The 60948-nt window shown below is 38.0% G+C and overlaps 3 protein-coding genes across 7 annotated transcripts in view; 2 read left to right on the top strand and 1 right to left on the bottom strand.

Annotated features, from left to right (window-relative positions):
- Nucleotides 1-2145: 2145 nt before the first annotated feature.
- Nucleotides 2146-6040, bottom strand: TAF1D (TATA-box binding protein associated factor, RNA polymerase I subunit D). The gene is made up of 5 exons (XM_079707639.1): nt 5893-6040; nt 4756-5134; nt 3731-3906; nt 3324-3381; nt 2146-2936 (listed from the first exon to the last, which is right to left on the bottom strand). Exons 1-5 carry the CDS (start codon nt 5949-5951, stop codon nt 2790-2792), a joined length of 819 nt encoding a protein of 272 aa, XP_079563765.1. The 5' UTR covers nt 5952-6040; the 3' UTR covers nt 2146-2789.
- A 7824-nt stretch (nt 6041-13864) lies between these two features.
- LOC307056124 (ester hydrolase C11orf54 homolog) lies at nt 13865-34857 on the top strand (the record flags this gene model as incomplete). 4 transcript variants are annotated; one of them, XM_079708608.1, is made up of 8 exons in its annotated part: nt 13865-14049; nt 23093-23191; nt 27438-27511; nt 27695-27796; nt 28891-29067; nt 30500-30649; nt 33632-33748; nt 34684-34857. In XM_079708608.1, the coding sequence occupies 8 exons, from the start codon at nt 13995-13997 to the stop codon at nt 34855-34857; spliced, it is 948 nt and encodes a 315-aa protein (XP_079564734.1). The 4 variants fall into 4 exon arrangements, with proteins under 4 accessions (XP_079564734.1, XP_079564735.1, XP_079564737.1 ...); XM_079708609.1 differs by lacking the exon at nt 23093-23191 and having other exon boundaries at nt 13995-14049; XM_079708611.1 differs by lacking the exon at nt 28891-29067 and having other exon boundaries at nt 13995-14049.
- A 7938-nt stretch (nt 34858-42795) lies between these two features.
- MED17 (mediator complex subunit 17) overlaps nt 42796-60948 on the top strand; it is a gene marked incomplete at its 5' end in the record, with an annotated part of 18978 nt that continues 825 nt past the window's right edge. The window contains 11 exons of one of the 2 annotated variants that reach the window (XM_079707550.1): nt 42796-43045; nt 45452-45618; nt 46153-46372; nt 48205-48341; nt 48432-48516; nt 48863-49015; nt 50785-50915; nt 51778-51962; nt 54858-54995; nt 58202-58319; nt 59788-59947. In XM_079707550.1, the coding sequence (XP_079563676.1) occupies nt 42796-43045; nt 45452-45618; nt 46153-46372; nt 48205-48341; nt 48432-48516; nt 48863-49015; nt 50785-50915; nt 51778-51962; nt 54858-54995; nt 58202-58319; nt 59788-59947 (1744 nt within the window). The remainder of the gene's footprint in view (nt 43046-45451; nt 45619-46152; nt 46373-48204; nt 48342-48431; nt 48517-48862; nt 49016-50784; nt 50916-51777; nt 51963-54857; nt 54996-58201; nt 58320-59787; nt 59948-60948) is intronic. The other variant, XM_079707551.1, reaches the window with a different exon arrangement.

Here is a 60948-nt window from a genome sequence, read left to right as displayed (position 1 = left end):
CTGATGTTCTGACCATTGGGGAATCGTTGAAGACAAATTGGGTGTATTTAATTAAACTTTTTATCATTCAGATTCATGAAATTTTGTGTCCTGTGTAGTCATTTCTAGCATTGTACTTTTAAACCTTCTACCTCATTTTAGATTATGCATTCATTAAAAATGCTGTAGGGACTTCCCTGGGGTACAGTGGTTAGGACTCCTCGCTTCCACTGCAGGTGGTATGGGTTCGATCCCTGGTCTGGGAACTCAGATCTGCAAGCTACTCGGTGCAGCCAAAAATAAAAGAATGCACTGGCCAAACAAGTGTATGAGAAATATATCCCTTTTGCAAATCTAAATAACAAAGGTCAGATTAAATCAAAATTATAATCTCTTAAATTATTTAGCATGTTAACATGCATAACATTAAATCAAATAATCTTTAGGAGCAACATTTCATCTCATTTAGGCCATGAGGTTTTCAAGAAAAAAGTTATTTGGGAATTCTTCACATCGTGTGAGGGTGAATTAATAGCAGAACATCAATTTTGGTAAACCAAAATTTGGAGGGAAGGAAGAACTTGGAAACATATGACGTGTTTAGTAAACACGTTCAGTCCAGATGTAATGAAGTATAGAGAGTAGCGCCATGGCCAGAAAATTTAAATAAATAAAAATAAAACTACTGGATAGTACAATTCAATAACAAAAAAACCACCCAATCAAAAAATTGGCCTAAGACCTAAATAGACATTTCTCCAAAGGCATACACATAGGCACATGAAAAGATACTCATCATTGCTGATTATCAGAAATGCAAATATAATGAAGTACTACCTCACACCAGTAAGAATGGCCATCATCAAAAAGTCTACAAATAATACATGCTGGAGAGGGTGTTGGAGAAAAAGGAACACCCCGCTACACCGTTGGTGGGAATGTAAACTGGTACAGCCAGTATGGAAAACAGTATGGTGGTTCCTCAGACTGAAAACAGAGCTACCATATGATCTAGCAATCCCACTCCTGGGCATATATCCAAAGAAAAACATGGTTTGAGAGGATACATGCATTGCAACGCTGTTTACAGTAGCCAGGACATGGAAGCAACCTATATGTCCATCAAGAGATGGATAAAGATGTGGTACGTGCACACATACACACAAACACTGGATTACTCAGCCATGAAAAACCATGAAATAATGCCATCTGCAGCAACATGGATGGACCTAGAGATTACCATACTAAGCAAAGTAAGTCAGAAATAGAAATACAAATACCATAGGATGTCACTTCTATGTGGAATCTAAAACCACACAAATGAACACATCTATGAAACAAGCAGCCTCAGACATAGAGAACAGACTTGTGGTTGCCAAGGAGAGAGATGTGGAGGAAGGATGGACTGGGAGTCTGGGACTAGCAGATGCAAACTACTTATATATATAGTAGAGATAAACAAGGTCTTACTACATAGCACAGGGAACTATATTCAATATCCTGTGATAGATCATAATAGAAATATATGTATAACTGAGTCTCTGTTGCACAGCAGGAACTAATATTGTAGATCAACTATACTTCAATAAACTTTAAAAAAATATTGTATAGGAGTGCGGGGAGGTTAAAATGTGTATGCTTGAAGCAGGAATATCCAAGATTCTGACTATAATTGCCTAGTTCATAGTTCTGGGACCCTTTCCTTCAAGCGAAGTGAAACTGGCACAATGTTGATCCTGAGATTCATTTTCTGAAATTACATTATGAACAGAAATTTAAAATTGGCAAAAATGCCTTTCAATAATGAAACCTATGGAGGTTTTAAAGTCTGACAATTTATCACATTTACACAAATTGGACCCAAACTCACCTAAAGTATAAGACATACCTTTTTAAGTTATCCAGACACTCTGCTCAAGATAAAAGCCTAAAAAGAGAAGCCATCTTTGTTTCATGTCAATGTTAAAATTAGAGTACTAAATCAATACAGCTGATAATTTAAAAGATTAAGATATGAGGGAAATTATCAGCTCTATAGTCCTGGAAGCAATCTTTATGTTTATCAATACACCCCCATCACTTGACTCTCTTAGTATCATGTTCCTTCTTATCTGTATCAAAACTCATACTGAACAATGAGTTCTGGGTTGCAAAAGAGGATTTATTTTTGCACCCGTCTAGAAGTCTTTGTCCACAAATTAAACAAAAACAAACACAAGTGCTATGGTAAAATGCAGTATATAGAGTGGCATAATCTGCAACATACAGTGGTGATGAAAATGATAGTTGAAATATTATAGGTAGTTAGGAAACGAAAATATTAAGTTCTTATTACAGTAATAGGCATTTCACACTAAATTTCTCTGAAAAAAATAAAAATGGAGTTGCAGGTACTCTAAGGAGGGTGGCTGGCTGTCAGTCATTAGTGATTATTGCAACTAAGATTTTCTTTTCAGGATTACAATCTTATTTCTTTGATTCAAAGCTCAAATGGCACCTTTAAGTTCTCTTACCCAGAAATACACCACCATATGCAAAAACAGTAGGACGTTGTTTATTTTTTTGGAAAGTGATTATCTCTGCTGTAACAGCCTCAATGTTTTTTCTACATAATCTCACTGTTTTAATTATTTTTCTTATAATTACTACTTCAGGAGTTTTATAAATTTGTTTATTCTTTTTATTTTCTTACAGGTTCTTTTTTATCATAAGGCTGGCATATGTATTCACATTTATCATCTTTTCTTTCTATAAAGTTCGTTTTTCTCTACTCTGTTTACCTTGTCTGGTAGTCATAATCCTATCTATTTTCAGGCCATTCTGTCCTCTGTCCAGTGTTTTTTGGATTTTGATGCTCTCTTTTTAGGCAGTGCAGCTTCTTCAGTATATTCCTCTTGTTCCAAATGTACATTCTTCTTCTTTGGTAATTCAGAACTTATTATGAAATAATTATCCTCCTGCATAAGAAGTAACAATACTAAGCAATAACTGAAACTTTACCACATTAGTAATTACATATAACTAAACTCTAGGTTACTAAAAATAACCTGGATATTACATCTGGATGTTAAAAATCCAAATTAACTTCTGCTGATTTTCTCATCTGATATCCTAGTAGCAACACCACACATGAAAACTTACAATAGTATTGTTTTTACTGATATAGTATTGATAATTCATGTTCTCAAATATCCATAAAATTCTTATTTTTATTCTTGCATTTCCTGCACCAAGGGCATTGAACCTTTCAAAACTTAAATACAGACAGTAACACAACAGGATAAAATTATCCCTTTGTCAACAGCTATCCTCCCAAAATGAAGTGGGATAAAATTGTCACTTACCACCAATTTAATATCACATTCATCATGTTCAAGATTTGTTGCCATCTCCTCCTCTGCTCTGCAATATTAAAAGCATATCACTCAATGTATATGTGTAATTGATTCAACTTGGTTATAAAGCATAAACTAACACACCATTGTAAAGCAATTATACTCCAATAGAGTTTAAAAAAAAGTGTATCACTCAGATGACAAATCTTTTATAACCCAATGAGTAGTATACTGTCATGACATACAACTGAAAACAGGAATACCAGTCAAGTCTATTAATATTTTATCCATGCTCACATCATTACTAAATCAAAGTATAAACAAACTGATAGCATACGGAGCAACATTAAAATTTAAAAGCACTTGATCTTATAAAACCTATGTCCAAAATTATTCCAATCCATGATACAACTTACGCTGACTCTTCAATAGGAGAGATAGATCCATCATCATCCAAGTATCTGTATCTACGACTATCAAGGTCTTCTTTTTCTAAATCTTCACCAACATTCATCTGTTTCAAGGATTCCTTGAGATGGTATTCATACTTCAGTTTTTCAAGGTAGTTAAAAAATCCTCTTGCCACTGCTTGCTATGTACCAGAAACACCATATTTTAAGTCAAGGACTTAAAAAAATTTTCTTCCACTCAGCAAATGCCTATGTTCCAAAATGACAAGGATCCCCATAACAAGAAGTTCCTTAGTGATCTTGATTTAACTACTCTGCCATATGGAGATCACATGTATCAATTCACTGTTCTACCTAGCTATCAAAGTTAGTACCAAGAAAAACAAGCACAAATCTTGTATCATTTGGGCATTACTTAAGACATTTTTTAATGCAGAGAACTGTCTATTTTAATCACCTTAAAACATAAAGAGGTTAATGAGTATTAATCCTTTCCAATAAATCAGATTCTAGAACAAGTGACTACAAATTATGCTATCACTTATCTCAAATATTTCAGAGTCTACTGCTAAGTACTGGCGTTATTTGTCTGGTAATCCTGTCTGGCGTTATTTGTCTGGTAATTCTGTCAGAAATTGAAATATCTGAACAAAATGAAATCTACTAAAGCCACTGAACATGAAAGGCAGGTGTGGGTTTCACTTTGGTTACTATAAAACAACTGGCCATTTGAGTTTTAGGAATGATGTTTACAGCCCTGACAGGGTAAGATCAAGGTATAAATTCAGCCTTAGAGCACTTCATATACAGGTACATTCACCCAGTGTTACCACTGCAAGATTCCACCCAGAAGTCTAAGTGAACTTTGAGCTGAAGGAGGGGGGTGGCATTTAAGCAGCAGTATAGTCAGTATAGAGAAGTATTATAAAAGTTGAAGACTGTATGTTCCAGGTACATCTAAATTCTAAAAGCGACCAACAACTCATTTCATACATTTTAAGCTATGTGCATCAGCATATATAAAGACTCACCTCAAAGGTTAAAATTTTTCTCCAAGGTAATGGTTTTCTTCCATTTTCTGATTCTAAAAATGGGAAGCCAGGTCCTTTGTCTTTAAATTGTTTCTTATTTATTTGTGAGCTTCTAGTGTTTCTCCTTCCTTTTGGTCTTCCCCTTGATCTTCCCGTTGGCTTGTATTTCCTCTTTTTACGTTTCTTTTTTTTGAATCTTTCAAAAATAGCTTTTAAAGTCAATGGTCTTGGCTCTATAGATGAGTCACTAGATGAATCTCTTGCTTGAGTACTTTCAGGTGTGTGAACACATTTTCTAATAGGGTTTCTTTGCCTCGTTTTAGGTGGGATAGGAACACACTGAGTTTTAAATAAGCTGCTACCAGAGGAAGAGTTATCACTAGAAAACAGGGAAAGATTAATTATACCCTCTTATATTACTGAGTGTTTATTACCAGGTAATATACTTTTCTTTTACAAATCAAAGCAGAAAAACATGCTCAAAGTAATTTTTTAAAAGATGGGCTCAGTAGTAGCCAATCACTTAGCTCTGACCACTCTACCACAAGTGGCCCATAATGCCATGTGCCATAGCACTTAGCCAAAAAATCATCTTCCTTTATGTAAGTTCCACAAAGGCAGCCTTGTTCACTGCTAGAGGCTAAACTAAGACAAAGCCTCCTCTAAATAAAACAAGAGTATCCTAGTGGAGAGATGTAGTGAGTATACTAGAAATGCTTTCCCAGTGAGATCAACAAAGATTAGGACTAGATACCTCTCATCATATACATAAGCCAGCATCCCTGATAATGTGGAATATAAGAACAAGTTGATTTTAAAACAAGATTCCCTACTGATATCCATTTTCTTCTTATAAAATGAGGATGATTTAATCAGGAGATACCAGTTTGGCCCGGAGAATATACTCCTGTTTCCCTGAGTTAACAATGTGTCCCACGATTATAAGTAGTTAAAACTTCAAAGGCCTGTGCAAACCAGATTTTCCTTTTCTGTTCTAATGCATGAAAATTACCATTACCACCACTCATTATCTACAATGATTTATGCTTTGCCGGTAATTCAAACACAGTATAATTACCATCTAGTCTCTTTTCCAGAAAAACCTGGTGATTGTTATTTTTTTAAAAAAGCACTTACCTTTCATTCTCAATTTCCACAGCTGAGTCTGATGCCGTTGCACAGTTGAGAGAATCCATTCCTGGTATGTGTTCTCCAAGCCCCTCTCCAATTTGTTGTCGACAGTCCTTTGATTTAAACAGATTTCTGACCGTATAAAATTCAGTAAATGTGATGCTGTTTCCCTGAATAAATGCAAACAGCTAGTATCAGAGTAATGAAAATGTTGATGTAGTTGTGACAATTATGTAAATTACACATAAATTAAGGCAAAATCACATACAAGGCCTTTAATATTTTCATGTAGGAACTGTCATTTCAGGTCAATCCTAAAATCTATAGATTTTATTCACAGGTTCTATCTTTCAGTTTTGCCTCCTTAATCTATCCAATGGAAGGTTCCAGAAGAGTACTGTAATTTCCAATGGAAGTATCAAACAGCTTTCCACAACAGTAAAAAATGTAATTTTACCCTTAGCCATATAGCAATTACAATGAAGAGTATCAATGTTGAACTAACGGCCAAAAAGCCATTTTTCAACAGCAGTTGGGAACTAGTACGAAAATCTTTTGCATACAAAGCCAGAAGGCGGAGTATGGCCTCAGTATACCTGGGAAAATAATCAGCAGGACTTAACTACCTCTATCCAAACTCCTGGTGTGGAATTTGCTGTTATGGGTATTAATTTAAAAGTTCTGAATTCTCAAACTTTTCGATGAAAGGCTTACAGATTAAAAAAAAAAAAAGACAAAGAGCACTGTTGTAATCTCCTAGATACATTACAATAGTTTGGACAAAATTAAAAAAAAAGATAATGTCTAATTTTACTTTTCCATCTCCCTTATCGGGGATGCCATCATTCTTCCTATTTGTACATTGTTCTTAGTCTTTAGCATTCCTGGTAATGACAAATGAGCAACGATGATAGAAATCCTACAAGAACAATATACTTCAAACACAGGAAACCAGTAAGGTCACAGAGATCTGATTCGCAAAATATCCAATGGACTCCTGGTAATTTCATGGTATGTTTTATCGTAGTTTTCTAAAATGCAAAATCTAAGAAATAAGTCACGAAATAACTGCCCAAAAAGAAATTCAACAGGTGGCTCCAATGGCACTGATGGTATACCTGAGATTTAAAAAAAAAAAAATCAGAGCGCATTAACAAAATTAAAGTTGACTCAAAACCGTTTTTCGGAAACTAGAAAGCATTCCTATTCCGCGATTCTGCGAGGAGGAGCACATGGCGATGATGCCCTTCACTGGCTCTAACAATTCCCCTTCAGCACTCTGCGCGATTTGGGGGCGAGCGTCTCCAGGAAGCGCCTAACCTCGTGCAAGGAGAACGGCGTCAGCAATGGTTACCTCGCCCTTAACCCCTATTAATTCAGAAAATGTGTATTGTCTGTACCACCTTTTAACATCTACAAGCGAGATAACGGACCACGCCCACGCCATAATCGTGTACTGCGGGCCGCAGTAAAGCCACTAGGCCCGAAGTCCACAAAAACCACGAGCCCTCCGCCCTCGGGGGCTGACTTCCGCGGCTGGACCCCGGTACGCCACGCAGGGGCCTGGGAAAAGCTACAAGAGGAAACCCTCCCCCCGCCCACAAGGCACGGAAGCCCCCGTCCTCTTTCCTACCCGTCGAGAGGGCAGCTTGCACCAACCAGCGCCGGCTCGGCATGGGCCTCAGCTGCGTACCAGATACCCGCCACCCCTCCCTAGGAAGTCCGCATTCAGCAACCTCCGGACCGCCCCAGCAATCCAACAAGCTAAGAACCACCTACCTCCACCACCGCGCTGGAGAAAAGGGAAGACTGGCTGCGCGCCCCAACTAATAGTGAGGCCGAAGTCTCGCGATAACAATTTGACTCCAGGAAGAAAGTGAGGTGGAAAGTGGCGACCCGCGGGGCGCCATTTTGATCTCGGTGAGGGGAGGAGCGATTTCGAGCGGGCGGGGTCTGATCTCCGGGATCCAGAGGAGACGGAGTTGACTGAGGCAAGATCGGGTTTCAGGTGTAGGCTTCCCTCACCGATTAGGTAAGTGGAGTAGACAAGAATGTTTCGGCAAACTACAAGAAATAAATTGTGGGGTCAGGTGAACGGAATGACTGTGAACTGCAAGGAAACAGGCACTCCACCTGCTTTGCTTCCAGTGGTCTCGCCTTGGCTGAGCTGTCCTCTGACTTCCCAAAATCTGATCTCGAGTGTGTGTGGGAGTGTACGTGTGTTTACGATGCCAGGTGTGTTTTGTCATATTGTGTCTACTTTTGCCTTCAGAAATCTCCTCTGCGTTAAACTGTAAGCCGATCATGCTTTGACCGAGACTCAAAATGTGTAACCTTTGTACTGGAAGCCAGTGTTACCCCGTAGTACATCCAGGTCCCCTCTCCCCTTCGGACTTTTGTTAACTACTCTTTCACTCAGAGCTAAGTGGCAGGCTCCCAGGGGTTGGTTAACATATCACAAGAGATACCAGCGGCGAATTTTTTTGTTTGTTTTCTCCCTTAGTTCCCTGAACGATTAATGAATGTTAAGATAAAAGTTTAAACTAGTTTAATTTTGGTATTTTGGGTTTTTTTTTCCCCAAAGTAGTTACAAAAAGGAATGAGCTGGCTTGATTTCTCCACTTTCAGACCTCTTGTATCATACGATAAAACCAGGAAAGCCGTCTAGTCTTAATCTGTGGTTAGTGTCATCTTCGGATTGGTCAGACCTGGAGGGTAATATAGCCTCTTTACTCAATTTTGCTCTAAATGTTGAACAATTCTAGGCACAGACAGTCTAGTCTTCTAGGCATTATGAAGTACCGTAAGCTCCAGAACAGGGATTGCATGTCTTATTCACTGCCATGTTCCATAACATGCCTGCCTGTGTAATTTGTAGTCTCAGTACGAAATGAAAATGCAGGGCCACTTGTTCAAAACGCAGGGAGAAAGTGCCATTAAAGGTACTAAAATATAAGTTGTCTCTTTCTGTGGTATCTCTTTCCACTTGTCATGATGTTTTAATTAATAGCATTAATTTGCTATTATTAATTAGTAATGACATTAATCATTCTATTTTATTGAGTTATTAATCACTAATTGTACTATTAATTAATAGCATTAATTTGCTATTTATTGTCAAGTAAAGAAAAATTGAGTTTAACTCATTAGCATGAGATTTACCACTCTATATTCTGCAATACCAGTTTTAAATACAAACATAAGAACATTTAGCTTGTATGCAGAATTACTGAAATTTCACAATTCGTACTATGTAGGCATATGTATTTTGTTCTTACTAGAACACTGCATACTGCACAAAACTAGCACCCCTGTATTTATTTTACTTCTCCATGTGTGCACATTCTACCGACACTATGGAATCCAGGGAATTTGAGTCTCCCTTGACTGTGCATCCACCAGCATTCTATGCTCACAGGACTTAAACGCTTTTTGTGAATGGGAAGCAAGGAGTGGTGGTAGACATGCACATAGACCCTCTCTCCTCTGATCCCAAGCATGTTCCATTGTCCTATCCATCTTAAAAGTTCAAATATAAAGTTAAGAATTTTAAAAAATATTTATTTATTTATTTGTCTGCACCAGGTCTTAGTTGCGGCACACGGGGTCTTCATTGTGGCATGCAGGCTCTTAGTTATGGCATGCGGGATCTAGTTCCCTGACCAGGGATTGAACCTGGGACCCGTGCATTGGGAGCGTGCAGTCTTAACCACTGGACCACCAAGGAAGTCCCTAAAGTTAAGAATTTAAAGATGGTGGCAATGGAATATAAACCACGTGCTATTCTGAGCACATGGTCCTGTGTAGCTTCACTAGTTGCACATCCATGAAGCCAGCCATGTCCCAGAGCCTTATGAGTCTGGAATATCATAAATGTTCAATAAAAAAAAACTAAGGCTGGGCTTCCCTGGTGGCGCAGTGGTTGAGAGTCCGCCTGCCGATGCAGGGGACACGGGTTCGTACCCCGGTCCGGGAGGATCCCACATGGCGCGGCTGGGCCCGTGAGCCATGGCCGCTGAGCCTGCGCGTCCGGGGCCTGTGCTCCGCAATGGGAGAGGCCACAACAGTGAGAGGCCTGCGTACTGCAAAAAAAAAAAAAAAAAAAAACTAAGGCTGAACTGGTATCCATTGTATACTAGGTACTTGGAAGACAAATATGAGAAATACAGTCCTGTCTTCAAAGAGATCACAGTCTAAGGGACAGAAACAAAGCAAACAGATGACCACAGGTATACTGAGTGCTATAAGGTTGCTCTATACAGACTTTCCCTTATTGTGAACTGAATTGTATCATTCCCTCACCAGTTAATGGCAAGGTATAATGTGATGAGTTCTGGGTTTACAGTGGGCTAGATTTGATTTTGAATTCTGTTTCTGCCACTTAACAGCTGAGTGATCTGGAGTAAATAATATATTCTCTCTGCCCTATTTCCTCTTGTAAAATGAGAAGGATAATATGTCATTGTGTGAGGTTTTGAAGGAATGTCTGTAAGGTGTCTAACATACTGTCTGGTTTACAGAATGCAGTTTGTCAATAGTTATCGGCCATAGTTGGTCTACCCCTTTAGGCATTGCCTCTGCAGCTCCATTTATCCTTCTGCCTTCTATCTTCCATTCTTCCCTTCTCTAGACCCTACTTCTGGGCCACTGACTCCCAGCAGTGGAATCTGGAGAGTAAATGTTGTTTGCCTCCATTTGGCCCAAAGCTGTCCTCCTAGAGTGACTCTGGATTTGTATTAGAACTTTTCTAACCCTTTTCTCTCATCACTCCAACTCCAACCTCCTCTTCCCTATCTCTCACTCACACAGAAACACACTTATACACACTACCACGCTGCCTTCTGGGCTTTTGGCTTGCATTTCTGAACCAGTTATTCAGGCTGTAGCTTCCTAGGGTTGGAATTTGTTTCTGTTTTGGTGGGGAAAGAAAACAAAAACCTGACCTTTGAAAGATAGTAAAGGGTGTAAAATTAGTGATGCAGGAGATATAGATGGGCCGCAGGCTGAGCAGCTGAAATCTGTCCTATGTGGGCAGCTACTCCAAGATAAGATAATGCCAGGAGCTGGGAGGAGCTGAGTCCCGCCCAGAAAAAAGATAGAGACCACATATTTCTCATTCTCAAGGTCAAGGAGATCTTCCCAACTACACAGGTGCAGAAAGGCTGGGGGTGTGGGGAAGAGAGGGGGCACCACCCCATAGTAGGTGATGTCAACCTTCCCATAGGTCTCTGCATTAAGAGATGTGCGCACATACAGGGGAGAACCCTGAGTTATACCAAATACGGACTCAGAGCCAGGCAAAGCAAGAAGACATTGGCCAGAGGAAACCCGCAAGAAATGCCCCATATAAGTGATTTAAACTACCACGAAGACGCAACTCTCTTAGTCCACCCATGTGTGTCTATTCCCACGTACTTTTTTCCCTCCTAATAAACACTTTACTTGTTTCACTACTTTCCATCTCTTTCTTGAAATTAATTTTTACAAATAAGACAAGCCAGGGGCCTTGTCACTAGCCACTGGCCCTCGTGGTGTAGTGGCTAGGATTCAGAGCTCTCACTGCCGTGGCCTGACTTTGCTTGGGAACGAGATCTTGCTTCAAGCCGCTGCAGGCCGAGGCCACCTGAGATCATTAGGATTGTATTTAATTTAAACTTGAGTCTTTATTATTCCTACTGTAAGTAGAAATATCTAGAGTGCTTTTATTATCTTCATTTTAAATAAACATGGTATTCACTGAGCAGATTTTTACGTGTTCTTAATTAGTACTTGCTGGTTTCTAATAAAGAAAATATAAGATGATGGGCCTTCCCTCGTGGTCCAGTGGTTAAGACTCCACGCTAACACTACGGGGGGCACGGGTTCCACCCCTGTTCTGGAAACTAGGATTCTGCATGCCTCGCAGAGCAGACCAAAAAAAAAAAAAAAAAAGAAAAAGAAAGAAAGAAAATATAAGATGTCAACATTTGGAAAATCTAGGTGAAGCATATATGAGATTATTTGTATGTATTTTCTGTCCATCTGAAATTATTTCAAAAAAGTTAAAATGGCTCATTCCTAAATAATTATAGCTTATTCAATTCGAAAATATATTTTCGGGAATTCCCTGGCCATCCAATGGTTAGGACTCCGTGCTTTGCTTTCACTGCCGAGGGCCAGGGTTTGATCCCTGGTCAGGGAACTAATATCCTGCAAGCCGCAGTGCGCAGCCAAAAAAAAGAAAATATATTTGAGATCATCTAAATATGATTATATAGTGTTTGGGGCCCATTATCAACACTTTACATTTTCTTTGGGAGACCAAATTATGCATATTAAGTAAATAAAGGGTAATAATGTATTATTTGATAAAGTACTAAAGAAATGTCAGGTTTTAAATATATGTTTGTGAAGGATGTGTTATTTGATATTATCATCAAAATTAGAAATCCAGTATCTAAGAAAACTGTGAATCTTTGGAAAATTAAAAAAAAAATTTTTTTGGAAGAGTATTTCAAGTGATGTTGAAGGACCATCTTTCACTTACTAAGTAATGATATATCAGAGATTATTCACATTAATGAGGTATTTCATTAACAATTTTAATGAGAACTCCAACAGTGTTCTTAGAAACAGCCTTAACAGTTTTGTCTTTATTCCTTGTTGTGATTGGCTTCCAGTGGGATTCCCCACCCACCTCATATTACTTTCGTTTGTTTGGGTTTTTTTGCCTGCATTTTATTTAACTCTCTGCTTGCACACCTCATCTCCTGTACACTTGAGGTAAGATACTAATCTCTGTGCATATATGTCTACTTTTTGTAAAATATATTTAGCATATACTTTTTAAAAATCAAATTATAATTGGTTAGGTTATCAGAATAATTGGATATTGAAGCTGTTTACCAAGAAAATATGTTTATTTGTAAATGAAATAATTTGAATTTCAAAAGCTAATAATTTGTAGAAGTTTCCATTTCTCTTAGTAATTTAAATTTTCTCTTGTAAAAGTGATAGTTTAAGAAACTTGTTTAACTTTTAGCCTAAATGTCAAATATAGAATAGAAAACACATGTAAATGATCTATTATAGAATTACCTGAGCATCCTGTACTGTTATCTACAACCATTTAAATACTTATTCATAAACTTTAATAACTACCTTTGCTTCAGGATCTATATTCCTTAAATCAACCATTAGAAAGCTGCACGTTCAATCCAGATACATGACTGAAGAAAATGAATCATGTGCCCTCTTGGTTTGGTATTTCTCTTGTCTATTTTAAATGTCAGCTATTTAAGGTATTAGTATTAAAAGACGTTACTTGGACATTTCTCACTTGGAATATTAAATACAAGAAGTTATGGTTGCCTTTCTGTGAGGACACCTAAATGCCCTTTTGCCCTCTTTATATAACTGAACTCTTTCAATTCCAGAGCAGCAGCTGTTCATGCTTGGTGCACTGCGATAATTAGCCTACAATTGCTTTATTTTGTACATCCTCGTGAAACCTCAAAACTCAGATTGGGACTTGAGCCCATGGGCTGAGACTTGACCCCAGCCAAAACTCAGATTGGGACTTGAACACACTGTCCTTTAATTGAGATCACACACTCAGGACTTAACAAAGCTCAGGTTCTTTATGTCTCATCACAGAAAGAATTCAGTGAGAGACAAAGTGATAGGTAAGAGGTGGATTTTTTTAGAGAGACACACTCCATAGACAGAATGCGGTCCATCTCAAAAGGTGAGATGGCCTTGGGAGAAACACACTCCACAGAGTGTGGGACATCTCAGGTGAGAGGCCCCAAAATATGGGGTAGTTAGTTTTTATGGACTGGGTAATTTCATAGGCTAACAAGTGGGAGGATTATTCCAGCTATTTGGGGGAAGGGGCAGAGAATTCCAGGAATTGGGCCACTGCCCACTTTTGGCCTTTTATGGTCATGGTACCTGTGGGTGTGTCATTTAGTTGCTAATGCATTACAATGAGCATATAATGAGGCTCAAGTTCTACTGGAAGTCTGCCATCTTGGACCTAGTTGGTTCTAACCAATTTTTGTGTCCCCCAACGGCTATGTCATTCTTTTAAAGGTTGTGTACTGCCCCCTTCCTGTTTCAGAAAGAAGATGTCTTGTGCTGAGTATTCTTTTCATGTGCCAAGTCTAGAGGAGCTTGTTGGAGGTAAATGCAAAACTGAGTTTTTTTAATTATCCTAAGGAAAAAAATTTAAAAATAAAAACATTCTAAGATAAGCTTTATGCAATAGTACTTTCGATACAGAACTAATTTTCCTTTTCTGTATTTGTTCTGTACTGTTTTTATTGCGAGAGTCCAAAATTCTGCCCCTCAAAAAAAATCTAAATTCACAATTCAAAGATTCTTGATGAGATACGAACTTTACAGAATGAAAATGAATATGGTAATCCACGATTTAAATATGTGTGGTGCCCAAAGGGTTCTACAATATTGCTTTATTAACTTTTTTTTTAACATCTTTATTGGAGTATAACTGCTTTAGTGTTGTGTTAGTTTCTGCTGTATACCAACTGAATCAGCTATATGCAAACATATATCCCCATATCCCCTCCCTCTTGCATCTGCCTCCCACCTGCCTTATTCCACCCCTCTAGGTGCTCGCAAACCACGAGCTAATCTCCCTGTGCCATGCAGCTGCTTCCCACTAGCTATCTATTTAACATCTGGTCCTGTATATATGTCAATGCTGCTGTTTTACTTCGTCCCAGCTTACCCTTCCCCCTCCCCGTGTCCTCAAGTCCATTCTCTACATCTGTGTCTTTATTCCTGTCCTGCCACTAGGTTCTTCAGAACCTTTTTTTTTTTTTTTAGATGCCATACATATGTGTTAGCATATAGTATTTGTTTTTCTCTTTCTGACTTACTTCACTCTGTATGACAGTCTCTAGGTCCATCCACCTCACTACAAATACTCAATTTCATTTCCTTTTATGGCTGAGTAATATTCCATTGTATATATGTGCCACATCTTCTTTATCCATTCATCTGTCGATGGACACTTAGGTTGCCTCCATGTCCTGGCTATTGTAAATAGTGCTGCAGTGAACATTGTGGTACATGACTGTTTTTTTGTTTGTTTGTTTGTTTGTTTTGCGATACGCGGGCCTCTCACTGTTGTGGCCTCTCCCATTGCAGAGCACAGGCTCCGGATGTGCAGGCTCAGCGGCCATGGCTCACGGGCCTAGCCGCTCTGCGGCATGTGGTATCTTCCCGGACCGGGGCACGAACCCGTGTCCCCTGCATTGGCAGGCGGACTCTTAACCTCTGCACCACCAGGGAAGCCCCATGACTGTTTTTGAATTACAGTTTTGTCACGGTATATGCCCAGTAGTGGGATTGCTGGATCATATGGTAGTTCTATTTTTAGTTTTTTAAGGAACCTCCATACTGTTCTCCATAGTGGCTGTACCAATTTACATTCCCACCAATAGTGCAAGAGGGTTTCCTTTTCTCCACAACCTCTCCAGCATTTATTGTTTGTAGATTTTTTGATGATGGGCATTCTGACTGGTGTGAGATGATACCTCATTGTAGTTTTGATATACATTTCTCTAATGATTAGTGATGTTAAGCATCCTTTCATGTGTTTGTTGGCAATCTGTATATCTTCTTTGGAGAAATATCTGTTTAGGTCTTTTGCCCATTTTTGAATTGGGTTGTTTGTTTTTTTGATATTAAGCTGCATGAGCTGCTTGTATATTTTGGAGATTAATCTTTTGTCAGTTGCTTCATTTGCAAGTACTTTCTCTGAGTGTTGTCTTTTCATCTTTTTGTATTGTTTCCTTTGCTGTACAAAAGCTTATAACTTTCATTAGATCCCATTTCTTTATTTTTGTTTTTATTTCCATTTCTTTAGGAGGTGGGTCAAAAGGGATCTTGCTGTAATTTATGTCATAGAGTGTTCTGCCTATGTTTTCTTCTAAGAGTTTTATGCTCTCTGGCCTTACATTTAGGTCTCTAATCCATTTTGAATTTATTTTTGTGTATGGTGTTAGGGAGTGTTCTAATTTCATTCTTTTACATGAAGCTGTCCAGTTTTCCCAGCACCACTTATTGAAGAGACTGTCTTTTCTCCATTGTATACTCTTGCCCCCTTTATCAAAGATAAGGTGACCATATATGCATGGGTTTATCGCTGGGCTTTCTATCCGGTTCCACTGATGTATATTTCTGTTTTTGTGCCAGTACCATATTGTCCTGATTACTGTAGCTTTGTAGTATAGTCTGATGTCAGGGAGCATGATTCCTCCAGCTCCGTTTTTCTTTCTCAGTATTGCTTTGGCTATTCGGGGTCTTTTATAGTTCCATACAAATTGTGAACTTTTCTGTTTGTTCTACTTCTGTGAAAAATGCCAGTGGTAGTTTGATAGGGATTGCATTGAATCTGTAGATTGCTTTGGGGAGTAGAGTCATTTTCACAGTGTTGATTCTTCCAATCCAAGAACATGGTATATCTCTCCATCTGTTTGTATCATCTTTAATTTCTTTCATCAGTGTCTTATAGTTTTCTGCATAAAGGTCTTTTGTTTCCTTAGGTAGGTTTATTCCTAGGTATTTTATTCCTTTTGTTGCAGTGGTAAATGGGAGTGTTTCTTTAATTTCTATTTCAGAGTTTTCATCATTAGTGTATAGGAATGAAAGAGATTTCTGTGCATTAATTTTGTACCCTGCTACTTTACCAAATTCATTGATTAGCTCTAGTAGTTTTCTGGTAGCATCTTTAGGATTCTCTATGTATAGTATCATGTCATCTGCAAACAGTGACAGTTTTACTTCTTCTCTTCTGATTTGGATTCCTTTTATTTATTTTCTTCTCTGATTGCTGTGGCTAAAACTTCCAAAACTATGTTGAATATTATTGGTGAGAGTGGGCAAACTTGTCTTGTTCCTGATCTTAGAGGAAATGTTTTCAGTTTCCTGAAACCATGGTTTCACCATTGAGAACGATGTTGGCTGTGGCTTTGTCATATATGGCCTTTATTATGTTGAGATAGGTTTCTTCTGTGGCTACTTTCTCGAGAGTTTTTAGCATAAGTGGGTGTTTTATTTTGTCAAAAGCTTTTTCTGCATATATTGAGATGATCATATGGTTTTTATCCTTCAATTTGTTAATATGGTGTATCACATTGATTGATTTGTGTATATTGAAGAATCCTTGCATTCCTGGGATAAACCCCACGTGATCATGGTGTATGACCCTTTTAATGAGCTGTTGGATTCTGTTTGCTAGTATTTTGTTGAGGATTCTTGCATCTATGTTCATCAGAAATATTGGCCCATAATTTCTTTTGTTGTGACATCTTTCTCTGGTTTTGGTATCAGGGTGATGGTGGCCTTGTAGAATGAGTTTGGGAGTGTTCCTCCCTCTGCTATATTTTGGAAGAGTTTGAGAAGGATAGGTGTTAGCTCTTCTCTAAATGTTTGATAGAATTCGCCTGTGAAGCCATCTGGTCCTGGGCTTTTGTTTGTTGGAAGATTTTTAATCACAGTTTCAATTTCAATGCTTGTGATTGGTCTGTTTATATTTTCTATTTCTTCCTGGTTCAGTCTCAGAAGGTTGTACTTTTCTAAGAATTTGTCCATTTCTTCCAGGTTTTCCATTGTATTGGCATATAGTTGCTTGTAGTAATCTCTCATGATCCTTTGCATTTCTGCAGTGTCAGTTGTTACTTCTCCTTTTTCATTTCTAATTCTATTGATTTGAGCCTTCTCCCTTTTTTTTCTTGTTGTCCATTTTATTTATCTTGTCAAAGAACCAGCTTTTAGTTTTATTGATCTTTTCTATCATTTCCTTCATTTCTTTTTCATTTATTTCTGATCTGATCTTTATAATTTCTTTCCTTCTGTTAACTTTGGGTGTTTTTTGTTCTTCTCTCTCTATTGCTTTAGGTGTAAGGTTAGATTGTTTATTTGAGATTTTTCTTGTTTCCTGAGGTAGGATTGTATTCCTATAAACTTCCCTCTTAGAACTGTTTTTGCTGCACTGCATAGGTTTTGGATCATTGCGTTTTGTCATTTGTTTCTAGGTATTTTTTTATTTCCTCTTTGATTTCTTCAGTGATCTCGTTTACTTCGTAGTGTATTGTTTAGCCTCCATGTGTTTGTATTTTTTACAGTTTTTTTTCCTGTAATTGATATCTAGTCTCATAGCATTGTGGTCGGAAAAGATACTTGATATGATTTCAATTTTCTTAAATTTACCAAGGCTTGATTTGTGACCCAAGATGTGGTGTATCCTGGAGAATGTTTCATGCGCACTTGAGATGAAAGTGTATTCTGTTGATTTTGGATGGAATGTCCTATAAATATCAATTAAGTCCATCTTGTTTAATGTGTCATTTAAAGCTTGTGTTTCCTTATTTATTTTCATTTTGGATGATCTGTCCATTGGTAAAAGTGGGGTGTTAAAGTTCCCTACTGTGATTGTGTTACTGGCAATTTCCCCTTTTATGGCTGTTAGTATTTGCCTTATGTATTGAGGTGCTCCTATGTTGGGTGCATAAATATTTACAGTTGTTATATCTTCTTGTTGGATTGACCCCTTGATCATTACGTAAGTGTCCTTCTTTGTCTCTTGTAATAGTCTTTATTTTAAAGTCTATTTTGTCTGATATGAGAATTGCTACTCCAGCTTTCTTTTGATTTCCATTTGCATGGAATATCTTTTTCCATCCCCTCACTTTCAGTCTGTATGTGTCCCTAGGTCTGAAGTGGGTCTCTTGTAGACATCATATGTACAGGTCTTGTATTTGTATCCATTTAGTCAGTCTATGTCTTTTGGTTGGAGCATTTAATCCATTTACATTTAAGGTAATTATCAATATGTATGTTCCTATTACCATTTTCTGAATTGTTTTGGGTTTGTTTTTGTAGGTCTTCTCCTTCTCTTGTGTTTCCTGCCTAGAGAAATTTGTTGTAAAGCTGGTTTGCTGGTGCTGAATTCTCTTAACTTTTGCTCATCTGTAAAGGTTTTAATTTCTCTGTCAAATCTGAATGAGATCCTTACTGAGTAGAGTAATCTTGGTTGTAGTTTTTCCCTTTCATCACTTTAAATATGTCCTGCCACTCCCTGCTGGCTTGCAGTTTCTGCTGAAAAGTCAGCTGTTAACCTTATGGGGATTCCCATGTATGTTATCTGTTCCTTTTCCCTTGCTGCTTTCAATATTTTTTCTTTGTATTTAATTTTTGATAGTTTGATTAATATGTGTCTCGGCATGCTTCTCTTTGGGTTTACCCTGTATGGTACCCTCTGTTCTTCCTGGACTTGATTTACTATTTCCTTTCCAATGTTATGGAAGTTTTCGATGATAATCTCTTCAAATATTTTCTCAGACCCTTTCTTTTTCTCTTCTTCTTCTGGAACCCCTATAATTCGAATGTTGGTGCATTTAACGTTGTCCCAGAGGCAGTGAGACTGTCCTCAATTCTTTTCATTCTTTTTTCTTTATTCTGCTCCCTGGTAATTATTTCCACCATTTTATCTTCCAGCTAACTTATCCGTTCTTCTGCCTCAGTTATTCTGCTATTGATTCCTTCTAGAGTATTTTAAATTTCAGTTATTGTGTTGTTCATCACTGTTTGTTTGCTCTTTAGTTCTTCTAGATCCTTGTGAAATGTTTCTTATATTTTCTCCATTCTGTTTCTGAGATTTTGGATCATCTTTACTATCATTACTCTGAATTCTTTTTCAGGTAGCTTGCCTATTTCATCTTCATTTATTTGGTCTTGATGGTTTTTACCTTGCTCCTTCGTCTGTAACAAATTTTTTTGTCGTTTCTTTTTTTTTTTTTTTTTGATGGGTGGTGCTGAATTCCTGTCTTACTGGTTGTTTGGCCTGAGACGTTCAGCACTGGAGTTTGCATGCAGTTGGATAGAGCTGTGTCTTGATGCTGATATGAAGATTTCCCAGAGGTGTCACTCCGATTGATATTCCGTGGGGTCTGAGGTTCTGTGTTAGTCCAGCGGTTTGGACTCAGAGCTCCCACCACAGGAGTTTGGACCTGACCTCCAGCCTGGGAACCAAGATCCCAGGTGGGCAGAGTATCAGGCCCGGGATCTCAACAGGTTCCTGGGGGTCCAAGTGGGCAGGGGAAACCTGGCCATGCTCCCTTTTGATCCTCTGCCCTCCCAGTGGTTCCCCGATTTCCCCCTTTGTGTGTGGGACCCCTTCCCCTCCCCCAGCCACCCTTCAGGGGCTCCAGTCCCATCCCACCTCCAGTTCTCCTCCCCCTTCACTCCCCCAAGCCCCATGCCCTACCCGGTTACTGGGGGTTCCTCCTGTCCCCTTAGGTGTCTGTGGTCCCCCACCGGTGCCTGATAGGTACCCTAGTTGTGAGGAGATGGGAATTCCGTATCCCTGTCCTCCTAGTACGCCATCTTGACTCAACCCCTGCTTTATTAACTTTTTACCAGTTGTAATATTCTTGAAATATATAATCTACTGTGGTGTATTACTCATGTTCCCAATCTACTACTTTTTACCCCGTCTCCTGATATGACAGACTGCCAGTGAACTTGCTCAGATTTTTCTGTCTGTGTATGTTTTTAGGTATTTCATCTTATTTGAACAAGAACTTAAGGCAGCTTCACAAGATTAATTCGAAGGAGGGGATATAGATAAGAAAAAGAAAATAAAAATAAGAATATAAAATGAAGCCAGGAATCGTACTAATCCAAAACTCTATAGCCTGTCAGAATGCTAGCATTTGTCTGACAGCCTTTGGATTCTATTCTGAGGATAAGTGTAAAACCTACCCTTATCTCAAAGTGTATCTGTCCTGGTAGTTCTTCTGTCCTCCTGATAAGGTTGAAGTCAAGAAGTATATTCACCCTATTCTCCAGTGAAGGAGGCACAGTTCTTGAGGCACTAGCCTATGTTCCCTTTTTGCCTGGCAAAGAAATAAAGCCACTTTCTTTCTCCTCCATTAAAAAGAAAAAAAAGAGGTATATTCACGTTTTGCTTGGTTGTAGCTCTCCTCTTAAAACCTTCATATTTTTCCTAAGTTGAAGGGGAGTTAGTAAACAAACTGGATTACTAGTATTCTTTGTATTTCTTTTCTGTCAGTCTTTCTGTCTTTCCTGATATAACAGGACAGCTAGGAATCAGACGAGTGCCTTCCTACAACGTATCTCCTCTTGTGTCTTTACGTTTGTTTTCTTTCTATCTGTACAAGGTATATTCTATACAAAACAGAGATGAAATATAAGTTTTTTGGCTTAAAATTTGTTTTCAGTTTTTACAGAAAATCTTATAGCCAGAACTTGGTCCCTTTGTGATTGGTAAAAAATAGATTTTACTACATTTCCATACATTGAATCTTTATATATTCATAAATATGCAGTCATTAGTCTAGGTAGGGGGATTTTCCAGTCAATTTGGTTTCTGTTCTCATGTACATAAAAGATCTGGTATGGAATATCTATTTAGGATATTTAGGGCTAAATTTAGGATGACTTCGTGTTTTTAGAAAGTCTGATTCTACAAGACTTAAACTAATGGCTGACACTATTGTCAGAGAAGGTTTTTGTTGGCTGCACTGAGTGGCACGTGGGATCTTAGTTCCCTGAACAGGGATCGAACCTGTGCCCCCTGCAGTGGGAGTGTAGAGTCCTAACCACTGGACAGCCCAGGGAAGTCCCCTTAGAGAAGTTTTGTATAAGAACTTTTTATCCTTAAATGTACATTGCTCCTAGATTTGTAACTTTGAGACAAGTTTGCTTTTTTACCTTTTTGATTGAGTTATGACATATCTAAAGTACACTAATCTTTTTAAAATTTATTTATTTACTTTTAAAAATTTTTTTGACTGCACTGGATCTTCATTGCTGCATGAGGGCTTTCTCTAGTTGAGGCGAGTGGGAGCTACTCTTCATTGCAGTGTTCGGGCTTCTCATTGCGGTGGCTTCTCTTGTTGCGGAGCATGGGCTTGAGGCATGCAGGCTTCAGTAGTTGTGGCACATGGGTTCAGTTGCTCTGAGACATGTGGGATCTTCCCAGACTAGAGCTCGAACCCATGTCCCCTGCATTTGGCAGGTGGATTCTTAACCACTGTGCCACCAGGGAAGCCCAAATACACTGATCTTAAGTGTATAGCTTGATGAATTTTAACATGTTTACACCCATAACACACCCAGATTAAGATATTAAATATTTCCAGCATCCCAGAAGACTCCTTGCACTTTCTCAGTCAATATCCCTACCCCAAGAGGTGACCACTGTTCTGACCTGTTAGAACCGTAGATTAGCTGCCTGTCTTTGTGGGGTTTTTTTGTTGTTCTTTTTTTGGTGGTACGCGGGCCTCTGTCGCGGCCTCTCCCGTTGCGGAGCACAGGCTCCAGACGCGCAGGCCCAGCGGCCATGACTCACGGGCCCAGCCGCTCTGCGGCATGTGGGATCCCCCCGGACCGGGGCACAAACCCGCATCCCCTGAATCAACAGGCGGACTCTCAACCACTGCGCCACCAGGGAAGCCCGCTGCCTGTCTTTGAAATACATATGAGTCGTATAACACATACTTTCATGTCTTACTTCTTTTGCTCAACATTTTTTCTGTAAGCATTAATGAAGGTGTTGCATGTAATTGCTTACTTTCTAGCAGTTTAAATATTTACATTTCAATACTTGGAATCCTCTCCCTAAAAGAAACGTAGTCCTCACCTGAGCGCAGTGTTTATCTTCAGTGGTTTCTAATCGCTACAGTTTACAGTGTTATTTATGGAAGTATTTATGTACCTTAATATATGTATCTTGTGATTAATTATGTGTTCAGTTTCTGATTGTAGTCATTAGTAAGACCATTTCCCCCTCCTTTTGTTTGTTTGTTTGTTTGGCTGCGCTGCACAGCATGTGGGGAGCACCCCCTGCAGTGGAAGTGCTGAGTCTTAACTGCTGGACCACCAAGGAAGTCCCTTATCCCCCTCCTTTAAAGTTACACAAGTTTAGGGACTTCCCTGGCGGTCCAGCAGTTAAGACTCCATGCTTCCACTGCAGGGGGCGCGGGTTCCGTCCCTGGTCAGGGAACTGAGATTCCACATGCCATGTAGCGCATCCAAAAAATTAAAATTAAAAAAATAGTAACTTACACAAGTTTAGTTTGGAAGTATGACACAAGAAAACAGTTGAGGGAAGACTTGATATGTGATGGCAAATTTCTACCTAATGTTTAACCCTTTTCCTTGTCTTTATTAGTTCTGCAGAAGGGGCTAGCAGATAACTTTGCTGATGTCCAGGTCTCTGTAGTTGATTGCCCTAATTTGACCAAGGAGCCATTTACCTTTCCCGTAAAAGGTAAGCAATATCTCCAAAGGATATTGCCCCAACTTTTAGATTAAATTGTGTTTAATTTCTGTGTTTTCTAATATTGGTCAAATTTCATTTTATACCCTTGTAGAAAAATATGGTGTTTTATGTACTTTTGTAACTTTCACAGGTTATATAATAGATATTCAATAGGCTAGAATCCTGAATATCACAGGAGAGTTTTGTTTTTAATCATTCAAGTGACTGTTATGGAAACTTACTGTAATTTTTATTTATTTATTATTCATTCATTCATTCAAGACCAGAAGGGATCTCAAAAGCCTTGTATTTATTTGAATCATCTATTAAATACTAATATCCCTTCAACAAATTTGTCAAGTGATTATCCAGCCAGTGTTTAAAGTGAGAAGGGAAATGAATATTGATGCTGAAAGCCTCTGTGCAGCACTGCTGAATTGAATCTCAGAGACGAGAGTTTTGGGTGAAGTAGAAAAGAATACTTTTATTGCTTTGCCAGGCAAAGGGGGCCACAGAGGCCTAATGCCCTCAAAACTGTCCCAAACTCAGTGGGGGTGGGTGTGGGGAGTCTTACAGTCAAGGGGAGGGGCTTCTCATAAGGATCAGAGTGCTTGCAAGGCCTGCATTCCTTCAGTCTAAGGATCATCTCAGGTGGTCCCGTGATCTATGGTTCTCTAGGTTATTGAACTGTAACCTTCTCTCTGGAATGAAGAATATTTCATCAAGTAGTTAACATCTTCCATGTGGTGGGGGTTTTAGTTCTGCAGAAGAGCTCAAAGATATAATTATGTATATCCGGTGAGGAGGAACCAGGACCCTGCCCCAAGGCTACACTATTGTTTCTTGACTGCTCCTCCCTTGTCTCTTCATCCCCCTCCCTTCCCTGATTAGCAACTGTTTGAACCTGCCCTTTGGAACTCAGGGAAGGTCACAGAAGCTGAATGAACCCTATTTCCTACCAACAAAAAACAGGGAACACGAAAAGACTTTTGTTCCCAGGAGCCCCACAGGGTCCTGCTCGGTTTCTTTTTTTTTTTGAATTTTATTTATTTTTTTATACAGCAGGTTCTTATTAGTTATCCATTTTATACATATTAGTGTATATATGTCAATCCCAAACTCCCAATTCATCACACCACCACCACCGCACCCCCCACCCCCTGCCCCCACCCCCCCGCCACTTTCCCCTCCTTGGTGTCCATACGTTTGTGCTCTACATCTGTGTCTCTATTTCTGCCCTGCAAACCAGTTCATCTGTACCATTCAGTTTCAATATTAAGTAAATATAATTTGTCAGACAGTATGATGGATATCTATATTTGATGTCTTAATTTTTATAATAACACTGCAAGGTAAGTACTAGCCCCAGTTTATAGATGAGAAAACTGAAGCTGAAGAGAGGCTAAGTAATCTCAGTGCAAATCATAATCAGGATTCAAATCCAGATCTGTCTGCTTCCAAAGTCCAACATTCTCTCATTATACCCTACTGTGATGAGGAATTTGGAGAGAAACAGTCACACTTACTCACTCTTTTATTATGTAATTGACATCTTTGTTAAAAAGCAGTTTTACGTAGAAATCCTGGACTCTAGTTCTTTCTCTGCCACTTAAGGTTTCACTACCTTGGGTAAGCCAATTAATGTATCTGGGCTTCAGATACATTAAAATGGGGGTGGGAGGGAGTGGGATTTGGGTTAAATGTTCTTTTTGGGTCTTTCTAGTTCAAACAGTCTTTGATTTTAAGTAGACCTGTAAATTCTAGAAGTTTTATGTACCAGATGGCAATTTCTCTTCACACCTTAAAAGCATTTATCATAATACGTTTTTTTTTGTTTGTTTTATGTTTTGGTTTTTTGGCCCCGAGGCATGTGGGCTCTTAGCTCCCCCACCAGGGATTGAACCCGCACCCCATGCATTGGAAGGCGAAGTCTTAACCACTGGACTGCCAGGGAAGTCCCTATCATAATACTTTTTTATAGCTCTGTTTCTTCCGATTATAAGGGTAATATATTTTACCCCAAAATAAATAATTGATTAAATAATTAAAATAAAAACCAGAAAACACAGAAGAGTACAAGGAAAAATAGTTAATCTTAATTTTGTCACCCAAAGGGTTGGTTTGAAAAAGAGTTTTCTAGGTTCTTGTCAATAATTTGTGAGTCTTTAAATTACATACTAAGGAAGCCAGATATGTATGCATATGTTACATATATGATCTTTCATAAACATATTTAGGTACTTTCTACATGAACTGGTCTTGTCACTAGTGATCTTGGTGTGTTTACTAGTATTATTTCGTCGTTTTACCCGAAAACCAGGTTCACCTCTTGGTGGGTGTCGAGCCAATAGACACAACCAAAGCACTAGAGAAGGAAGGATTTATTGTCACTTGCAGCAAGTAAGGAGAACACTGGGGGATCTTTCCCAAAGCAGTGTCCGCCCAACAGCAAAACTGGGAAGTTTTAAGCTAAGAAGAGTACATGCATATTCATGACGGGGCTTGAGCAGAGGAGAATTCTGCATAGAATTGGGGCAAAGGTCTACAGAGTCCAAGCTTTAGTTGATTGAAGTCTGGAGGGTCAACATCCATCATTCCATCCTCCACCTGGGTGGGGGCCTTAGTTCCTGCAGAACTCCATGATTTATTATTATCTATATCCCTTGAGGAGGAAGTAGGACTCTGCTTTATCACTGCACTATTGTTTCACTGCCTTTTTTCTGTTCCTGCATTCCTTTGTTCCCTTAATGTCATTAATTGCTGAGACCTGTTCAAGGGCAAGCATTGTGGCCAGGCTTAGATCACAAAATGGCTTAGGCCAAAATGAGTTCTCTTATGTCAAGAAAACCATTCCTGGTTCTCTTTCTCCAGGGACTCCTACCCTATCTGCTTACAGTCTCTCTACACATTTCATACTGGTTGGCCACTGCTGCCTGATATTATTTCTCCTCTTGGTTCTCCTCTCTCCTTGGTTCTTTGCCTCTTCTTCCTTGGTGCCTTTCCTTCCTCCATGATGTTCTTTCTTTCTCATTTTTACTGGCTCCTTTCTCTTTCTGGCAGGCTCTTAAATTTTCATCTTTCCAGAATTCTTTCCTCATCCTCTTATTCTGTCCAATCTCTATGGCTTTTCCATCTACTCCTGTGGTTTTAATTCTGCTTGGATACAACAACTTTAAAATCTGTATATCTCACCTAGTTTTCTCTTTTTCTTAGCTATAGGTCAATAATTCCAATTCATTCCTTCACCGTAGTTGCCTATTCTCCTTTCTTTGTTCTTTTTCTTAATTTCCTCATCTGTTTTTAGCTCATTACTTGTCTTTTCTCTGGACTACTAAAATAGTCTTTCTAATGGCTTCTGTAAACTTTAATGTTACTATCATTTATGAGTCTTATAAGTGAGTAATTTCTGCTGATCCCATGGAAAACATTTCCGAAATCCCTAATTATAAATGGAACCTCACAGAATTCTGTACATGTGTCCTCTGCATAGCTGAATTGAACAATATATCTACATTTATTATGGAATGATGTTAGTATGAAATTTATAAGACTACTTTTTCTCAGATAAAAGGTAATGATTTTCCACTCTACACTAACAACAACAACAAAAAAATGTGCCTTTTCCCAAACAGTGTCTAGCTTTACCTGTGACGTTTAATTAAAAATGTAAGTAGAGAGTTCCTAGCATCTGAAGTTACCTAAAATTACTTGTCATTTTTATAAACAACCTTGGAACAAACAACTCTAACAAGAGGACTTCTCGATATGGATTTTTAAAAGAAGTAATATTTTACCAAAATATTTTAAATTAAAATATAATTTTAGCTAAAACCCTCCCTCCCCCAAAAGAAAGATTTTTAAAGGAATAAGTCATTATAGACTAATTCTAGAAACCTCATCCAATCCAAACATTGGCTCCAGTTGTAGCCCTTGCCCTATCATCAACTTTCTTTTTTTTATATTATTAATTTTTACTGGAGTATAGTTGCTTTACAATGTTGTGTATCATCAACTTTCGATTGCCTTTATGCTACTAACTATATCAAGTCATGCTTGGTTATGACGGTATTAGAAACACAGGAAGTTAGAATAGGACAGGGATCCTAGCTACTTACATTTTCCAACCCCTGCTATTTGTAAAACTATGAACTGAAAAGTTATATACTCTTAATAAATTAGTGTCTTCTGGCATTTTATACTTAAATTTAGATGTTTGCCTATTTTTAAGATGGCTTGCTTTATTTATTTTTTTTAGGTATCTGTGGGAAAACTAGAATTGCAGAAGTAGGAGGTGTGCCTTACTTATTGCCTCTTATAAATAAAAAAAAAGTAAGTTTCTTTTACTTTTCACATTCACATGAAGATTATGAAAATTGGGTTAATTCCTATTTTTATTATTAGAAGGTCCATTGACCAATGTGACAAGGAAATATTAATGGATGTAGTAATAAAAAGTAAACCTGGGAATTTATATAAGTAAGATTTAAATAATATGCGTTTCCTCTTGTATAGGTTTATGATCTAAATAAAATCGCAAAAGAAATCCAGCTTCCTGGAGCTTTTGTTCTTGGAGCAGGAGCAGGCCCATTTCAGACTCTTGGATTCAATTCTGAGGTCAGCATATACATAATTATTTTATTTTGTTGATTTGACACTTAGTTTGCCTTTTTCCTTTTATTGCCCTATCAGAAATCCTGTCTTCTGAATGAATTGTAAGTGGTTGATGTCATACCTCTCTACAGATTTGTTACTGTTTGATACAGATTTGGAGTATAGCACATGCTCCAATTATTCCAACTGAAATGGAGCACTCATCTCTAATTTAGATTTTCTTATGGCACACACTCAGTATTCGAGGAGTCCATCGAAGGTCCTACTGTGATTTGCTGAGGACTCTGGACTGTGAAAGATTTCAATCCTTACAAGTCAGAGGATTCCTAACTTCTCTATGATCTTTGCTGGTATAAGGGCAGCTTTCACTCAGAAGATGAATGAAATATTTAATGATCTAATCAACTCCCTCTTTCAGACCAAATTGCAGGGACCTACCCCAGTAGTATGATTATTATTTACAAAAGGTAATATCTATCACTATGTATGTTAACACATTTCCAACATAAAAACATCACTGTTTCTTCACATCTCACGAGGAGAAGAATGAATAACCTGCTGAGTCTGCCCATTCGCTCACAGCCTCTTACAGGTGTGACTGTTAGTCAATAATCATACAAGTCCTTTTATAGAAACATTAATATAATTTGCCTAGTGTTCAAGACAGAAAAAGTTTAAAATTTAAGTGAGAAATTTTAGGGACGTCTCTGGCGGTCCACTGGTTAGGACGCGGCACAGCACTTTCACTGCCAAGGGCCCGGGTTCGATCCCTGGTCAGGGAACTAAGTAAGTAAGTAGGTAAGTAGGTAGGTAAGTAAGTAATAAAATGAGAAATTTTGATGCAAATGTCACAATCTTATAGAAACACTATAATACTGTAAACATTTTCTAAAATTTTTTTCAGTTTTTTTGATATTTATAAATCTTTAACATTTTGAATCTAACATTAAATATTCTATTTTTCATGCTTTATTATTAGATCTTGAAATAAAATGTCTTAAAGTCTAGGATAAAATATTTTGTTACATTATTCAAGATCGTCTCTTTGCATAGAGATACTAGGCTTGACTAATTACCTTATTTACTTTTCTTTTCAGTTTATGCCAGTTGTTCAAACAGAAAGTGAACACAAACCTCCTGTGAATGGAAGTTACTTTGCTCATGTTAACTCTGCAGATGGAGGGTGCCTACTTGAGAAATACAGTGAGAAATATCATGATTTTGGGTTTGCATTACTGGCTAATCTTTTTGCCAGTGAAGGCCGACCTGGAAAGGTGATTTTGTTCTAAAAATGCAGTATTCTCCAAGAGTTCTCAGATAGCTAAAAATTTGAATGCTTATTGCTACTACTGTAGTTTTCTTAAGAAAATCCAAAGCTACCTAAGTCCCAAACCTCTTTAAATAACCCAGTTATGAAAGATTCAGAAAGTACTACAGGCAGAGTGAGGGTCTCATTTAAAACTAAGGTTAAGAATACTTTGGGCTTCCCTGGTGGCGCAGTGGTTAAGAACCCACCTGCCAATGCAGAGGACACGGGTTTGAGCCCTGGTCTGGGAAGATTCCACATGCCACGGAACAACTAAGCCCATGTGCCACAACTACTAAAGCCAGCGTGCCTAGAGCCCACGCTCTGCAACAAGGAAGTGATCGCAATGAGAAGGCCTAGCACCACAATGAAGAGTAGCCTCCACTCTCAACTAGAGGAAGCCCGCACGCAGCAACAAAGACACACACAAACAAAAATTTAAAAAAGAAAAAAATAATAATACTTAGTAAGCAATAGCCTTTTTTCCAAGGAACTAAAATAGGGTGTTCCTGTGGGGAGTGAGTTAGTCAAATAGATGAACCATGCAGCTGAAGTAGATAATGTCTACCTATATAGTTAGTATATACGTAACTTACTCATTTCTGATTGATCAGACATTGATTGAGATAGAAATGATGGGAGCAAAAAATTATAGAAGAGGTGAGGAAAATTAATGCCTCACTTCATATTTACTTCCTGTTAGTACAAAAAAAAAAAGGATGATTTCATGTTCCAAAATTGTAATGATGGTCGCACAACTCTATACATATACTGAAACCCATTGAATTGTATACTTTAAATAGGTGGATTGTATAGTATGTGAATTATATCCCCAATGAAGCTGTTATTTTTTTTTAAAGATGATTTCAGTTTTAGCTGTTGTGAGAACTCCCAGATCTTGTAGAGATAACTACTTCAGCCACTTTGGGGAATGAGATAGTGAAGCAAAAATACCTAATAAAGTGGAGGTAACAGAAGTCCAGATTTTTAAAGGAAATGAGAAAACATAATCATTTCTCCTCCCTCCAGTTATCAGAAGTTAATCCCTTTAAACCAAAGAATTCTGTCTTTCACCACCTTGACATATAATAAGAATCTCTAGAGTTCAGTGTAGAATTTGGCTATAAATTTATAAAATTTAGCTATAACTCTCTCTCAATCCAAGAAAGCACGAATACGACATTGAGTAAATGATACATAATTCATATATATATATATATAATACTATATATTATTAAGACTTAGAGGATTGAGACACTTCTGCTCATATCTGGGTGCTCGAAGCAAACAAGTGAATATTTGCTTGATGGCACTGAATTATATAATGCTTCACTTGGGTAGTTATTTACATAATATTTTGCAGCTTAGAACAATGGTATGTATATTTATGTCCTCTCTAGGTCATTGAGGTGAAAGCCAAAAGAAGAACTGGAAAACTTAACTTTGTGACTTGTATGAGACAGACTCTTGAAAAACATTATGGAGATAAGCCTGTAGGAATGGGAGGTACTTTCGTGATTCAGAAGGGAAAAGTGAAGACTCATATTATGGTAAGGGCCTGTGTGTGTGTGTGTGTGTGTGTGTGTGTGCGCGCGCGCGCGCGCACGTGCTTAATATCGTAGGATTTTTTTTAATATACATTGAGAATTTAACCTTTTTAAAAATATTTATTTATTTATTTTTGGTTGCATTGGGTCTTAGTTGTGGCACACGGGATCTTCATTGCATCATGTAGGATCTTTAGTTGCGGTATGCTGGCTTCTTAGTGGACTTCTTAGTTGCAGCATGCGAACTCTTAGTTGCAACATGCATACAGGATCTAGTTCCCTGACCAGGGATTGAACTTGGGCCTCCTGCATTGGGAGCACGGAGTCTTACCCACTGGACCACCAAGGAAGACCTGAGAATTTAACTTTTAAAGACACCCTGAACAAATCCTTTTACTGTGATCATATTACTTTCAAATTTAAATGACAAACAATACTGTAAAGCAACTTGTAGGATAATGTCCAGCTGGAGTCCTTTTTTCATATTAATAATATTAGAACTTTCTTCTCAATTTGTTTGTATTAAAGATTGAGATAGATGTTAGTATAAGCCTTAGAAACGGATTATTTTCATTGCTAGAATCCCTATATAGACTTTGCTATTAAGATGGTTGTGGTTTTAGGGAAAGATCTCATGAAAATTATAGTCTTATGGGCTAACTATAATTAGTTTATAAGACATTAATGACGGAATACTATATGAAGACAGACCAGGTCATCTAGGACTTTTAAAATAATTTTTGGTAGGTGAGTGAATGAACGAATAAATGAATGAAGTGTAAAAGTGTTATAACTTAATGTCCTTTTTGTTTTAACAATGAAGCCATTAGAAAATGTATTGTTTTGATGTTTTTTATCCTGATAATTTTAAATGGCAAGCCAGCTGATTCTGCATAGAAAGACACAACATTTGTGAAACTACTTACTTTTCCAATTTACGACAAAATTATAGATAAATCTATTTGTAAATACCAAAGGATTATAGGATTTCTTAAAATTCAAGTAAACAATACTTTATTATTAACTATAGTTACCATGATGTGCATTAGCTCTCTAGAACTTATTCACCTTATAACTGGAAGTTTGTACCCTTTGATCTACATTTCCACATTTCCCCCACCCCCTCATCCTCTGGCAACCACCATTATACTGTTTCTCTAAATTGGACTTCTTTAGATTCCACATATAAGTGATATCATGCAATATTTGACTGTGACTGGCTTATTTCACTTAGTGTTGTATAATGTCCTCCAAGTTCATCTATATTGTTACAAATGGCAGGATTTCCTCCTTTTTCTAAGCCTGAATAATATATCACAACTAAAAAGATACAGATAACAATTTCTTTATCCATTCATCTGTTGATGGACACTTAGGTTGTTTCCCAATCTTGGCTAACGTGAATAATACCACAGTGAACATAGGAATGCAGATATCTCTTCAACGTAGTGATTTCATTTCCTTTGGATATATACCCAGCAGTAGAATTGCTGGATCATATGGTGGTTTTATTTTTAATTTTTTGAGGAACCTCCGTAATGGTCGTGCCGGTTTACATTCCCACTAGCGGTGTACAAGCGTTCTCTTTTCTCCACATCCTCACCAACACTTTTCATCTCTTGTCTGAGAACAGCCATCTGCACTAGAGTGAGTGATATCTCATGGCTTTGATTTGCATTTACCTGATGAATAGTGATGTTGAGTACTGTTTCATATACCTGTTGGCCATTTGTATGTCTTCTTTGGAAAAATGTCTAATTCAGTCCTTTGATCATTTTTTAATTGGGCTTTTGTTTTTTTGCTATTGAATTCCTTATATATTTTGGATATTAACCCCTTATCAGATATATAGTTTGCAAATACTTTCTCTCATTCCATAGGCTGCGTTTTTCATTTTGTTGACTGTTTCCTTTGCTATGCAGAAGCTTTTTAGTTTGATGTAGTCCCACCTGTTTATTTTTCCTTTTATTACCTGTACTTTTGATGTCATATCCATAAAGTCAAATCCAATGTCATGAAACTTCCCTCCTATGTTTTCTTCTAAGAGTCTTTGCAGTTTTAGCTCTTATATTTAGGTGTCTGATCCATTTTTAGTTAATTTTTGTATATGATATAAAGTAAGGGTCTAACTTTATTTTTTTACATGTGGATATCCAGTTTTCCCAGCACTATTTGTTAAAAAGACAGCCCTTTCTCCATTGAATGGTCATGGCATCCTTGTCAGAAACCATTTGACCATATATGCAAGGGTTTACTTCTGGGATCTCTATTCTATTCCATTGATCTGTATGCCTGTCGTTATGCTAGTATCACACTATTTTGATTACTATAGCTTTGTAGCAAGCCTGATATCAATAAGTGTGAGACCTCCAACTTTCTTCTTCTTTTTCAAGATTGTTTTGGCTGTTTGGGGTCCCTTGAGATTCCATATGAATTTTAGGGTGGATTTTTCTATTTCTGCAAAAACGTCATTGGGATTTTGACAGGGAATGCAGTGAATCTTTAGATTGCTTTTGATAGTATTGACATGTTAACAATATTAAGTTGTCCAATCCATGAACACAAGATGTCTTTCCACTTACTGGAGTCTTTTAAAATTCATTTCAGCAATGCTTTGTACTTTTCAGTGTACAAGTCTTTTGCCTCCTTAAGTTTATTCCTAAGTATTTTATTCTGTTTGATGCTTCTACCCCACTTTCAATGCCTTCCTTTTTTTTCATTTACCAGTATCAATAATGACATTTAAGACTGGGATGAGGATATACTCATAGGAAAACTGAGAGACTCCTTTATTTATTTATTCATATCTTTTAGTGTGTACACATTGATTGGTGGTCCTTTTGAAAACTAGGGTATATAACTTCTCTTGGTGCCAAAAATAGCAATAGAATGTATAAGGCTTAAAGGTTTTAACAATGAAATTATATATAAATTTTTAGCTCAATAATAGTCGATGTTTACTTGTTTAATGTCCTTTTATTATAGCCAGCAGAATTTTCTTCCTGCCCATTGAACTCTGATGAAGACGTGAATAAATGGTTATGTTTTTATGAGATGAAGGCTCCTTTGGTTTGTCTGCCAGTTTTTGTCTCCAGAGACCCAGTAAGTCTGTCTGTCTTTTACATTGCAATAATGCTTGATTTTTAGAATATTCTTTTAGAATTAAGCACTTTTTGTGTTCTTATTTAAGAACTAGGGTAGTCTGTAGAATTGTCTTGAAAGGTAAGGGAGCAAGTATCTGACCACCCATGATTTAGGCAGAGCAGATTTTACCTTTGGAGAATTGAAGGCACAGGCATTTTAAATAACATCCAAAGTCACATTATTAAACAGTAGAATCAGGGCAGGATTCAGGTCTCCTATCATCTTATTTGCTGTTCTATATACTGTTCATTATATTTTAATATTCTACCCTAGAAAAATAATATAGACTAATTTAAAGCAAATATCTACCAAAATACTGACAATATCTTTTGACCCAGTGATTACATGGGATTTATCTAGGAATTTATCATTAAATATATGCTTACGTGCATAAATGACTAGTTAAAAGGGTTATTCATGACAGCATTGCTGTAATAGCAGAAGAACTGGAAATAATCTAATGTCAGTTGGAACGTGGTATGTGCATACAATAGAATACCATAGATATAAAAGAATTAGGAAGCTCTTTTATGTTCTGATATACGAAGATCTGAAAGCTATACTGTTAAATGAAGAAGAGCAACATACAGCACAGTAGGTGCAGAGTACTACCATACAAGTAATAAATTTAAAAAACATCCTTTTGGAAGGATATAGAAGAAGCTGCTTACTTTGGTTGCCTTCTAGGAAAGGAAGTGAGGGCAGGAGATGGAAAGATACATTTTACTGAATATATGCTTTTGCACCCTCTGAATTTTGAATCATGTGACTGTGTTAGCTACCAAAAAAAAATAAAATTATTGTAACATAAATTAAAAAGGTCTCCCATCCCCTTAAACAAGTTGTATGCAAAATAATTGGAATACTAACAGATAGCTTCTCTGTTGTCCTAGGGGTTTGATTTGCGGTTGGAGCACACTCATTGTTTTAGTCATCATGGAGAAGGTGGACACTACCATTATGACACCACCCCAGATACAGTGGAATATCTTGGATACTTCTTACCTGCAGAGTTTCTCTATCGCATTGATCAACCAACAGAGACCCATTCATTTGGGCGAGATTAAATCAATTGATACTCGTTTGACTGATTAACTCATTAATTGATACTAATATAAAGCCTAACAGAAATGATCTCACTACTTAATAAGCCCTATTTTTTTCGGCCTTTGAAATGAAAGGTATGTCGACACTGTGCTCTGTATTACTTCACAGATCTATCTGAAAGGGATTATTGGGAACAAAGACCCATGATGGAGATATTCTTCATTCTTTTTATTCTAAAAATCAGTCTTGGGCTTCCCTGATGGCACAGTGGTTGAGAGTCCGCCTGCCGATGCAGGGGACACGGGTTCGTGCCCTGGTCCAGGAAGATCCCACATGCCGCGGAGCAGCTAGGCCCGTGAGCCATGGCCACTGAGCCTGTGCATCCGGAGCCTGTGCTCCGCAACGGGAGAAGCCACAACAGTGAGACAGGCCCGCATACCGCAAAAAATAAATAAATAAATAAATAAATAAATTCAGTCTTATGTTTATAATTAAATATAAACAGGATTAAGAATCAAGTGATGATTCCTACTAGCTAATGGCAATAACTTACATTTGTATATTCAGTTTTTCAAGTTGGTCTTACAACTGCTAAGTGGATGTTTCTGGGTATTAGAAAAATCAGTGCTGGAAATGTTGATAGTTGTTAAATCTTTCTACTGAATTTTTAAAATCCATTTTAGAAGTCAAAGTACACTTTTTTCATGGAATAAGGTGGTCAGAGGGAGCAACTTTACTCCTTTTAGTGATGTTGAACCATACTCTGAAGTTTGCAATTTGTCTTTAACAAATATTAGCAACCAGACGGTTAGCCATGATTCCTCCTTTGTTTGGACTGTCAATTGGAAGCAGTTTGTGCCTTGTTGGTTATTTGTGAGAAGTGAAAAGAAACAACATCAAAATACAACCTCGAAGTGAGTATACTTTAATTTATAAATGAGGCTATTGCCAAATATGACTACTATCCTTCATGAAATGTAAAATTATACCTTTACCAATTGTAATGATTGAAATTTTCCTCAGTGTTTTTCTATAATAATCATAAGCCAAAAACAACTCTCTAATCTTGTAATGCCAACACTGATTTAGGAGCTTTTTAGTACTAAGCATATAATAAATTGTCAAGAAATATTTTTTGTCTTTGGATGTTAACTATAACATGTCCTGTGAGTATAAATTCCTAAATATTATTTTTTAATAAACACTAGTTTGTACCAAAAGAAATGAATAAAAATTTTACATTCATAATATGATATTGTGTTTCTTTTTAATATCCTACCTCCAGACAAAAATAGTATTAGTATTCATTCATTTAACAAATACATACTGAATGAACACCTACCCTGCCCTCTGGAATGTAAGCTCCATGGCAAGGGCTTTGATCACCACTATAGCACTATTGCCTTTAAGAGAACCTGGCCAAAGTGGGCACTCAAATATTTGTTGAATGAATGATTATGACAGATACTTCAGTAGATGCTGGGATCTATCATTCAGTCATTTATATAGTAGGGGAAGGCAAATACATATTATGTCAGGTGGTACTAGTGCTATGAAGAAAAATAAAGCAGAAGATGGACTGTGAAGGAGGATGTTATTTTGTTGTGGGCACATCCACGCTGAGAAAAGGTGGACTCCCCACCCAAAATTCAGCTCAGATGTTGAGACTGATGAAGTCACACACATACCAAGGGTGTATGAAAGACTTTATTATTCCCATAATGAGGCTTTCTGGGGAAAGCAGGGCAGCTCCCAAGCAAGTCCAAAAATGGCCTGAGAGAACACAGAGAGGAGACTGGCTTGGGGGTTTTATGGTGGTTAGGGGGTAGGGCCAGGGTGATGGTTCTGCATGCAGTTTGAATTTCCCACAGGTGGCAAAGCAAGAAGCAGCCAGGCTTTATTGCACAAACGTGGGGCAGAAGGGGAGGAAGGAGTGGGGTAAGGCTTAACAGCTGTCAGCAGTCAAACATCAAACGTGGACTCAGACTCTATATGACACATTTTATAGAGAGAGATTGGGGAAAGCCTCTGATAAAAAGACATTTGAACAAAGGCCTGAAAAAACTGAGAGACTGAGCCAGTATTATGAAGTTGTTTGGAGAAACATCCTTTCCCACAGATTTAAAGGCTCAGAGGCAGAAGAGGACTTGGTATTTTCAAAAAATGGCAAAAAGCTCATTGTAAACAAAATAGGATCACCTGAACTCCATGAAGTTAACATCTAGCGCATATTGAGAGAAGCAATTTTTAAAATGCTAGCTAGCTAGCTAGCTAGCTAGATATCTGCAAAATTATGTTAATACCATATTCACTTTAGGAATGTGACAAGGATGCCCAATATCATTAACTATTGGAGTTTCAACCAGGAAAAAAAGACAAAGAATAGGTATAACAACTGAAAAGGAAGGAAAAAATAATTTTTCAGCAGAAAACATGATTGACTTCTTGGAAAACCCAAGAGACTCTATAGTTAAATTATCAGACTGAGTTCAAAGAGGATCCTAAATATAAATATTACTCAGCCATAAAAAAAGAATGAAATACTGCCATTTATAGCAACATGTATAGACCTAGAGAATATCATACTAAGTAAGTCAGACAAAGACAAATGTATGATTTCACTTAAATGTGGAATCTAAAAAATAATACAAATGTGCTCACTTCGGCAGCACATATACTAACAAATAATACAAATGAATCTATATACAAAACAGGAACAGACTCACAGACATAGAAAACAAACTTACAGTTACCAAAGTGGAAGTGGGTGGGGGAGGGATAAATTAGGAGTGTGGAATTAACAGATACTACTATACATAAAATAGATAAGAAACAAGGATTTAGTGTATAACACAGGGAACGGTATTCAATAGCTTCTAATCTATAATGGAAAATAATCTGAGAAAAAAATATATATATAACTGAACCACTTTGCTGTACACCTGAAACTAACACAACATTGTAACTATTGTAACTATACTTCCACAAGGGAGAAAAAAGTTGCTAAATGTAAAATCAATATACAATAATGAGTTGTATTTCTGCATACCAACAAAAAATAGGTTAAAAATGTAAATTTGGCAGGAATTCCCTGTCGGTCCAGTGGTTAGGACTCCGTGCTCTCAGGGCCAAGGACCGGGATTAGATCCCTAAATGGGGAACTACGATCATGCAAGCCTCGGTGGCATGGTCAAAACCAAAATAAAAGGAAATTTGAAAAGGATACCAATTACAATGTTACCAAAAGTACACAGCAGTATTTTTATTTAACAAAAATTATATATAACCTTTATGGAGAAAATTATAAAACTGTTGAAAACTCAAAGAAATCAAAATAAACATGTACATCCAGGAAGATGCAATCTCACAGAAGTATCAATTCTCAAATCTATAAATTCAATTCAACATCAGTCTAATCCCAGTAGGGCTTTTACAGAACCTCACAAGTTCATTTTAAAATATATGGGATAGGGGGACTTCCTTGGTGGTCCAGTGGTTAAGACTCCACACTCCCAATGCAGGGGGCCCAGGTTCAATCCCTGGTCAGGGAACTAGATACCGTGTGCTGCAACTAAGACCCGGCGCAGCCAAATAAATAAATATTTAAAAAAATAAAAGCAGACTCTCATTTGCTTTTGGTTGTTTTTGTTTTGTTTTGTTTTTGCAGTACGTGGGCCTCTCACTGTTGTGGCCTCTCCCGTTGCAGAGCACAGGCTCCGGACGCACAGGCTCAGTGGCCATGGCTCACGGGCCCAGCCGCTCCGCGGCATGTGGGATCCTCCTGGACCAGGGCACAAACCCGTGTCCCCTGCATCGGCAGGCGGACTCGCAACCACTGCGCCACCAGGGAAGCCCTGCTTTTGGTTTTAAAAGCCCAGCTTCCTTTTAGGTTCTCTGTGATGCCTCCGTGTGGCTTTGTTCTACCATTCATTCCAGGACAATTTACTGAACACCATCAATGTGCCAAGCACTGTACCAGGCCTACCCCAGTCAGCTGGGGACACTGACTGACATATGAACAAATAATTAAAATTAAAAAAGGATAAGTCCTGGGCTTCCCTGGTGGTGCAGTGGTTGAGAGTCTGCCTGCCGATGCAGGGGACACAGGTTCGTGCCCCGGTCCAGCAAGATCCCACATGCCACGGAGCGGCTGGGCCCGTGAGCTATGGCCGCTGAGCCTGCACTTCCGGAGCCTGTGCTCCGCAACGGGAGAGGCCACAACAGTGAGAGGCCCGAGTACTGCAAAACAACAAAACAAAAAAGATAAGTCCTATCAGTATTACCCTGTAAGGTATTGTACATTAGAGGACACTTCATATCACAAACACAAAAATAAATTTACTAAAGAACACATGAATTTCTGGCACTGGCCAAGATGGAATAAGCCCACAACAGGCTATTTCTTCCACAATTCCAAAATAAAAAATTTTGGATAAAATACAAAAAGCAACTCCCAGAACACTGTTGAAAATTAAACCATTTTGACTGAATGGTTGAAGAGGGAAGTCAAAACTTAAAGAATGAACAATACTGATGATGAGTTTCCTGATTTTTCTTTCCTCTTTTATCTGAGGCAGTCTGGGTCACAGAACTACGCAATGGGCATGGACAGCAAAAACTCCCAAGAGACAGTTCTTTTTGGCCAGAGAACCAGGAAAGGGAGCCTCAGCAGGCCACAGTGTGAAAGTCTCCATTTTTTTTGTTTCTTTTTTATCTCTTGGCTCTGCCCAGAGGCTAGTCCCAGTGCAGTCAGAGCTGCACTGCTGTACCAGTGGTATCAGGGGAGCTGTTACCTAAAACACCAAGAGAAAAATGATTCCAGAGGAATCAGGAAATGGGTTTCCTGTGGTCCCATTTGTCTCTCTCTTTCCTCTTGGTGCTTCATCTGGAGGGTGGCCCCAGCTGTGAAGAACTACATTACAGTCTGGGGTGTAGGGCACTAAAACTAAGAAAAACTGGTATTTGTGGCCAGAGGAAGCAAGAAAAGGGGTGATATTCACAGTATTCCCTTATTAGCCAATTAATGTCTGTAAGAATTTTGAATGTGTATCCCAAATTATCTTACACTCCGCTCTGTGTTTTGGACTTTTCCATTGTCCAATCTGAGTTCACTAATCCTTTTCTGTGCTGTGTCAAATCTCTTAGTAAACCTTGGGTTATTAACTGCATCTAGTTTTTAGTCTAGAATGTACATTTGATCATTTTTTTTATAGATTGAAATTTTTCTGTTGAAACTGCCCATCTTTTCATCTATTTTGTCCATTTTCCTTTTTTTTTTTTTTTTTTGGCCGTACAGCATGCAGAACTTCCCTGACCAGGGACTGAACCCATGCCCCCTGCATTGGAAGCACGGAGCCTTAACCACTGGACCACCAGGAAAGTCCTCTATTTTTTTTTAACATACTAATCTGTTAAAGTCCTTGTCTTCCATCACCAATGTTTTGATCATTCATGAATACGTTCCTATTATTTGTTTTTGCTTATGTTTTATCAGTCACTCTTTCCTACCCCTTACTACTACTGCTAGATGGTATCTTTCACCAGTGAGGATTTCCACCTTTCTTTTGCTAGGCAGATGAAGTGTGAGACTGATTAGCTCGTTGTAATCAGAGAAGGAGCTGGGTTGGGGCTCGGTTCCATTTTAAATAAAACTCAGGCCACCTCTGCCTAGAGTCTGTTACTCCGTGTTACTTCTGGGATTTTAACTCAGAGCCTGGCAGATCTCTGCCTCCTCAATCCTGAAAGATGGTGTGGGGTTCAGTTCTTCCCTTTTGTAGATTTGCGCTCCATGAACCCTCAAAATCTGACAAATACATATATATTTTATTTATTTATTTATTTATTTTGCGGTACGCGGGCCTCTCACCGCTGTGGCCTCTCCCGTTGCGGAGCACAGGCTCCGGACACGCAGGCTCAGCGGCCATGGCTCATGGGCCCAGCCGCTCCGCAGCATGTGGGATCTTCCCGGACCGGGGCACGAACCCGTGTCCCCTGCATCGGCAGGCGGACTCTCAACCACTGCGCCACCTGGGAAGCCCCCTGACAAATATTTTTTATAGAACACTTCCCTCTAAGCAGGGCTTAGGTATGTATATACCTTATGTGTATCTTAGTCTGCAGACGACTTCACTGTTTTTCACACTTAGATCTTTACTCCATTCGGAATTTATTTTTATTTAGGATGTGAGATAAGGGAATGCAACTGGATTATTTTCCATATGTGACTGATGGTTGGCCCTGCTCCTCCCATCATCTACACCCCTTTCTATGTAACTCTGCAGTTTCTGCAACTGAAAAAGCTGAGTGTAACCCCTCTCCCACCCTTGACTTTTGGGTTTGACCATGGGACTTGTGGGTTTTTGGCAAGTAATGCAGGCAAGGCTTACATCTTGTACCTCTACCATCTCCATGAGAAGGACATACCCTGACCAGCCTGTTAGTACAAGAAGAATGAGAGACACATGGCACAGTCTTCTAAATGGCCTGTAGACCTATAACTTGAAGTAGAACCAACCAGCTGAGCCCAGCCTAGATCAGCTGACCCTCAGGTCAAGCCCAGCTGAGACAGCAGACGCCCCAGCCAAACTGCGTAAGTATGAGCACCTTATAAAGATTAAAGGAGAAATATGTTTAAAACACTTAGCATAGTGACTGGCACAAATAGAGCCCAAGATAAATATTAATCAAATTTTGAAATAAGGTATTAAAATCTTTTACAAACTTATGCACAGAGTAAGTACAGTAGTTCTCAAACATGACTGTCCAGCAGAATCTGTTGAGCTTGCCAACGCTGAGCTTCCTCCCTCGAAAATTCACACACACCCCCAACAAACACCCCACATGTATTGTTTAGGTAGAGACTGACATCATGACAACTATATTTTCCTAAATACCTTAAAAAAGGAGTTGAAAAACTTAAATATCCCTTAGCACAAAACTTGGAGAGACTCATGATAAGTGATATACATAATTCCTTAAATTAAGTAGAGTTTTGTATCATAAAAGAATTCATCTTCCCCTGTGGAATTACAACTGATGAAATACTTTCTCAGGGACTCATCAGTGCTTCTTTTTTTTTTAATATTTTTTCTGAATTTTATTTTTTTTATACAGCAGGTTCTTATTAGTTACCTATCTTATACATATTAGTGTATATATGTCAATCCCAATCTCCCAATTCATCCCACCACCCCCACGCCCACATCAGTGCTTCTTAATCTTATAAATATTATTTTAACTCAGGCATGAAAGAAATATGCGCATATTACACGTCAGAGATACTCTCCGTCATGGAGTTTACCACTAACGGGAGTTTAGATAACAAACTAATTATGCAGTATAATTTTAAGTAGTGATAAGCACAATTCATTGTTTTCCTCAAACTACGCCCTTATTTTCTAACTCTTCAGACATGTTGTTTCTACCCCAGGTGTAAGCCCTCAAATCTCAGCATTCTCAGAGGGCCTCTCGTTGCTAGGATCCAGGGGCCCATTCATCTCCTTTTCCCTACCTCTTTTCGGTCGTCTTCATCCTTTTATCCAACATCACTTTCCAACAAGCAACACTTAAAACAGAGGTGGACATCGGGGACCCACCTCCCCAAACTCTCTGCTCCCACCGCCAGCCACGCCTCTCACAAACCAGGATGTTTCTCCGGAAGACGTAGTGGGATTCACCGGAAGCGCTCGTCCGGAAGTGCAGAGTTCTCGCGTCCGCCGGTTTCCTTCCGCGAGACTCCAACGAGGCGGGGAGGGGGGAGCGCGAAGGGGCCTGCAGTGCATTCTGGGGAAGTTTCAGCGCTCTCGTCTTTCTTTCCGGCTCTAGAGCAGCGTTTGGTTTCCCAAAAGCTCCTCCAAGGCGCGGTTCCCGGGTTCCCGGGTTCCCGGCTCCCCAAAGGGGCGCACATACTTCCTCCCTCGGTTTTCGGCTGGCGCTGGGGTCCTGCCGACGCCGCCAGCATGTCTGGGGTGCGTGCTGTGCGGATCAGCATTGAGTCCGCCTGCGAGAAGCAGGTCCAGGAGGTGGGCCTGGATGGCACTGAGACGTACCTGCAGCCGCTGTCCATGTCCCAGAATCTGGCGCGTCTGGCCCAGCGGATCGACTTCAGCCAGGGTTCGGGCTCCGAGGAGGAGGAAGCGGCGGGGGCAGATGGCGACGCGCAGGACTGGGCGGGCGCCGGGTCCAGCGCGGACCAGGACGACGAGGAAGGTAAGGCCCGTGTCTGTTGCTCGAGTCTGCTGGGCGGGTCTGGGGGTCCCGGTACCCGCCCAGGTAATGTCACTCTGCCTCTCCTGCGCCAGGTGAGATGCTGTGCGTGGAAGTACTTCGAACGTAGGTACGCGAAACATTAATTGTGCTCTTCGTCACCTGGACAGTTTAGGGCACTGCTTGACTCTTAATATTCCTTATTCTTCTGCAGGTTTCCTTGAGTGGGAGCGCTTGAGGGACACTGTCACTGGTGAAGTGTTTACGTTTTTAATAGAGCGTCTGTAATGTGGCACACCCTGGTTAAGAGCCCTGTAGTTCACATCTCGGCTGTGATAGTATTGGCTATGTGACCTTGGACTAGTTACTTTGTTTCCCTGTGCGAGGTGGATGATTATAGTAACACTTACTGAAAGGAGATTTGCATTGACTGGAGTATGTGATAAGATCTAAGAGGTAGGCAGAGGCCAAATCGTGTAGAGCCAGTAGACCAGGATAAGCACTTGGTTTTTATTAGAACGACAGCTGAAAGTTTGAAGGATTTTAAGCAGACAGATGATTTTGTTTACAAAAGGTCACTCTGGATGCTATATAGTAAATGGACTATAAAGAAAATAAAACTAGTTAGGAGAGAATTATAGAAAAAGTATGTGTGGTTTTTGTATTCTTATTGTCAAGAATAAAAAAACATTAACGGGTCTTGATTTAGTTATGTGAAGAAACCCTGTGTAAATGGGCATTTAAAGATGGCATTTCAAGCCAGTCTTGTTAGGACAGTTAGGGATCCGTTTGGGAATAAAAGGTAAATACTACCTCAGACCTCACACAGAAATATTTCCGCAAGGATTGAAATGCAAGTGAAGAGAATAAAACAAAATATTGGGAAGAAGTTATAATCATGTAACTTCGGGATTAGGAGAGATCTTCTTAAGCAAGATAGGAAACACAGACGTTATAAAGGAAAAGATAGGTATAATAATAGGTATATTAATTACATAAAATTCTAAAATAATAATGGAAAAATATGCCATAAACAAAGTACAAAGATAAATGACAGACTGGGAAAAGTATATGCAACACATATGACACACAAGCGGTTGATACCCCTTATGTTCAAAGAGTCCCTTGAAACTTAAAAGAAAAAGACAATGCATTGGAAAAATAGGCCAAAGATATAAACAATTTGCTCACAGAGGAAAGACTTCAGATCTCACTAGTAGGGAGAAGCAAATGAAAATATCATTAAGACACTATTTTCATGCATAAGATTAGTAGCAATTTAAAAAGATCGTTAATATCTCATGTTGGGAATGTGAATTTTTAGAGCCTTTTTGGGTGACAGTTCGGTAGTTCAGTATGTATCAGAATCTTTAAATGTTCATCTCTTTTGTTTGTTTGCTTGTTTTTGTTTGTTTTTGGCCACACCTCATGGCTTGTGGGATCTCAGTTCCCTGACCAGGGATTGAACCCGGCCCACGGTAGTGAAAGCCGGAATCTGAACCATTAGGCCACCAGGGAACTGCCAGTGTGTATCTCTTTTGAACCACTAGTATCATAGCTAATGATTTAACCTACAGAAAAAGTTGACATATACACAGATGTGTGTTCAAGAGGTTTACCACTGCTAGCGTTGTTGCAGCCAATCTCCATGTCCATTAAACAGAAATGAGTAAACTTACTGTACATCTGTGTTCCAGAATATCATACAGTGTTAAAAGAATGAAGTAGATCTGGAAGTGTCTCTAGGACAAATTAGCTTGGTGGGGTGGCGGGGAGAAGCAAGCAATAGAAAAATGGGAGTATATGTAAATGCATAGAAGAACATTTGGACGAGTATGCCCCAACTGTTAATGGTGACTGCCTGTCAGGAGGGGAGAGAATTAGGGGTGGGGAATAAAGGGAAACTTTCACTTTTTACTCTATAACTCTATTGTTTGAACTCTGTACAATGAGTCTGTATTCATGAAATATAATTTTTAAAAGTGATTAAGAGGTTGGAAGATGTGTTAATAGTGTTAACTATCTGAATGCTGCCATTATAGGTCATTTTTATTTTTGTACTTTTCTGTGTATTGGAAATTCTCTACAATTACTTGTTCAGGTTTTGAAAGCTGGAAGAAAAAAAGGTTATTAAGAAGGCTTGCATAAATTTTAAAAGTTGTTTGAAAGCCTATCATGTTGTAATGTTAGAGTTAACTTAGGAAATTAGATATCATACTTGTTTTGACATTGTAGGAATACTAACTTAAATGTTAACCAAGATTCAAGAAAGGGTGGAGAGAATGGGATAAAAGAGGGAACAATTTAAAATAGAATTCATTATTTCTTCTTTTAGTACTTTTAAACCTCTAAATGAGCTTTCTATAACTAATACCTGTGTATTTCTCTTTTTTTTTTCTCTCTTTTTAGGGTTGGTGAAATTTCAGCCTTCCCTTTGGCCTTGGGATTCAGTGAGGAACAATTTGAGAAGTGCCCTGACAGAGATGTGTGTTCTCTATGATGTTCTCAGTATTGTTAGGGATAAAAAATTTATGACTCTTGATCCCGTCTCTCAGGATGCACTTCCTCCAAAACAGGTATTTGTGGGATTTGATTGAATAATGGTGTCGTTTTAAACTTGGCTTTTTGGAAGTATGTCTACATGAATTGGTAGTGATTGTGGATATTTATATGTGTATATATAATACATAGATTTTGATTTCTCATCAGTTTTCCAGTTATGGACTTTGATCTGAAGTGTACTGAGTGCCTCGAAAGGGTGTACGTGTGGGTGGGGGAGAGAGTGGCATACATAGGGGAGAATTGGCAGTACAGAGAGTGCAACCTAACCTAGGCTGGGCCAGGTTGATGCAGTGTTGAGTTCTGATTTATAGTCCACTGTGGTGATTTGATTTAACACAAATCTTTATTTGAGTTGACCAAAGAAATAGGTTGTGGTTATTTTTTTTTTTAAAAAAAACATTATTATATGTGCTTTTCGCCCTTCTCCATGCTTTTCTTTAATTTTTAAATTTTCCCTTGAGTAGGTATTTTATTGTTGATAAAAGTGCATCATTTTAAAATCATTTAAAAAATAATTCTGAGCTACACTTTTGGATTGTTTTTGATAGAATCCTCAGACGTTGCAGTTGATATCTAAAAAGAAGTCACTTGCGGGAGCAGCACAAATCCTACTGAAGGGGGCAGAAAGACTGACTAAATCAGTCACTGAAAACCAAGAAAATAAGCTACAAAGAGACTTCAACTCTGAGCTTTTGAGACTGAGGCAACACTGGAAACTTAGAAAAGTTGGAGATAAAATTCTTGGAGATCTGAGCTACAGAAGTGCAGGTATAGATTATTGTTTAAAATATAGTTTTTCAGAAACTATAAATGGTAGGTTGTAATGTTACCTTTTTGGGTGGGAAGGGGGGGCCACACCGCATGGCTTGCGGGATCATAGTTCCCGGATCAGGGATTGAACCTGGGCCCTTGGCAGTGAAAGTGCCGAGTCCTAACCACTTGACTGCCAGGGAACTCCCACATATTCTTCTGTAATAATATTATTTCTCAGTTACATGTTACATTTTGAAGTTTTAATTTCTGTGCCCATAAGCCTGAGAAAGCTAAAATTACCCTTATCACAACCTATGTAAATATATGTATAAATAGTTTATATTCAATTTGAAAACATTTTAGATACATTTAATTGAAAGTTCAGAGATAGGGTTTATGTGCTCATACACCCTGAACCATAATTGCATTTTAGTCAGAAATAAGGAGGTAGGGTTAGAGTCCTCAATCACAGGCTTACCAGTAACCCTCAAAAACTGGGCATAAATGGAGAAAAGAAACTTCTCTATTCTTCCTTATTCTGTTTTTCTCCCTAAAGTCTGCTAAGCTGTTTTCGTATCCTGGGTGAAGAGAAACAGTGGTGAAAACACTTCGCCTTCCTTTTTCCATTCAGTCAAGGTTGCAACACTAACTTAAGGAATATACTTTGTTGAAGTATATCAGATTTTAATATCTTGAATTCACATCTTTTGGTATAAATTCTTTGTTGTTGAGCTATGATATATAATAGCAGGTTTTCCGAGGTAATTACGGTACAGTCTTTAAGCTGCTGAAGTATATTCAGAGGATACAGTAAAAGTTTATGAGTCACAGCTCAATAGGGTAAAAACTTTGAATGTCAAGGGATAAAAAAGCAAGGAGCCCTGGCTGTGATCACTGGGGTGACAATAGTAGAGTGATATTTTAAAAGGATTCATTTGTCAGAGCAAGCCATCATTATCCCAAAATTAAAGGAAGGTAAATTGAGATAGTTAAGTACTGGAGGACCTACATGCCTTAGCGTTGATGTGAATTGGGAAATTTTGAATTCTGAAGGTAAAGTTTTATCACAAAGATGAATTCGAGATGACAAAGACATTTTTACATTTTAATAGGTAGTGTGTGGAAGCAGTGCTTTCTGGCTTTGAACACTGTAATCTCTTCCCAACAAATAATTATGTGCAGGAACTTTACCTAATTTCTCTCTATGGGATAGTCACCTGTGTTATAAAAGGATTTGATTACATTCTGTTTTTAATTGCAAGAAAATCTTGAACATCTTCCCTTGTTATAAAACAGCAGTTACATTTATCTACCCACTCCTCCGGTAATTCAGCAGCTCAAAACAACTATCCCAAACTTACGCACTACATAAAAAGACATCACATGAAAGTCTATGAATTGGTTGAAAAACGGTGGTATATACACTTTCCTTTTGTCCTTCTCTTACTGAATTCAGAACCCTTTAATTGCAACCTTATTACAGAGACTGAGCTCCAGAAGTTTTTAATCTCCAAAGTTTAAATTTATGGAAGTATTTTCTAGAATTATATTCATTTTGTCAAAACTCCATTTGAATAAAACAGTTTGGATGGCCTGTAGAGTTCGTATTATTGTGATACCATTAGACTAAGACATGTTATTTTTTTAAGGTAAATAGCTCTTTTCTCCTGCTTCCTTACTTCCTTTTGTTTACCATGCCTCTCCCTTCCCCCAAAACACACGTTTTTCATAGGAATTTAATTTATGCTTCAGTGATGTGTATGTGAAATATTATTATACACTTAATAATTTGTGTTAAATTAACATGTTAACTGGTTTTGATTTTGCTATTTTTAATACGCCTTTAGGATCTCTGTTTCCCCATCATGGTACATTTGAAGTAATAAAGAATACAGATATTGATCTGGACAAGAAAATACCTGAAGATTACTGTCCCCTTGATGTCCAGATTCCTAGTGATTTAGAGGGCTCTGCATATATCAAGGTATTTGTCAAAGTATTTTTCAAGTAATTTCTTATTAGTAGCCCAGAAGCTAATTTGCTAACATTTTTTCATGTTATTTTTGTCACATAGGTTTCAATTCAAAAACAGGCTCCGGACATAGGTGATCTTGGCACAGTTAACCTCTTCAAACGACCTTTGCCTAAATCCAAACCAGGTATAGTTATGTTCTATCCTCTAACTTCTGGTCTTATCTAAGCTTATATTTACAAATGAACTGAAGATAAACGTAGATAGGAAAAATAGGTACTTAGGAATAAGAGCAGTTGGAAATGTAAGTATTTATAATTTGTTAATTAACCATTAGTGAATAGCTGTGTGATCTTTTTTTAAAGATTGAACTTATTTACCAGTTTTCTCTGTGTAAAAGAAGTAAAATGTTTTATATGCCATAATGCACTGTTTTCTAAACTTTTGTCATATGTATCCAGATCATCATTTAAGCTAGTTAATACCTAATATAATTAGTTAATTAATATATACGTATGTCCCCTGTCTTTCAGGTTCCCCACATTGGCAGACGAAATTAGAAGCAGCACAAAATGTTCTCTTATGTAAAGAAATTTTTGCACAGCTCTCTCGGGAAGCTGTTCAAATTAAATCACAGATCCCTCACATTGTGGTGAAAAACCAGATTATCTCTCAGCCCTTTCCAAGTAAGTGCAGCCTACCCTTTTGAGATTTATAATTAGGACTTTGTGGTTTGGGGAACAGGACAAAGCTGGTGGCTATTTAGGTGTGCTGAAGGAACAGTTAGAGCAAAGAGGTAGTGTGCGGTCCGTAATAACAGCCAGTGAAGTATGCAACACAGTCTGCACTGCTGACTCTGTTCTGGGTCCTCAGTAGTGTCACTCCTGGGCTTTAAACAATATATGTTAAAGTTTGTCCTAGCAAGGCTGTTATTCAGTAACAATTGCTTTGAGGTGTCTATGCCAGCACCATTTGTGGAAGATTTCTCAGGGATCCTGTCTTATTGTCTAACTGAGATGTCAATTAGAAAATGCTTAGGTTTTTTTTTTTTTTAATTTTAATTATTTATTTTTAAAGATATTTTTTTATTATTTTTTTTATATTTTTATATTAATTTTTATATTAAGATATTTTATATTATTTTTTTATTTGGTTGTTTGCACTGGGTCTTAGTTGCAGCAGGTGGGCTCCTCAGTTGCGGCTTAATTGTGGCATGCGAACTCTTAGTTGAGGAATGCATGTGGGATCTAGTTCCCTGACCAGGGATCGAACCCAGGCCCCTGGCATTGGGAGCATGGAGTCTTTGCCACCAGGGAAGTCCCTATTTTTTATTTTTTTATTGAGGTATAGTTAATGTATAATATTATATAAGTTTCAGGTGTACAACATAGTGATTCACAATTTTTAAAGGTTATATTCCATTGATAGTTGTTATAAAATATTGGCAATATTCCCTGTGTTATACAATATACCCTTGTAACTTATTTATTTTATACATAGTGGTTTGTACCTCTTAATCCCCTGTCCCTACATTGCCCCTCCTGCCTCCTTCCCACTAGTAACCTCTATCTGTGTGTCTGTTTATTTTTTGTTATATTCACTAGTTTGTTTTATTTTTTAGATTCCATATATAAGTGATATACAGTGTTTGTCTTTCTGTGACTAATTTCACTTAACATAATACTCTCAAACTCCACCCATGTTGCAGAAGACAAAAGTTTCATTTTTTTATGGCTAAGTAGTATTCCATTGTATATATATACACCAAATTTTCTTTATCCATTCATCTGTTGATGGACACTTACTTTGCTTCCATATCTTGGCAATGGTAAATAATGCTGCTATGAACATTGGGGTGCATGTATGTTTTCCAATTAGTGTTTCTGTTTAGAAAATACCTAATTAAATATCCATAATATTCCTAAATTTGTGGAGATTGAATTTAAAATATTATTCAAAAGCAGTTAGACTTACCTAGAGATCAATTTGTAATTAGCTGCGCTTGTTTTTCCATAAATTCTGAGCATCTTCTTAGATCTTGTCAAGGGAATAGGTATTAGGAGTGAAAAATTTCATCCTGATTCTCATGGGAACAGGGAACGATATCTGTCTTCTAGTCAGTAAGACCAGATGTTAACTCTGTGTTTTGTTTCGTTTTTAATTTAAAATCTAGAAGAAATAAATTAACATATAGTTTCTGTTCACCTGTCTTTAGCCACAGCTCAGGGTCAGCAGCCACATTGTAGGTGAACAGAATTTGAATTGTTAAAATATATGGTAGTTTATTATATTCATGAGTAGTCATTTTGGTGTAAAAATGTTGATCACGAAAGCCTCCTCTTAAAGTTCAGGATGTATGTTTTGAGAATGGGCTGTGATTATACTTTATGAAAACAGTTTGTGCCTTTCCATATTATAGGTTATTTATATCTGTCCTACTTATTTTTATAAATAGGCTTGCAGTTATCTATTTCTTTGTGCCATTCTTCAAATGATAAGAAATCCCAAAAATCTGCTACCGAGAAGCAAAGCCCAGAGGACCATCTTTATGTCCTAGAGCATAATTTGCATCTACTGATTAGAGAGGTAATGAAGTAAATGTTTTTCCTTGCATTGTGGTAAGAGTATCCACAGCAGTGAATGTACACACACTCCCCTCTGCTGAGTCCTCATTATTCATGTAGCGATGACATTCACTAGCTGTGCTGTGAAAGATCCTTGCTATGGGCTCAGGGAATACAGAGATAATCAGAATACAGTCTCTATCTCCAAGCATAGCTTCTAGTGGCAGAAATACACCACAAGTTTTATAGAGAGGTGTAAGAAATGCACGCTAGAGGGTATTCTGATTGGGTAATCAGGGAAAATATCTTGCCAGAGCCCGTGAAAAGGATTACTTGAGTTATTTCAGGATGTATTCTACTTACACATCATCTAGAACTATGTTTCCAGTGTGCTGGTTCACAGTTTAGGCTAATTTCAAAAGACTACCCTGAAAATCTTTTAATAGAAGTACATATTCCAGCCTTCTCTGCCTCATCCCAAAATCTGGTTCAGTCATTTGTGGTGGTGCAGGAATCAGTATTTTTTTGTGTTCCTCAGATGTTTCTGTTTTAGCCAGGTTTGGGAACCTCTAATCTAGGGTATGGTGGAATAATTATCTATTGATTTCATGTTTTCTGTCAATGGGACTTATTAAAGAATATTTGTTTTTCTACTTTAAAATTTTTAAAATAAAAACAGCAGCTTGAGAGGGACCCTTCTCTTTACAAACTCACATTAAATGTGGCCTAGTAGATGTTAACATTTATCTGTGTGCCAAGACTGCCTTTATATGTGGTTCAGATCTATTGCTTTCATGTTTCCAAAATGTGAGCCATGTTTTGATCGAACATTGTGTAGTTAATACGTGGGTATTGGCTGTTTAAAATGGCTGTTCTTGTTACAGTTTCATAAACAGACCTTGAGTTCCATCATGATGCCGCATCCAGCAAGTGCACCTTTCGGCCACAAGAGAATGAGACTTTCAGGTCCTCAAGCTTTTGATAAAAATGAAATTAATTCAATACAGTCAAGTGAAGGGCTCCTGGAAAAAATAATTAAACAAGCAAAGCATATATTTCTGAGGAGTAGGTAAGGACAGAGTTACTATTTTTCTTTGAAACTGCAGTCCTTTTTCCTTTGTTAGTTATCTTTATTAGTTACATTATTTTTGGCATGCTTTAATTTTTTTTCCGGGGAGATGGAAGTGGCTATGGTAGAAGAGATTATGGTCGTAGATGGTCCTGTCAAGTTTGGGGAAGACTTAGCGCCATTGCCCATGTAACTTAATATATTGTTTCTAACACTGGCACTAAAGTTTCCAAAGACGACTGACTAGGAACCTGCTGTGGGACACCAAACTTTCTTCAGTAACCCATCCATGAGATACTCTTCCTGAACTGATTTAAACCTTTTTTGAAGCTTTCCCTATTTTTTGGTTGTCACACATTTTAGGACTTTGGAAGGCACTTTCCTATATGTTGACTTATTTAATCCTTAGCTCTGGGGCAGATCATGTTAACCCATTTCTACTGATGAGAAGATTGGGGTTTAATGAAGTTGTGCAACATGCTGAAGGTTACACAGCTAAAAAGTTAGCAAAATCAGGATTTATGCCCACGTTTATGTAACCCCAAAGCTCATTTTCTTTCTTCCATACACATCATTTACAAAAAAAACTTGCATGATTGGACCCAAATGAATGTATCACTTCCAAATGCTAAAGGGTGCTCTTCTATTTTATTATTGGCTCTTAGGGAAGAGGTCTGTTTCTATTTCATTCATGATTGCACCTTGGTGGTACTCAACAGGCATGGGGACACTGTTTTTGGAAATGACATTTTATTTTTGATTTTTGTTTTTTTCCTGTTAATACAGTCATGGTTTTATTAGCGTATTAGCCTTTGGTCTCAGAATGGAAACTTTTAGTAAAATGAATTAGGAAGACATGTTAGAGACAACAGCATGATACAGTGAAAGGAGTAAGGAGTTTAGGGTAAAAGATGCGTTTAAGCCAGGGCTCAATGACTTGCTAAGTAACTTTGGGCAAGTTAGTTAATATCTGTGGCCCTCTATTTCTCTGTCAACTGGGGGTATAGGAGTCTGGTCTTAGGATCAAATTGAATAATATATATACAGAAGTTCCTTTTAAACAGTTAGAATATTATATGTTAGATTATTGTTGTTACTTTCCATTATAAAAGCTATTAATTTGAGTATATTGTTAATCTTGCAAATTTCTGATTAACCATAAAGTTAAATATTCCCTGAAATAAATGAAGGGCATGGAAAAAGTTATCTTTAGAATGCTTATAAATTTCTGAGTAGTAGTTGTAATCTTGGAAGCAGCAAAGTTTTAAAAACATTCCCTTTTCTCCCCTTAAATATAGAAATAATGTTCCAAATGTATCAACCCATCTGTATAATTCCATACAATTAACATGTTCATATATTTTTACATACATTTGAGCCTTGAGCAACACGGTGGTTAGGGGTGCGACCCTCTCTGTACAGTTGAACTTACAGTCGGCCACCAAATAAGCAATTCCTCCTTTTCCCAGGTTTTGCATTCGTGGATTCAACCAACCAAAGATTGTGCAGTGTTGTAGTAATTATTTAGTGAAAAAAATTCTCTTATAAGTGGACAGGTGCATTTCAAACCCATTGTTCATGGGTCAACAGTATATGTGTCAGGGCATGTGTATCTTTTTTATTTTTTAATAAATCTGGTATCATAAAGTTTTATACCGTGCCTTCAGAGATTTTAATAGCTATGTAATAGCCCATTGTGTGACTAATCCATAATTTCTTTTAACAATTCTCAATTGCTAGATACTTTTTTATTCCCAGTTTGTTGATAGATATAATACTGAGATCAAAACTCTCACATACGTATTTATCTGCTGTAAAAATTTTTGAAGCACTGCCAGGGAAACAAATCACAGCAAAAGAAGGTAAAGTTAAAAATGGATTGAAAGAAACCAGTACTAGAGCAGAAGCAGGATAAAAGAGCAAAGCCCAAGCCTGTTGGTGTAAAAACCCCTTGTCCTCAGTGGTTATTCTCATTTCTTCCATTTCCTCCTGGCTTTTCCTTCTCTTTCCAGTAAAGTGCTAGAATCAAATTTTAGAAGCTGAGGATCTCAGTAATTTGGTTAACTTACATAATTTATGCTTTGGTTCTAGGCAGTGGCTTTTCATTAGTGTGTATAAAATATAAAGGAAAGATTATTGGCTCTGGAGTTTGACTTCCAGGTTTTGTGCTCCAAACAGTTACAAACTTTGGGCAAGTTACTAAACATTGCTAAACTGCTTTTGTTCCTTCTGAAAAATGGAGGTAATAATAGTAGTGTCTACTATCGTTAGTAAGGTTAAAATAATTCATGAAAGCACTTATTATAGTAGTTGGTACATAATTATCACTGGATGGATCTTATTTTTCATTTATACTTACCATATTTATCCTTTATCACTTGATGGGTCTTATTTTTCATTTATGCTTACCATATTTATCTTTCTTGGAGTATAGGTTTTAATTGTGCAATAAGTCTCTCTAGGTTCTCTTGAAAATGATTATAATTCCATGACAGTAATGGAATTATAATTCCAGGTGCGGGTATGTCCCAAGTCACTTGTTACCGGGGATCAAGTACTGATATTTATGAGTAATTTATATTCTTTACAGAGCTGAGGTTAGTACCCTGCAAGTATCCTTCTCACTTGTGTTCTGGTAAGATTTTCTGAGTGGCAGAAAACAAATGGAGTTAAAAGGAAATCAACGTGGCATGAGAATGTGCCGTGATGTGAAACTGAGAACCAGCACATCAGAGCTACATCTGACCTTTCTTTCAAATCTTTGCTTTTCAAATGATGGTATTTTCAAAAAGTAGTCATCTGTTTTTCAAATAACCATAAAACTGATAAGTGATTTATCATCTTATTATTTTATATGGTAACTTTATAAAAATTTTAACTTATTTTCTTTAAAAGAACTGCTGCAACCATTGACAGCTTAGCAAGTCGCATTGAAGATCCTCAGATACAGGCTCATTGGTCAAATATTAATGATGTTTATGAATCTAGTGTGAAAGTCTTAATCACATCACAAGGCTATGAACAAATATGCAAGTAAGTATCAAAAATAAGTTGTTTAATATGTTAAGTTGCTTTTTATGTATTGATGTTTGCTGAGTGATTATATCAAGATTTTGGTTTTTATTTGCTAGGGTGGCATAACATTCCAGTAAATTATGTCAGCTGTAGAGTGTTTTTAAGAATGAAAGGTAAGGACTTCCCTAGCGGTCCAGTGGTTAAGAGTCCGCTCTTCCATTGCAGGGGGCGTTGATTCTATCCCTGGTTGGGGAACTAAGATCCCACATGCCGCGTGGTGCGGCCAAAATACACAGAAAAAAAACAAACAAACCAAAAAAAACAGAGGTAAGAATGTCTAAAATAGTCTCTGTTAGGTAAATGTCACATATTTGAGCTGTGGTAAAGAAGGAACCCCAGCTTTGAGCGGAAAGCTGCCATGCTTCCTCAGACTCCTGTCCACTTCAGTTCTTGCCTAGAGGCTGTGGCCACTCTGGGGTATTTGAGGTGAGGAGGGCTGTTTATATTAGAGCCCGTCCTTTCCATAGTGTGCCTAAAACAACTCCTGTGTCTAATCCAGTTCATGATTATGCCCTTAATGACTTTTGTCCCCAGCATTCCTGAAGGACCAGTCTACTTGATTTATATTCATAAATCACAAGTTAATATACAGATAGTAAATTAGTGGTTGTAGTGGTGGGGAGTTGGTGAAGGTGGTCAAAAGGTACAAAATTCCAGTTATAAGATTAGTTCTGGGGAAGTAATGTACAGCATGGAACCTATAGTTAATAATACTCTATTGTATATTTGGAAGTTGATAAAAGAGTAATCTTAAAAGTTCTAATCACAAGAAAAAGAAAATGGGTAACTATGTAAGGTGATGGATGCTAAAAAAACTTACGGTGGTGATCATTTTGCCATATATACAAATATCAAACCATTATGTTGTACACCTTAAACGAATACAATGACATTGTCAATTATATCAGTAAAACTATGGGCAGTGGGGAGGAACACGTTAATATAATTAGCTGGTGGCCATGAAAGACATTTTGGGCTTCCATTTCAGCCTCTTTGAAAATTAACAACTAGAAAGATGGAGCTGAGTCCCCTCCTCCAGGTCAGTCTGAGAGAGTGAGTATGTTTATCAGGGTCTGTATGTTTTATTTTTCAAGCTTTAGTTGCTTTATTTCAGGCAGACGTAACTAGCCACAGTGGTCTCTCAGTGAGCAAAACACAACTGGAAACCATCACCACCCTCAGGAGTAGGGGAATATAATAATATATACTATAATAATGTGTAATATAATAATAACACTATATTTTAATAGGGATATTTTAATTCTGGTTTTTTTATAAAAATGAAAAATAGTAGATGAACAGGATTTAAAGATCAAATAGAGAAGGTAAAAGAGTGTACAATGCAAAGGAAATCAGTCTTGAAACTTCTTGGAAAAGATTGGTGGAGTGGATCATGGCTTTCTTCCCCCTCTACCTAAAGAAATAATGAAATAATTGGGGTGGCTCGGGGGTGTGGTGGGAGAGGAAGTGTTGAATATGTGAAACAAAGTTAGTGTACGTTTTTAACTGTTAAGGCTAGGTGACGGGGTCATCGGCTTTCATTATACTATACTTTTGTGTGTGTTTAAAATTTTCCATAATAAAAACTTAGAGAGTGAGCACAAAGGAGAGGAAAAGAAAAAATTGATCAGCATTGAATTATTTACATCTAGAACTAAGACCAAACAACTGTGGGATTATGGTTATAGAATCCAGTGTAAACGTTCTAAACTTCTGTGAAGAAAGGTTTGTGATAATGTAGCCTTGATAGAATCAGGACAGGAGAGGAAGTAGAAGGAAGTATAGAATGCCCTTTTCCCCATCTTCTATAGCTGGTGGGGTCATCTTATGCTATTTAAAGTTGAAAGTAATTCTCTTTCTTAAAGCTCCCCAACTTTCTATTGTTGAACATTTTAGTTGGACGCCAGCAAAATAATTTGTACATATGTAAGCATATCTATAGGATAAACTCCTCCAAGTGTAACTGCTGTGTCAAAAGATAAGGACATTTAAATTTTTGATTAATGTTACCAATTTGCTTTTCAAAGTGGTTACAAATTCCTCTTCCCTCACACCTTTGTTTAAAAAAGGAGAACTTAAAAATTTCATTAGATTTATAAGTCTTTTCCTTTAAGCCTTCTGAATTTTGTGTTTTTTCTTGGAAAGAAATATGTAAAGTTCATCAAAATTACAGTTTTATATAGGTAGTTGCCAAAATGCTTTATTCTTAAATATTTGCTGTAAAACAAAGTTAGTAAAAAAGAGGTACTATCAAATGTGGAAAGAAATGATGCTATTTTTTTCCACATTTGTTCATCTAGATTATTTGATTTGGAGAGTTTTGTGTTTCATGTACATGTCATATGCTAAATATTTATAAATTAGTTTGGAAGAGTTTTGTGATCTGCGTATATATTCATTGGCTCTTTTATGAGTTTCTTTGTTTGACCTAAGCTTAGTTAATAGAGCGTACGTATTTTGACTTGTTTGCTGATTATTTCAGGAGAGGGTGAAGTTAACAAACCCTATTTTCCTTTCTGTATGAGAATCTGACCTTTGGTTAACTCTCGCTCTAGTCTCCTAGTAACTTGATAAGGAAAGATGCCATGTGTGTTACTAGACAACACTGCTTATGGCAAAAATGATCCCAAATTGGTAAAATGGTTCTGGACTGGGAGAAATTATAAATCCCTGATGGGGACGGCTTTGGATTTCCCAGGATGGTGTGACTTCTAACAGTGGGCAGTGTCTCTGGTGGGCACCCTGGAAACCATGCCTGTGGAGCTGTTAAGGGTGCGTGGCTCCTGTGAGGAACCAGGTTGTTAAGTCAGGGCAGGTCCCATGTATTCTCAATGTGGATCTCATTTCATTGCAGCAAAGGTGTATTGCTGCAGTGTTGACAGCTGAAAGGCCTGCCGTAGAAGAGGAACAAGTGGTGTTGGCCTGCTGGCAAGCCGTGCTTCCCCCACCGTATCCTTCTGAGTAGACTGCTGCTTAGTGGCCTACAGTAGTTTAGAGAGAGTCTGATGGTTTCCATTGAACCTAAGAAAACTCTCCCCCATGGGTGTTGGTGTAGGTTATCAAAACTGTCTGTTATATTCTTTTTTTTTTTTGATGTTAAGGTTTTTGGCATTGTATAAGGTAATTTTCAACATTTCTGATTTTTTGTATATGTGTCTCTAAAGGTCCATTCAGCTGCAGTTGAATATTGGAGTTGAGCAGATCCGAGTCGTACACAGAGATGGAAGAGTCATCACTCTGTCTCATCAGGAGCAGGAGCTGCAGGACTTCCTTCTGTCTCAGGTAACAGTTGCAGCTACAGGTCTTGAGCCCCTTCCACTCATAACTAGTGAACGAACAAAGTGGGCAAGAAGTACAGTTACTTTTAAAAAGCCATCTTTTCCTGCCACCTAATGTCTAGTGCACATTTTACAACCTACGGGCTAATTGAAAGTGTTGACAAACTATCCTAGATTTGTTTCTACTCTTTGTTTGTATTTAAGATGCAGGACCAGTTCTGAGATTATCGGACTTTTTTCATTTCTCGTGTTAGCCAAGATATACCACCCCTCCAGGACCACGTGAAAGTTTAGAATTACTAACCCAAAAAAACCAGAAAGGGAGATCAGATACGAAGCTATAGTGTCCATTCTCCATAATGATAAATGGAATGCTTTCCTCTTGAGCCCTAAGCAAGAGTTCCTCTTATTAAGGGACAGTATGGAGAGTGCTGTCACAAACCTTCTTTGTGACACTGGACAAATTTCTGGACCTTTCTTTTCTTCGTCTGTAAAGTAAGAACAGTATTTTTCCTACCTTCTTCGTGGAGTTATGATGATCCATTGAAATATGAGTTATGGGAGAAAGGGTAGGTTTTGAAATGCTAATGAATCTTTCACATAAAACACATATTTATGTTCCACATAAAATTTTTTGAAAATACTGACACTCTCCATCCTAGAAGCAATAATCTTTTATACTGATTGCTTATGTGGAACCAAGGAAATAAAATGCATTCATGAGGTATGGCAGCTTTTGGTTGATTGCACCTAAAATGGCTTCGGTCGGCTTACACATACACGCAGAAACATGTTGAAAGCCTATGGGATAGCTTCTGGAATTGATGAGAAGTCTAGAGAATAAGACTTGCAAATGGATCAGGATCAAAGGAAGCTAGGTAGAACCACAGCCAGGGCAATGGCACTACTGATGCCATCCCAGCACTACTGCCTTCATCGCTGGGACAGAATGCACTCTGAATTGCCCCATGTATCAGTCGGGGTCTTAACCGGAAATAAGTGGCACATTCAGGATAATTTCGGGAGTGTCTGTTTACCAAGGACCTAGTTATAAAAGCTGGTAGTGTAACTGTATGGATCAGCCTCCCAGGACAGAGCAGGGTGGAGAGTGGCCTTGAGGGGGTTAATGGAAGATACTCAGCTACACACCCTGCTACTACTTAAATGTTGCTTCATAATCACTGATCCAGGTGGGAGGTTCCACTTGGCCAAGTTCAGGTTGTATGCCTGTCTTCCAGCTGCCAGTGGACAGGAAAGCGAGTATCAGGCTATGTTAGCTTCTGCCGTAGAAGGTGGGGTGCTGTTTGCTTCCCTCAGTGGTCACACAGGAGGATTCCTCAAACATAAGATAGGGTTCCTGGGCTAGGCACTGAAAACCCCAACGGAAGTTTATTTTACAGTCACGATGTCAAGTCAACTGCAAAGTAAATACCCATGCTGATTGTCAGTGAAGTTTCCTTTTTCATTCACAGATGTCACAGCATCAGGTGCATGCAGTTCAGCAGCTAGCCAAGGTTATGGGCTGGCAGGTCCTGAGCTTCAGTAATCATGTGGGCCTTGGGCCCATAGAGAGCATTGGCAATGCCTCTGCCATAACAGTGGCCTCCCCGAATGGTGACTATGCTATTTCAGGTACTTTCTGCTTCTCTGAATGTGAAGAGACCTTTGGGAGTTTGGCCTTAACATTTAGCTTTAATGGTTACTATACTTAATTGTAATTTATTAGCTTTAATAGTTACTATACTTAATAGTAATTTATCTCTGCAGTAGGTGAGTTCATGCAGTAATTATACTGAGCATTTATCTCATCATAGGTGTTATTCAGAGCAACAGGTTATTACTTCTCTTTCTAGTAGTTATAAAAAATGTCTTGCTTGGCAACACATTTTCCTAAGAGATTATCTGAAAAATGCCATCAGCATTGTTGCTCCTGCAGTTCAAAACTTTTAATGGATAAATGCTTTTTAAAAATACACTGCTGGGGAGTTCCCTGGCAGTCCAGTGGTTAGGACTCGGTGCTTTCACTCCATGGTTTCACTGCCATGGACCCAGGTTCAATCCGTGGTCAGGGAACTAAAATCCCACAAGCCACATGGCCAAAAGTAGATAACATAGATACATAGATACATAGATAAAATATCTATACTGCTGCAAATATGCAAGAATAATATTTGATCCTAAAGATGGTCAAAGGATGGAACAGAGAGATGTTTTATGAAGCACCTAATATGCGTGGGGCACTTTGATAGGCATGTATACATACTGTCTAGTTGAAAATTATATATGGTTTCAGTGTGATCTTTTCTAATACCTGCTTTAAATATTTGAAAGAGTGGATAATTAGAAATTCTTCCCCACAGGATCAGAGCTTGTGAATCTGCAGGCTTGATCATTGCTAGGCCCTTATTCTTAATTTCTTTTCTTCTTTCCTGGGTTATAAAGCCTCATTAAAACCTAAAGTTCATATTTGGAATAATCTTTCCTCCATCCTTTCCAGTTCTGATTTTGAACATTTGAGTTTATCACATAGTAGGTATATATTAACCAAGTCATTGAAAGATTGGGTTGTCAGGTATTTTAGAAAAAAATAATGATGTTCTGAAAATGTATAGGACATTTGACTTTCCTAAACC

The sequence above is a fragment of the Hyperoodon ampullatus genome (genome assembly GCF_949752795.1).
Source record: "Hyperoodon ampullatus genome assembly, chromosome: 7".
NCBI lineage: Eukaryota > Metazoa > Chordata > Mammalia > Artiodactyla > Ziphiidae > Hyperoodon > Hyperoodon ampullatus.
This window is presented reverse-complemented; position numbering and strand designations above follow the sequence as displayed.

Bases quoted from the DNA above. Each gene is read 5' to 3' on its own strand.
- TAF1D (XM_079707639.1), bottom strand. From the start codon at position 5,951: ATGGATTCTCTCAACTGTGCAACGGCATCAGACTCAGCTGTGGAAATT. The intron at 5,135-5,892 runs GTAAGTGCTTTT...CCTGTTTTCTAG, and splicing joins GTGGAAATTGAGAATGAAAG to TGATAACTCTTCCTCTGGTA. The intron at 2,937-3,323 runs GTAAGTGACAAT...CTTCTTATGCAG, and splicing joins AATGTGATATTAAATTGGTG to GAGGATAATTATTTCATAAT.